Raw genomic sequence first — 70801 nt, forward strand, 5'->3', positions numbered from 1 at the left:
CCAGCTTAAATTGTAATGTACTAACTTTGAGGGATTGGAGAACAGTAACATGAATATGGTAATTACAGTAGTTATGATAGGCTAGAGATAAAAGTTAAGGTATAGATTGGTTCTACTGTATGAAGATGCTCAGCAAAGAGAAGTATAGAATGCAATGTAACTAAAAGAAAAATATATAATGCATTGGAACCAAAAGAAAAGTATAGAATGCATTGGAACCTAAACTAAGGGTCTCTGGAGCTGACAGCTGTAGGCACAGCTCTGTTGCCCATGACCCTGGACTGCTGTAACCTCTTGGATGGAATAAACTGCATTTTGTATACAAGAAACTGCATTTTGTATACAACAAACTGTATTTTGAAGAGCCACCCGGAGTCCCACATCCCTCATTTCAGCTCTTAAAATCTGCCTCATGATCATCATGAAAGGGACACAGATTGGGGACCACCAAAGAAAAAGGATCCTTGTGTGACATTCTGGCCCTGCTGGAGAAAGTTGCTTGCCAAGGACCCCAAGGCCTGAGCACATTGCTGAGCTGTTGTTCACAGGTGTGTTTGCTACATGCTACACTGAACCTGGTGAAAAGATTTATGGGGGAGGCATTTTAATGGTGGTATGTGCCTTATTGCAATTTCATTCCTTAAGAATACAGATTTGAAAACAGAACAAGGAGACAACATCGTGCTCAAACCTGGTTTGTCCAAAACTGGGCAGTAAAAGGTTACTGAAAGAGGGCCAGACAAGAGGAATCTGTGTGATTTGATGAGTTTTCAGATAAAGATTGGTGTGAACATTCAGCTGAAGCATTCTGGGGAATTGAGTTAGTTGGTCACTAATTTACTTAACTAGCTACTTAGGCAAAAGTAATCAAATAATTTTAGATCAATGGAAAAGGACACAGATTTAGATGTAAGACTCAGAAAAAGTCAATTCTGGTATGAACCAGCCCTTTTGAATCACTTCAGAGAGCACAGATGATGTTGGTCCCATGAAATCAGAGTGCTGAATTAGGTGAGATGGCCTTTGAGCCAGGACTGTGGGAAAGACAGCCAAGAGCCGTGGAAGAACATAGCCTTTGGGTCGAGGAGCTGTGACAGCCAAGAGCTGTGAAGAATACGGCCTTTGAGCAAAGAGCTGTGTGTGTGTTGTACGAGGCCTTTGAGTCTCGGGGTAAAATATGGATTGTGGGAAATGTATGTCTTGTACTTAAATATCTGTATCATATTTGAACATCTGTCAGTAAAAGAAAAAGGGGGAAATGTAGGAGGAGTCCTTGTAAGGCATATGTATTGTATAAGTGGCTGTGTGTTATGGTTTAGGCCTGACAAAGCCAGAGCCCCCATAAATATACCTTTTACCTGATATCTGCTGTGAGATGTGGCCAGGAAATAAGCAAAGCAGGCTCCAACTTAAACATAAAGAGAAGTTTATTAACTAAACTGCACACACAATTACTAGACTACACACACAATTACTAAACTACACACACAAAGAGAATGAAAACTACACAGAAACACTTCCTTATCCTCCTCCCACCCAATTCCCAAACACATTTACATTTCCAAAAAATTATCCACACTCGGTCTGGCACCACCCTTTAGAAAAAAAAATCAAATCTTCAGCTCATAAGGGATAGACGGAGTCCTTCCTTGTGCCACGGACTTCTTGTCACAATCAGCAATCCGCCCGGTATCTTGCTATCTCGTGACATCTCCTTTCCATGCCAAGGTGCTCTCACCACCAGGCATGGGATGGGGCAGGGGCCTGCCTTCAGGGCCTTTTAAGAATGCCTCGTCTCATTCCAAGCAGAGCACAGTCACATCCCTGGGACCTTTGTCCCCACCATGTCTTCTATACCCCCCGGGGCCGAGGGGTCTCAAAACCAAACTCTCTTGACGCCGAGCCTCCGCTTCCCCCTGCAATACAGCCTCTGCATCACCAGGAAAGAGTCCATGGATATACAACAAAAAAGAGTCCAGCAAAAACTGCCACTCCATCTTCCTCCATTCCTTCAACATCTCTCTTCTCCCTTTGCCAGACCCCCCTTACTGGCCTGGTTTCTTCCTTCATCTTCCACTCCTATCCCTTTCCCAGGAAAGGCAATGTTCTGCGAAGCCTTCATTCTCCACAAGGGTTAAAAGCTCTCCCAGGCGGCCGGACTGCCCGCTGCCCCCCCCTTTTCTCCTCCCAGCCGTGCTGCCTGCCGGCACATGATATCAAGTTTCAAGATATACAGTTTGCGCACGGGCTGCATTCTCTCCATCCCAAATGGGGCGGGGGGGGGGATAAACAGGTCGCTCAAGGGTCCGCCACCCTTCCTCCGAACCCGGGCCTACCGTAGATGGGCCACGTGGCTTTCCCCTCCCACAGCCCAGCCAGCAATTGGGCCGGGGGAGAGACTTCTTCACGCCGGAAATCCCAAGAGGGCTCTGAGGGACAAGAGCCCTGCTTTTAACCCCTTGGGTTCGTAGTCTCAAGAGGCGGATCCAAATGCTGCACTGGTCAAACTAGGTGCTCATCTTAAATTCCAACCACCCATTGGTAACCACAGCAAAACAACATATCCCAGATGTCCCATTTCCGGTCAAACCACGACACTGTGCCCCAGTCCTAGTTATTCTAAATGAGCTACAGCTGTGGAGTCCTTAGTTGGGCAGCAGCTGTGACTCATTTAGAATAACTAGGACTGGGGCACAGCCACTTATACAATACATATGCTTTACAAGGATTCCTGCTACACAAAACCCCACCTGAAACCCCATTTAAAACCGGGGGCAACGCCCCTGACCTGTCCCAGGGCTCGGCAGGAGGTTTGTCCCTGGGAGACGCCCCTGTCCGGCCCTGCCTCTCCCGGAGTTTCCCCGTTGTCCCGCAGGAGCTGGAGGAGCGCAGCCCGCGGGGTCCGCAGGTGCTCAAAGCCACCTACGAGAAATTCGAGCTCCACCTGCGCGGGGAGGACGTGCTGGTCAAGAACTACGGGCTGCTCTCGTGCTTCAAAAAGGACCTGCACAAGGTGGAGACCTACCTGAAGGTGATGAGGTGCCGGCGCTACGGAGAGGGGAACTGCGCCCTCTGAGCCCGCCCCGCTCCAGGGAGAAGAAACTGGAGAATAAAACCCGCTACTGCCGACACGAGTCTGGCTTTGGGGGGCACGAGTTTGGCTTTTTGTGGGGGCACAAATCTGGATTTTTGGGGGCACGAGGCTGGCTCTTGGGGGGCACAAGTATGAGTTTTGGGGGACACAAGTCATGCTTTTGGGGAGCACAAATCTGGATTTTGTGGGGGTCGTGAGTCTGGCTTTTGGGGGGCACGAGTCTGGCTTTTAGGGAACAGGAATCTGGGTTTTGGGGGGCACAGAATGTTCGGGGGATGGGAGGGGCAAGATGCCGCAGGGAGAGGTGTGATTTGGGGCTGGGAGGTCAGATTTGGGGATAGACTTGGGACTACGGGGTGGATATGGGGTGGGGCACAATTGGGGCTGAGATGGGTGGATTTGTGGCTTTGGGGAGATTTAGGGGTAGATTTGGGATTGGGTGGTGGATTTAGGGCTGTGAGGGGGGATTGGGGAGAGGATTTGGGGCTGAACAGCAGTTTGGGGCTGGGGGTGGATTTGGGGCTGCAAGGATGAATTAGGGCTTGGATTTAGGGTTGGGGCGGAGTTGGGACTGAGGGGAGTGAATTTGTGGCTTGGGAGGGATTTGGGGGTAGATTTGGGACTGAGAGGCAGATTTGGGGCTGGAAAGGTGGATTTGGGGTCTGAGGAGGGTGGGGGCAGGGGGTGAATTTGGAAGGTGCTGAGTCCAAGGTGGTTGGTTGGTGGTACTCATGAGGTGGGTGCTGGCACCAGCCTTGGCACAAGCCCTGAGCAGAGGATTTTCCTGTCACTGCATTTGGGACCACCACAGCTTCCCTGGGGAGGCTCAGTTTTGTGCCACAGCCCACTCACCTCCGCAGGTGCAGGCACTTATCACCACAAACCTCATGGCAAATGGGGAAAAGCTGACAGCAAGGGAAGCCCTGGCCCTGCAGGGTCATGCTTGTTATCGAAGCAGCTGAAATGAGGGCACACAGAGGTGTCCCCAAATCCCCTCAGTTGTTTTAACTTATTCCCAGTGCTCAGCTCCATCAGTGCTTGTCCTTGTGGTGCCATTTCCTGGGACCCTGATGTGCTTCTGCTTGTCCCATTAAAAGAAGGGTTTGCATTTCCTTGTCTGCTTGGAAGGAGCCAACTCCATGGTGGCTTTGGCTTCTCTGGAGCTGCTCCTGCCATGAGCCAGCCCTGGGCACTGCCAGGGAATGGTCCCAGTCCCCAGGCTGCCAGAGCTCCCAGGGATGCCCAGGGTGGGATTGTTGGGGTGTCTGTGCAGGGCCAGGGGAGGGACTGGATGATCATTGGGGGTCCCTCCCACTCAGGATATTCTGACTCTTCTTGCAGTTTGCCTGGAGCAGTGTCTGCCCACCCTTGTGACACGTGGTTCCCTGTGGTGACATTGAGTCACCTGCTGTCCCTGGGCATGGATCCTTACTGAAGAGCAGCAGCAAAACTGGAGCTTTTTGGGGTTTGACACAACCAATACCCATCAGATTTTTTGTTGAGAAGATGGAATTTCTGCTTGCTTGCTGTCTCTCCACACTCCCCCTTGCAGGCCCTGCTCTCCAGCCCCTTCCAAAGGCACAGCAAGCTGTGGCCAGTACTGCCCCCAAGGGAAGGGAGCAGCAGAGTCAAACAGAAAGCTCTGTTCCTGCAGAACCATCCCTCAGCTCCCTGCCTGCTCCCTTCCCTTGGGACAGGGTGGGAGGCAATTCAGAACCCACCCTCCACAAAGCACTGTCCAGCCCGATGGAAAGGGGAACAGACGGGGATTTGGAAGGACTTGCTCAGGATGAGAGTGGCCGTGTGTCCTCCTGGCTCATTGCCTCGTGATGTCAGTCAGTCCTTCCAAAGCAGAAACATTCCCAAGTGGTAAATTCTGGGGAAGCTGCCCCTCATATATGGCAAAAATATGTGCACAGGGAGGAAACTAGAAGACGTTGTAGAGAGGAATTTCATTTCTCTCCCAGGCCAATGAACTGTCTTTGGAACAGTTTGACCTCAAAGAAGAAGTTTTATTTGATCTCAGTTTTAATGATGCCACAGAATTAAAGCAGCTCTGTCTTCATCGTTTCCAAGAGTTTTGCAGTGTTTTATTAGGGATGAAAGTTTAATGTTCTGAGACACCATGTGCGTCGCATCCAATGTCTGCTTCTCCTCCAAATATGTAACAGCAACAGAAATGGGCAATAAACCTAAATGCTACTAAAAGTAAGCCCCCAGATAAATGCTGGTTTTAGAAAGGAGGTGTTTTCCTGTCAACTTATTGAGGTCAGCTATATCTGGAACCAGCAGAGCTGCAGGATTATTTAGACAGAGTATCAGACGTGTGCAGCACTTCCAGAACAACAAAAGGAACAAACCCTCCCTGCAGGAGCCCACGTAAAGCCCAGAGCTGCTCTGAGAAAACTGGAGGGGGAAGGTGTCTTACCAGCAGGAGTAGCTGTGGGACTTATTTGCACAGGCACAGGAAAAGTATTTCTCTAAGAAGAGAAAAAAAAAAAAGCCTTGTAATAAATGTGTTGAGCCACAAGAGTCTTGTCAACCACAGGTGTTGAACCCCAAGTAGTTGGGGCATTAACATTACGTAAAACAAAGGTTCCTTCTACTTTCAAACATGTTTTCCATTAAATGAAATGAGATTGTGTAACCTGGTAATGAATAACCATCTGAGGCAGCTCAAGCAATGGGAAGGGACACCAAGCTCACCAAATCATGAAGGGAGGGGGGTGTCTTAATTCATAACAAACTCCTGCCCAGGTATTTTGACCTCGCTTTGCAAAAAGAAAAGCTCGGGGATGAGCCACAGGAATGATGTGAAATCCCTCTTGAAATTAGAGAAATGTAACCTGTTTAACAACTAGAGAGAGCAAAGGGGTGATTTGCTACAGGAGAGATCACCTGGCCCTGGCTGAGCTTGAACCGCAAAGGCAAAGGTAAAGCAAAATCCAGTGTGAGGACACAGAACTTGGGGAACTCCAAGTGGGAAGATGTGGTGATTCATAAGGCAGTGACCAGGGAGCCTGGTATCTGTGAAGGTATATCCCTGCTGGGGCAATTTCTATATTCTATTGGCTTATAAATGCATCAAAACATGAAATTATCACCATCCCCAGCAGTGTCACCAGAGGGTGAGGGGGGAATTCTGCCCTGCTCAGGTGAGACCCCACCTGCAGAGCTGCCTCCAGCCCTGGGGTCCCCAACACAGGAAGGACGTGGAGCTGCTGGAGTGAGTCCAGAGGAGGCCACGGAGCTGCTCTGAGGGCTGGAGCCCCTCTGGAGCCAGGCTGGGACAGCTGGGGGTGCTCACCTGGAGAAGAGAAGGATCCAGGGAGAGCTCAGAGCCTCTTCAGGGCCTAAAGGGGCTCCAGGAGAGGAGAGGGATTTGGGACAAGGGGTGGAGGGACAGGACAAGGGGGAGTAGCTTCCCCAGGGTTAGATGGGATATTGGGAAGGAATATTCCCAAAATTCCGTGTGAGGGTGGGGAGGCCCTGGCAGAGGACTGAGCAGTAGGGGCAGGGCTAGCTCCTGTCATGGTAACAGAATCACAGAGTCAGTGAGGTCAGAAAAGCCCTCCCAGATCATCGAGTCCAACCTGTGCCCATCCCTGTGGAAACCCAGGGCACCACAGGGAATATTTCTCTCTCTGCTCTGGGGTGCCCTGACCCCCAGGGCAGCACTGACTTTGACCCTCATTCAAGGAGAAAGTTTCCCAGACTTCAAGCTAGACTGGAATCCACAAAAGTGTGAAATGGATTATAGAGAATAGTGTAGGTTTATCACTGGGTGAGAAATTGAGTTTTTGGGATTTTTACTATGTTGTGGATGGAAGCAAGATGGAGGGCACAGGGTGTCATCCTGGGTTTCTTCTTCTTCCTTCTTCTTCGTGGGTTTGGGTGGCATTTTGCAATTGGACAGAAAAGTCTGCATTGTCGGCTCTGTGGGATCAGTTCTTGGGTTAAAATAGAAAATAATCTAGGTGTCAGTTCTTAATTGGATAGTTCAGTCTTAAAAAACTTTGTACCAAGAGATTGTTGGCCATTTTGTGCCTTCTAAAGAAAAGCTGTAGAACTCATAATAACGAGATGTTTTACTGAGAAGAAATAATAAAGACCTGAGTCCAAACATTAATTACTGCCTCAAGTGCCATCCATCCAGACCCACAGAAACCAACAAGTGGTACCCCCACGATCCCCACCTTGTCCCCCAGCCCAGAGCACTGAGTGCCACAGGCAGCCGGGTCTCAAGCACCTCCTCAGACAGTGATTCCACTGCTTGAGCAGTCTATTCCAATGTTTAATCCTCCTCCCTGTGAAGAAATTCTTCCTAAAGCCCAACCTAAACCTCTCTGGCACAACTCAAGCCATTTCCTCTCCTCTTGTCCCTCGAGGCAGCCCCTCATGTCAGGGAGAGCCAGAAGGTGCCCCCTGAGCCTCCTTTTCTTCAGGCTAAACAGCTCAGCAAGAGAGAAGAGAAGAGAAGAGAAGAGAAGAGAAGAGAAGAGAAGAGAGAAGAAGAGAAACTGCTTTTACAAACATACCAGCAAAATGGGGACTAACAAGGAAAATTTTAGTTCAATGGGGTTTTCATAATCAGTGGAGTTTGATCCACCAACTCCATCCCAGGGGTTTAATCCCTGCCAGGTCAAATGTGAGTCCTGCTTCTGGCACCAGACAAACGAGCATGCACACATTCACAAAAAAACACGTGCACAGCCCTGAACATACACAGATATTTCTCCCAGCTCACAGCACACTCTGGCTGCACAAAACCAACATTAACTAGGAAATAACCTCCAAGGAAAGAACTGTGAAAGAAGTAATACTGAACAGGGAAGTGGAAAGATAAGGAGTGTCAGGGTTTAGGAGAGGAAGAGGGACTGCTGGAGCCACTCTGAAGCAGCCATTGGACAAATGTCCCAGACAGACACCTGCCAAGAAGCCGAGGATCACCAAGGGTGTGACCAGCAGGCAGAAGGAGGGGACCCAAAAAGCAGGGGGAATGGAAACAGGTCCCTGCTGTGGGCAGCAGGGGAATCCCCTCCTGGCCCATCTCACCTTCCCAGCTCCCTCTACACAACAGGTGGAGGCTCTGGGCCTCTGGGGCCGGGACAGTCACGGTGTGGCCAAGCTCCATCCAGGCTGGAGGGGCTGCCCAGGGGAGTCCGTCCAGCCACGCTGTTTGAGAGGCTCCCTGGGGACGCTGTGCTGAGGGGCAGAGGAGTCCAGGGAGGCTGCACATTGTGCAGGGAGAAATCCTTGAAGGCACAGGCAGGAACAGCCTGTGCCTGTGTGCCCAAAGACGAGGTGGTGGGGAAGCAGAGCGGCTGAGCAGGGAGCTCTGCCTGGGACTCCAGGAAAACACAGAATTGACAGCTGTGGAAGAAGGGCAGCACCACAGGAAGATGGCGAGAATATTGTTGGCGCATGCAGGGAGAAAGGTAGAAAAGCAAAGGCTAAGCTGGAACTGTATTTGACGAATTCCATGTGGAAGAACGGAAACTGATTTTACAAAGACATCAGCAACACCAGGAGGAACAAGAGTAAACTTTATTTATACTAATGCAAGGGGAAATATTACCACAAGGGATGAGGAAAACCCTGAGATGCCTCCTCAGGGTGTCCAAAGCTTGGGATTGTCTGCAGCACCCTCTGGCCTTCCCTCAGCAGGAGCAGCAAGAAAATAACAGTCAAAGAAAAAGCATCCAAGGAAACAACCACAACCAAAGAAACAGCATCCATGGAAATAACAACAACCCAGGAAACAGCATCCATGGAAATAACAGCAACCAATCAAACGGCATCCAAGGAGAGCCTCAACTAAAATGTGAAGTGAAGAATTGCGGGCATCCCATTAATTTCTTAAAACTCTGCCACCATACTTCTTCAAACTATAACTCTTGCTGGGATGCCTGTCTCTCGGATTCATAGACAACCCTAATGCGTCGAATCCATGGCAATTCAGACTTCTTGAATAGGGAAAAGCACGGGAAAGCACCTTGAATGGGCGGGAAACAGGGAAAACAATCGAAGGAGCTATCTGCACTTTTCTGTTCTACATGCTGTGCCTGCTTGTAATACTTCCTCCCACTCTGTGGCAGTTTTACACAGAACCTGAAAAAATCAGAAAGGGAAAATAGGGTTAAAGAGAGAAGGCAGCTGGTGATGGAGGCTGTGGGCAACCGGGCTGCCTGTGCTCTGCCCTGTGTGGGCAGCAGCCGCTGGAGGAGTTGGGAAGGGGCATTTCCAACGCTGCAAAGCAATGGAGTGAGCGAGGTGAATGGGGACAAAAAGGCTTCTGGCCATCCCATGCCCAGAGCTCCCAGCTCCCGCTCCGTGAGTAGGGAGGTCTGGCCAGGGAGGGCTGCAGCAGGTGCCAGCACCTCTCCCTGCTCGGGGCTGTGCCAGCCGGGCCCAAGGAAGATGGGGAGCCCCGGCAGGGATGGCAATGGCTGGCAATGCAGAGAATGAGCCCTGCATGCAAAAGGCAAGTGGAGAGGATGGGAGTGAGTTCTTCAGCAGCCACTGTGGGGAGGGAGCGGGGAGAAATAGGGCAGAGCCATCAGCAGAGGAGACTGTTCTGGGAACACAGAGGCATTGCAGGTGCTCATAGAAACTCAGGAGCACACCGGACATCCATCCCAGCGCTGGCGTGGCAAGGGCTGGTTGGGCTGGGAGCCCCCGGCCGTGCCCAGCGCTGCCGGCTCAGGAGCCGCTCGCCCGGGGCTGCCCCAAACGCGATGTGTTGGAAACACATCCGGGAGAGTCCTGGGCAGCGGCTCCTGCGCGGCTGCGGGGCCCCGCAGGAGGAGCTGCTCTGCACGGGAAAGACTCTTGGTGGCACAGCAGTGGCAGGGGCAGGGAGCAGTTACCTTCTCAGACACAAATTCCCGGTGTTGCGGGGTTGGGAGTCAAGTTCACAATGTCGAGAGTGCTTCTGGGGAAGAGAAATCGGAGATTTGCCACATCAGATTTCCTGTAATATTCTGCCAAACAGGAGAGGGCAAAAGCTCTCATTGCTGTGTGGCTGAAGGCAGGAGAGCAAAGCAAAGCTGGGGAGAGCCGGGACAGGAGGCAGGACAAGCTTCCCTGAGGAAGGCTGGACCCTGCTGAGCTGGCTGCTGTGGATGCTGCCACAAGGTCCAGGCATGGAATAACAACTCCTGTAGTAGCCAGCACATGCAGGGCCATCTGCAGTGGCACATGGGGCTTGTCACATGGGCACTCTAGCTACAAGGCAGACAGCTCTGTGTCAAACAAGAAATTGGCTTACATGGAAGATGCACATCAGGATCAGGAAGACGAAGATGAGGAAAATCAGCAAAAAGACAAAAGTGACCACGTACACCACAACTTCCAGTTTGCGCTGTGAGGAAAGAAAGATCACGCAGGTAAAAGGATTGATCCTTCCATTCTCCTTTGCCCAGAAGGACACGTGCAGCAGTGCCCAGCAGCTCTCCTACCTTCCATTTTTGTCCCTTGCCATTGTCCAAGGCCATATAAGTGATCATGTTCTCTTCCCGACGACACCGGGCCATGGGATCATAGGCTCCCTGGTTCTCTTGCCTCTCAGTGAGCAGCTTTAGAAGCAGCCTGGTCTTCATGACCATCCTGGCACAGGCGTGCTTGAGCTGGGGCAGGCTGCACTCCCTGTTCAGGGCTCGCTCCACGTGGGCCGTGAATGCTCGCAGGCCTTTGTGTGCCTCCTGCAGCGGCCGGTGATGATCAGCGTTGGTTTCCCGTCCTTTTGGAACTGGCGCAAGGACTGGACTTTGGGGCCTCACAGGTTTGTTGAGGAACATGGAGTCTCCCTCCTGTGTGGTGTCAGGCATCATCAGGAGGTGCCTGCCTATAGAGGAATGCTTCTCTTCAGCTGTGGCTCTTCCTCTCCTGCTCGCAGCGGGGCGGCTCCCAATCAACAGGTCAGAGAGGAAATCTAGATTCTTGTTTAGACCCTGGTCAGATCTGGACCTTCGCTCCACTTTCACAGGCTCTGAAACCTGGTAGGAAAGATGATTATATCCAACCCCATACTGCCTATCCTGCTTCTTGTGCCATTTGTGTCTCTTGATGAGGTGCTTGCTGGCAGCTGGATCTTCCTCCTCATCTCTGTGTGGGGCAGACATGAAAGTATCATCACCACGTTTTAAACCACCAGCTACCGCTGAAGCCTTTGATCCTTGCCAGTATAAACGTGACTCCATTTTCTCCTGCTGCCAGCTTGAGGGTGTCTTTTTCACCACATTGCTTTTGGCAGTCTTGATGCTTTCAGCCTTGTGCAGCTTCTTCTTGACCTTGGCCCTCAGGTCATGAGCCCTTCTTTTGCCTTCATGCCCCAAGAGATTCTGAGGGGGATGTGAATTTGTTCTGGAACTGTCCAGGCTGCTGACATCACCCTCGGATCTCAGGGTCAGGGCAACCACAAGCGTTACACTTTCACCATCTCCCACTGAAGGCTCATTGGGCTCGACGCTCAGCACTGGCATGCTGTTCAGCTCTCTGCCTTGTTCCATGTCCATTATTTCTCCTCGCCTCTCTAGCAGAATTGTGTGACCTGGAGAACAGCAAGAGAACAGATCAGCAGCTGGGCAAAAACACAGGCTCAGAGGTTATCCCAAGCAGCAGGAGGTCATCTCAAGGCCAGGGAGCACAAGAGAATAGTGGAGGATGTGTGCTGGTGAGGTGGAGAGCCCTTCAGTCCATGCCATTATCCCCTTGGGGCAGAGCAGAGAGCTGGTTCTTTCCTGGTGTCTCCTGGGGCTCTCTTTGGATGGGACGGAAACATCGCAGGGGAATGGGATTGCTGTCAGAGAGGTTCCCACAGCTCCAGATGAGCAGGCTTGGCTTGCTCTGCAGGAGCCGGTGAAGAGGCAGAGACCCCAGAGGAAAGATCAGCACTGCAAGGGGGGCACACACTGGCAGGGGAGGAATAATGCCCAGGGACTCCTTTGCTCTGGGGCCATTGCCAAGAGCAGCAGCTGAAGCTGTCAGAGCATGAAAAATTTCCTGAAGGGCACCAGAGCTGTGGGACTGTGCTGTGGGAAACCTGGGGCTGAGGCAGTGAGAGAAGCGAGCTCCCTGGGGCCCTTGCAAACCTGGCTGTCTCTGTTTGCAGAAGGGCAGCCTGGCCCTGCTGTGCACAGCATGTGCTGTGCCCTGTGCCCAGCTAGAGCAGGACGGGGCTTTGCTGCCCCTGCACAGGCCAAGCGGGGCATGACGGTGCCTGGTGTTCACCCTGCAGAGCACATCAGGGGCCCTGCCCTTTGCCCTGCAGTGGGCACTGGGGTGGCACAGAAACCAGGCTGTTAGGGCAAATTGGGGCCTTTATGGGCAACCCTTGCCTTCCAGCACCAGGGAAGGGCACGGGGCATTCCTGCTTTCCTTGCCTGGGGCCATGGTGTGGGCAGGAAATGGGTAGGTTTGGTGGGGCCAGTGAGCTGTTCCTTCTCCAGACAGTATGTGACACACAAGATATGTACAATCACCAGGAACTTTCCATCCCAAGGTGTTGTGTCTAAGGCCTGTACTGCAAGGGCAGATCAGCACGCCCCAGCACGGGGCAGTGCTGCAGCATCTGCCCAGGCTCAGGAGAAGGGGCAGATTGGAGCTCCCCCAGCCCCCCCGCACACTCACCGCACTGCGGGGCGCTGGTGCTGCACAGCTTCTGGCACAGGAACTGGATGGTCCTGCAGGGGCTCTCGGGCAGGGGACGCTCCTGGCACAGGCAGCAGGCCGCCTCCTTGGGCACTTGGCTGCAGACAAGAGGGGATTCTTGGAGCAACACCTGGCCACCCAGTGCATGGCTCAGAGCCCAACTCAGGGAACACACAGATACCACGCGTGGGGCTTGTGCCTCACTATGTGCCACAGCGCTGGGAAAGGGCCCTGACTCCCAAGGCAAAACATTAAAAATGGGATTTTATCCTGGAAAGTAGAACTGCTCCTAAAACACCACGTGACACAGAAATGCACCCGCCTGGAGTTCAAACTCCCCTTTGATGAGTCTGCAGGAAGTCACCCCAAAGGTGAGATTCTGCCTCTGAGCAGGTGAGCTTTGGCACTTTGCCCAGGAAGGAACAGCAGCTCTTGAGCTTACTGGGCTTGTTCTGGTTTTGTGGCACACGGATTTGTTTCCCAAGCAGAGCCCCTGTCCCAGCACTCTGGGCCTCCTGGTGGCTGGGGCTCAGTCCCACACACTCACAGGGTTTCCAAGTTCACTGTGGTCTGCAGCAGCTGCAGCAGCATCTGCGATTTCACTTGGGTGGCACTCAGGTCTCTGCAAACATTGGAAAGAGGTGATGAAACTCTGTGGTGACATTGCCACAACTCTGCTCTCAGAGCAAGCCCAGGGCCCTGATGAAGGTGGTGCTGTTGGCAGAGGCATCCACTTCTGCCCGCTCCAAGAGAAGCCAGGAAACTTGTGGCTCCAGCAGACCCAGGCTGGCCAAGAGGAGGATGTGCTCCTGCACCACTTGTGCTGCTTTCCTGAGAACAGGGCACTGCAGAGAGACACAGCTCTCTGTGCATCTGCTCCAAATGAGCCAATACTTACAGAGAGCTCACTGAGGGCAGCTTGAAGAAGGCAGCATCATCAATGACAGCCAGCGGGTTGTGGCTGAGGATCCTGAGAAACAACAGAGCTCTGTCAGGGCTGATGGCAAGGATGTGAGCTGGCTGTGCCGGGTACGTGGGCAAGGCCTGGCCGCACTCAAGGAAGCCTTGCTGGGGAGGAGCAGGGCAGGGGAAAGGGCCTTTGCAGCTGCACACTCCTGGTGCTCCCTGGCTGACATCCACAGCTGGAATCAGGACTTTGCCAAGGGCAAATCTGCTCTTGCCCACTGACCCTGCAGAGACCCTGCAGAGACTCGCCCTGCCGTGCCTTTAGCCCCGGTGCCACTTACAGCTCCTGGAGGAACTGCATCCCATGCCAGGCCTGGAAAGTGTCACTGCGGATCTGTGTGAGGCCATTCCAGGAGAGATTTCTGGGGAAAGAGGAGGTCACACAAAGCAATCAGGCCTGCCCTACAGAGAGAGGGAGCAAAGAAGGAGCCCTTTGCAGGAATGGTGCTAATCCAAGGTGGAAGAGGGAGGAAACTGCTGCTTTCTTAGCGTTTGGAGCCCGAACAGGAGGGCAAGAGAAGGGCACACGTGCTGACTCTATTTTTGTTCTAAGATGCAGCCAAGGCTGCAAGAAGTGGCTGCTCTGATGGCTGTGTGTGGACAACCCCGCTGGGCTCTGTCCCCTGGCGTGGCCGCCCAGCCATGGGCATTGACCTCTGCAGCTCAGCTGGGCTCTGGGCAGGGCAGATTTAGGAACTGTGGGGAAAACAACAGCAGCATTTGCCTACACAGGAGGGGTGCCCATGGAAAGACTGAGCTAAAACCACCAGAGAGAAACTTGATCACTCACAGAGACTTCAGGAAAGGCAGTGGCTCAAATGCCCGTTCCTCAATGGACAGGATCTCATTGCAGGACAAATCCCTGTTCCAGGCAGAACAACAAATGTCACTTCCATTTGCCCTGTTGGTTTTACCTGCCTCTGCAGCCTGGATCCCAGGAGGGACAAAGGCCACGTGCCCGTGGCTGGGCTGAGCAGCAGGGCCCCAGGCAGGGGCAGGCAGGAGCCCCCCGCCGTGGGCAGGGCACGGTGCTTACAGGTGCTTCAGCAGGAACAGCCCCTCCAGGGAATGCCTCTTCACTGCCCGCAGCTCATTGTCCCTGAGCACTCTGCAAGGGGACACAGGGACATTGTGACAGCGCCCACAGCCCAGCAGCAATTGGGATTCTCATGGGAAAATCTCCTGCAGCAGCTTGACTGAAGCATCTCTTTGGGGCACCGCTGCAGGGACCGTCCCCACTCCTGGCCACAGCAGGCCCTTGCTCCTGGCCGGCTGACGCTGACCACAGCTTGATCCCTGGGCAGACAGACACAGGGATGATTCCCTGGCTGCAAGAGACTCAAGGCAATTCTTGCCATGCTGGGAAGCTGTGGCGATTCACACCCCTCCTGGCAGAGCAGCCAAGCTTGGAATTCCAATGAAAGCGGGTGGTGTGGGGGCTGCTGCTGCCACCCCAGACCAAAGGATGCAAACTTCCCACACTCCTGACATTTGAAATGCGGCAGGGCACTTACAAGGTCTCAGTCCATGGGTAGTCCTTCCAGGTTCGTTTTCCAACATCCACAATGGAGTTGCCAGTGAAATCTCTGCAAAGAAACAAAAGCCCCGGTCCCCCCTCAGGGAAGCCCATTTCCCTGCCTTTCGTCTGCTGAGCTGGAATTGGGCTTTGCCTGGAGAAGGCACAGCGTGCCCAGCCTGGCTTCACCTGGCTCATGCTGAGCTCAGGCCCCCAAACCCCCCCTGTCTCCGGCCAGGGAGTGACCCGGGTGTCCCAGGTGGGGTTTGCAGAGCCAGGGAGCCGAGGAGGGGCAGCCGCAGGGCTCTGAGGGGCCACGGCACTCACAGGAAGGTCAGGGCTCGGCGGCGGCTGCCCGGGGGCACGGTGGCCAGGCCGGCGTGGCCGCAGTTCAGCCGCCCACGGCCTGGGCAGTGGCAGGGCTCTGGGCAGAGCTCCTTGCCCACTGCTGGCGAGGGGGCCACTGCCAGCAGCAGGGCCAGCAGGAGCAGAGCGCGCACCAGACGCATCACCATGTCCATGGCGAGGCAGGACTGGCTGCAGTCACCTGGGACGCAGACCTGAGCTGCAGCTGTGGCAGCTCCTGTGTCACAGTGCTGCTGCCAATGTCACAATGGTCCTTCTGATGACACTCTAGCAATGCTCTTGTCACCGTGATGGTGCTTGGCATCAGCGCTTGCAGGAAACCGCAGTTCAGGCCATGCTGTCACCAAATGACTCTATCTCAGAGCCATCAATCTGCAGAGTCATGGAATGGATTGGCTTGGAAGGGGCCTTAAAGCCCGTCCAGTTTCACCCCTGCCATGGCAGGGACACCTTCCACTATCCCAGGCTGCTCCAAGCCCTGTCCAACCCGACCTTGGACACTGCCAGGGATCCAGGGGCAGCCACAGCTGCTCTGGACACCCTGTGCCAGGGCCTGCCCACCCTCCCATGGAAGGATTTCTCCTGAACACAAGATCTAAGCCTGCCCTGTGTCACTGTGAAGCCATTCCCATCTGTATTGGGTTGGTGTGGCCAGGTTTTGGCATGGCTTTGGGGCCACAGGTGCTGTTGAAATTTCCTTTCCTTATCATTATCCTGCTCTGATTTTATGGGTAATAAATGTAATGAATATCCCCAAGTTCCGTCCGTTGTGTCCGTGACCGTGACCGGGGCGGGATCTCTCCCTCCCTTTCTGTAAACTCATGAGCCTTTCGGTGTCCTTTTTCTCCTCTCCACTTGTGCGGAGCGCTGAGAGCGCCTTTGGTGGGCAGGCGGCAGGCAGGCAGGGCCAAAGGCCGCCTGGCGCTGGGAGGGCGCGGGGAGCTTGCCGAAAGGCGGGCAGTTTGGGCATGGCCGCCGGCAGAGGCTGAGGGAGCCGCAGCGGCAATGGCGGGAAGCGCCGGGAGCCTGAGCGGCGGCAGCTCCGCCTGAGCGCGCCGGCCCCGGCAGCGAGCGCCGTGCAAAGGGAGCCGCGGGCAGCTCGGGCAAGGCCGGCATGGCCCCGCAAGCAGCGGCCAGAGAGGCGGCCCGGCCCGGCCGGGAAGCGCGGCCGCTCCGCCGCACGGGCAGCTCCGGCTCCGGGCAGCGGCACCGGCAGGGGCCGCCCCGGCCTGAGGAGAAACGCGCGGGACAACAGCTCGGGCCGGGGCGGCTGCGGCAGCGCTTGGGCCAGGGCGGCCTCCAGTCCTGGGCACGGAGTCTCGGAGCCTCAGAGTCACTGACGATGGAAAACACCTCCGGCTTCAGCCAGTCCATCCTGGGCTCCATCCGCACCTTGGCAGCCAGGCCACAGCACTCAGTGCCACCTCCAGCCGTTCTCTGGACCTCTCCACACATGTGGAGTCCATCACCTCCTTGGGCAGCCCCTCCCAAGGCCTGAGCACCTTTTCCATGGAGAAATTCCTCCCTGATCTCTGTGTTCCCTGTCTTATGCACCCTGACACTATTTTAAGCCTATTCTGAGCCATATTAGACAAAGGTGCCTTTCATGCATGTGCATTAAACCTCCTGGAGAAGATGATTCTGTTTAATGACAGTAGCTCTTCAGCCGGAGGTGCAACAATGCAACCATGAACCTGGGAGCCAGGTGGCTGTGAGGGAGGGCAGAGGGAAGGAGGACAAGGCAAAAACCTCAGGAGTGCAGAGGGGACAATGCTGCTTGTGCAGCACCAAGCCAGCACCATGGGGACACCAGTGCCATGGCCTCTGCAGGAGGACACGGCCATTCCCCTTCCCACCCACCACCCAGAGCTCTTGTGCTCACAGGACACATTTTTAACACAAAAGTGCTGACCCTGGAAAGCTTCAGGGGCATTGGGATGTTTTAGAAGCACCACTGTAGAGCCTCTTACTTTGATATACATTGAGCTTTCCCGGAAGGCCTCGTTGGAATGGGAAACCTCTACAGGGAGTGCTGGAGCCAGGCACTGGCACTGGGGCGGGCAGAAATAACACCTGGGTGAGGTAGGACCAGGTGCATGCTCTGCTCAGCCCAGTGGCAGAGCTGAAGGGGGAAGTGGAAAGATAAGGAGTGTCAGGGTTTAGGAGAGGAAGAGGGACTGCTGGAGCCACTCTGAAGCAGCCATTGGACAAATGTCCCAGACAGACACCTGCCAAGAAGCCGAGGATCACCAAGGGTGTGACCAGCAGACAGAAGGAGGGGACCCAAAAAGCAGGGGGAATGGAAACAGGTCCCTGCTGTGGGCAGCAGGGGAATCCCCTCCTGGCCCATCTCACCTTCCCAGCTCCCTCTATACAAGAGGTAGAGGCTTTGTGATATGCAAAACTGTGTTTCATGTCAGGTACAAACAGGCGAAATGTGTGGATATCGACAATGTGATAGTTTCGAATTCTAATAATAACTGAGGACAATAAAGCATGGAAAAAGGCCTATGAACCTATCTTTTGTTTGCAATTAACCCTCGTTGATTTAGGAGCATTGGAATTAAGGTGTTAAGGATGTTCCTTTTTGCTTGCATTTAATCCATAAAAAAAAAAAGCTCTGCAATAATAAACTTTTGAAGTATAATTTTAGAATATTACTTGTATCCTTGAAACTATAGCTTTGGAATATATGTAAAGGAAATATGCTTATCTCACGCCTTAGTGATGCAGCGAAAAACAGTTTTAGAAAGGAAGATGAGCATCACCTCAAGGGTTTATGGCTTCGACCAAGGGAAGCTGGACATCACTGTAATGAGATTTATGGTCTCTGCAATTAAAAGGTGGACCCACATCTGGGGAGCTGGACTCCACCAGATGGGATTCATCTTTCTTCTTTCGGAAACTGGACCATCACCATCTGGGGATACTCCTTTGAAAATACATCCTGAGAAACTAAAATCACAATACTGTATAGAATTATGATGTAATGATTTGGAATAAAAATTGCTGATGAGTAAAAATTGGAAATAGAAACTGTTGAAAAAAAAAACCTGATGAGTACCCCTATATATACCTGTAACCATCAATTATCGGTGTGCAGTTGGAGGGAAAACTTCCCCCACTGTACCCAGCGCTGTATTGCTCATACTTTACCATATTAAATAATAAATTGATTGCTGCTTGAATATTGGCCTAGTCAAGCTTCTTATTCATAACAAATTTGGTACATTGGCCAGGAATTTCCAAATCCATTGAGGGAGACTGCTGATCTCAGGGAGGCGCCCCACGTTGGAGGCTCTTGCCTCCGGTGGCCCTGAGTGATGGGGGAATCTCTCAGGGAAGAGGAAACCCATAAGGTAAATTATGAGCAAAGAATTTTGAGCTCCCAGAGTAGACTGCAGTAAATTCACCTGTAATAAACCCATAGAAAACTGTTTTGTGCACGAAGACCCTCGTTAGAAAAGGAGGCTGTGAGTATCACGAGGTTTTGGGTCGGGGGGCGGCTGTATGCATGTGTGAGTGAGTGTGTGTGGAGTGTCTGAGACGGGGGCTGGGCAGTTCCAGACCCCCGAAGCAAGTAGGACCTCCCAGTAGCGCGTTTTCACGTTCTCCGCGAGGAGACCGGCCGGGAAAGGAGGGAAGCGAAAGAAAAGTGAATGAGTGGGGACCCCGGGAGGGTTTGACCCAAGGGGAAGGAGGGGATCCCTGGTCCAGGCACCTGTGGGAAGGTCTTTGGGCAGGAGGGTTTGACTCAGTAGGGAGACTGAGAGAGTGAATGAATAGGTTCAATTTCCTTGGAGGGTTTGGTAGGAGGCAATTTAGTATGCGATTAGATGGTGAGAGGACGTGGCTAATAGATTGAGAAAGAGGGAGAGTTAGGAGTGGAACAAGTAGATTGCAGAGGGAGAGATAGGAGTGGAACAGGTAGATTGAAAAGGCAGTGTGACAGAGTAGTAAGGGAGGAAGTTGAACCACGTGATGAGTGTGGGAAACAAAGACTCTCCTGGTACCGGGGCTTTCTTAGTTTGTTGCTGCCAGAAATGGGTCAGGGAAAAAGTAAGTTCCTTGACCCAGGGGCTGCGGATTGTAGGAAAAATTCGCAGTGGTTTGAGGTATCTGGGAACCGTGAGGGGGGTTCTCAGGGGGGGAGCATTCCTCAGGACAGCCCACTGGGGATGATAATACGGTTTTGGGATGAATGGGAATCCTGAAGAGAAGAAAATCAAGAAATTCTGAGGGCAGTGCCTAAAGGACATAATATAGGAAAAGCTTTGAGTGAGCATCAGAAAAAATATGAGTCGCCGGCAGAATGGTTAAAAAGATTAAAAAGAGACTTGCAATTACATTCAGGTCTAGATACTGATACTGCAGTAGGGCAGGTTCTGTTAAAAATTCAGTTTGTGACCGGATCTTGCAGTGACATCAGGAAAAAGCTGGAAAAATTAGAAGATTGGCAGGACAGGAGACTTCAGGAGTTACTGAGAGAAGCAGAAAGGGTGTTTGTAAAGAGAAATGAGAAAAAGCAGAAAGCAGATGCCAGAATTTTGGTGGCAGCAGTTCAAGAAATGCAGGCAGCTTTGAATACAGAAAAATTTGCAGGGAAAAACAAACAGCCGATGTCAGGATCTATTTTTGGGAACACAAAACCTGTGCATTTTTCCTGCCCAAAAAAAAGACACTTAAAAAATTCTTGCCCCACTTTGAAGGGTGCGGGACCCACCTGTTTTTATTGCCATAAAAAGGGGCACCCGCAAAAAAAATTGCAGAAAGAAACAGCAAGATGAGAAAACTTCTCAGGAGAATCAGAGAGGGCAAGAGTTTTGTTTAATGAAGAGGACCGAAATACAACCAGAAGAGCCCTTGATAATAAAACTAAAAGTAGGTCCTCAGAGCGAAAACTTATATTTTTAGTCAATACAGGAGTTTCTCGGTCGACAGTGACAAAATTACCCCAGGGATGTGAGATAAGTCGTGAGCGAGTTTCAGTAATCGGATTTATGGGAGAGACTTTCCCTGTTCCTGTAATAAAAGGAGTGCAAATTGAAACAGAAGACAAATTTGGAGTAAATGATTTATTGTTAGTACTAGAGGCCGAGAATAATTTGTTAGGCAGAGATCTAATGATAGCCTTACATTTACAGATAAAACCCTGTGAAGGAAAACTTAAAATTTATTCTTCAACTGAAGAAGATAATTTAGAAATTAATGACACGGGTTGGCATTCAGGTGAAGTGAGAAAAAGTTTAAGGCAAAGGAGTCTGGTCCCCTTCGTCCCTCCTGCTCAGCACAAGCCTGTGAATTTTATGCATTACTCTGTGCATTATTAATACTAAAAAGGCAAGAAGGGACTATTTATACAGACTCCAAATATGCTTTTAGTGTAGTACATACTTTTAGAAAAATTTGGAAAGAAAGGGGACTTAAAAACACTCAAGAGAAAGGGTTAATACACAGGGAATTGATAATTTAGATAATTGAAGCTTTAAAAGGCTTAAAGAAAATAATAATAGTTCATGTAAAGGAACACCAGAGAGGGAGGGATATTAGAGTCAGAAAAATGATTTGGCTGATGAAGAAGCAAAAAGAGCGACCTTAAGAAAAAGAGATACTGAAATCATGACTTTAGAAAAAAAAAAATAAAAAGAAATTCAGCAGGAGACACTTTCCCTTCCGCTAGCAGAACTGGCAGCTATAAAGATATTAGGAGCAAAATTTAAGGAGGGCAAGTGAGTTTTTCCTGATGGCAGGATTATGATGCCAAAACCAGTGGCACATCAGATTTTAGATAACTTGTATAGATGGACACACTGGGGGAAAAGAGCCTTTTGTGATTACTTTTTAAAATTTTATAGGTGTAGGAGGATATTTGAAATTGGAAAGCAAATTACCCAGGGGGGTCTCGCCTGTTAAAAGGTAAATAAGAAGGTGTTGAAGAGCCCTCCCTCTGGAGGATGCAAAACAGCCTACAGGCTATTTGAAAAGATCCAGGTTGATTTTATAGAATTGCTTAAAGTGGGTCGGTGGAAATATTTGTTAGTTATAATAGATCAATTAACTCAGTGAGTTGAAGCATTTCCAGCAGCTTGGGCTGCAGCTCAAACAGTGGCTAAAATATTGTTGAAACATGAAATTCCAAGAATGTGATAATATGGTGGAATTTAAGTTTATTTATGTTACACCCTCATTTATTAAGAAGGAACTAAGCATCCTGGAGTGGCTACGGACCACAATTCCCTTGAGCTCGGAGGCAGAAGAACGCCGGTGGAAAAGAATAAAAGACTTTCTGAATTGGTGGGAATGGCCTAAAAGGATCGAAGATCTCCTCCAGGATCACCCACCAGCAACATTATTAGAATTGATTACAGAACTGCAATTCCAGAAACTGAGATTGATAACACCTGTTGTTAAAAGAGCTCAGAGACAAGTAAAATGTTGGGAGTGAGGTTTAGGGTGTCATCCATGGATATGTATTGTTTGCACACTTTGCTTTAACTTACGGTGGAGAGTAACTAAGAGGGAAGAGAAGGAGAGACGATTTGCTTGTTTTGCTATGGTTATGTATTTAGTCAGCTAATTATAGAACGCATTGCTAGTGATTTTTTTGGATATCTTTGAGACTGGGAGACGGGACCCTTCCAGCAGCAATTGGATTAATAGAAAACTTAGATCAGTTGGTTCTTGCTATATTGGCTATAGCACAAATAAGAGAATAAGCAACTGATAATATTATAGACCAGTGTTTCATAATTGATAGTTGTTGTGGAGAAGAAGTCTACATACCACATCATAGGTACTTTCCAGGGGCACATTGGCGCTGCGAGTTTGCCTATTGGAGGCGGCGATTTAATAAACTCCCCGCCCTTGAAGCAGAAAATAAATTAGAAAAATCTTATTGTGGTTGGCACATCCCTGAAATTTTGGAAAATACAGGTTTATCGTATTCCAGCCTAATCTTTTCCCTGTTCTTTTTGTTTTAATTACTGCTTCTTAACTAGCCAGAACGGAGAAATGGCATTTAAAAAGGGACAAACAAACTCTGTGGAGCTATGCTATGGGTACCAAGGAAACCAAAAGCACCGGTGACTAGATCCCAGGATATTACCTTTGCTACCAAGAAGACTGGCATCTCAGCCCTTGGTTGCAACTCAAGGGGCCTTGAGAAAGGTAGAAAGGTAGATTTCCTGAGGATTATTTTCACTGTGATCATTCTGGTACCCTGGGCAGTTGGCCAAAGCCAGAGAGCCACACTGGACAGAGTTTCAGCAATGAAAAAGCAAACAAGGCAAAAACCAAGTCCCAGCAATTTCAACATTTGTGACTATTGCAATCACTCTGTGTGGATTAAGGACAAGATGAAATCTGTGCTTGTAACACAGCTGTATGTTAGCTCTGCGTGCTACAATCACGGTAGCGTTATAGATGTTTGTATTAAGGAAGGAAAGATGTATTGGGTAGGGAAAAATTTGGGATATAATGGACAAGCTCCTTATCCCCATGGTGATCAAATTTGCCCTCAATATAAAAGATTTGTTTGTTTTGAAAGAGCTGATAATGGAAAGGATCCAAGTATAGGCATGGGAAATCGGGCACTAAGAAAAATTGAAAGAGAAAATAAAAGAAGAAAAAAGAAACAAAGGAGAATAGAAAAAAGAACAGGAGAAAAGAGTCAACAGAATTGGCTGAAGTGTATAAACAGCTAAAACGTTACTACAAAGATTGGGATTTGCCAGCCTCGAATAAGAATCTGTTTGTGGGATTGATGCAAAGGATTGTTACAGAATTGGAATTATCCAAATGTTGGATTTGTGGAGGTGTAAAAATGGCTGAAAGATGGCCATGGAAAGGTGAGAGCTTAGCTCCAGAGCAGTTTTTAAAGTGGAACCACATCCAAATTTCTGGAACATTGAAGAGACCTGAAGGATGGATTTTAAGCCATCAAGTAATTGGATCATTTGTATAACTCGAGAAGGAAGGAAATTTAATAAAGTAGTAGGGCATACTCCTTGTAAATCCACATTGGTGGTTAATATGGATAATCGTTCAACAATTTGGTGACCTGAAAATCCCATTGGATATTGGGGACCAATAAAAGAAATAAATTGTGAATGGGATGAACAGATTAATTTATGCTGGTACAGAAGTCCTGGAGCTAACCCCTACGAATCCATCAACAGCCTGAGGTCTTATTGGGAACAACCGGAGAAAACTGATAAGAAATGGAAAGCCCCAGATGGGATATATTGGATTTGTGGGCAACGAGCATACAGTGAGTTACCTCAAAAATGGGGAGGAACCTGTACTTTGTAAGTAATACAACCCTTCTTCTTTGTTTTACTGAGGTCTAGGAGCAATGTGCTAGGAACTCCACTGTATGAAACCCTACAGTGGAATCAAGGAGATTTAAATTTAAATTTTCCAACAGCAGGAGGGAATCAAAAATGGGAAGAGGACGAATGGCCTACAGAACAAATTATAGCATATTATGACCCAGCAACATGGGCTCAGGATGGGTCATGGGGATATAAGGCCCCAATTTACCTGTTGAATAGATTAATAAGGCCCCAAGCAGTAGTGGAGGTGGTGTCAAATCACACCATCAGTGCCTTAAAAATGTTGGCCAGGCAATATACACAAATGAGGGTGTTTGTGTATCAAAACAGGATCGCCCTAGACCATCGGTTAGCAGAAGAAGGAGGAGTTTGTGGGAGGTTTAATGAATCTGAGTGCTGTGTAGAAATTGATGATTATGGGGAAGCTATCACAGAACTTGCAGAGGAAATGAAAAAAGTGGCTCATGTGCCACTACAAAAGTGGAATTCAATCTTGAAAGCAGATTGGTGGGGTAACCTCTTTGGAAGTGTTTGGAGGAAAAAGTCAGAGTTCATGTTGTTATGCTCAATTCTGGGACTTCTGTTTCTGCCTTGTATGATTTTGTGTTTTATTAGGTTAATTCAGTCAGTGGTTCAGGGGATGCAGATTACAACAATGTCTCTAGGTTCAGAATCAGCAGAAAAAGGAAAACCAAGATCTATAATGGTATTAAAAGCTAAATCGATGCCTGTTAAAGAACAAGGACCTAAAAAGATTGAAATAGGCCAGGAAATGTTAACTAAACTTGAAAGAGAGTATGAAAGACTAGAAGCAGTAATAGAAATGCTGGAAAAGTTTGAAGCTGAAAAGAGACAGCGAGAAAACCAAAATTTTGAAAAATATAAAAGATCTCAGGGCACAGCTTTTTAAATACAGCACGAATCATAATGATCACAAAGAGAAATGGGGGATTTGTGATAAATAGGTATGATTAGTGCTGATAAAAATTGAAATAGTAATTGATATTGATACAGTAATTATTATTTGAGAATAATAAATAGATAAAAAGTTGTAATGCCAAAGAAGAGAGGGAGAGGAGGGGCTCCACCCCCACCCCCCCCAGCAGATGTTTTTTGCAAGGACCACAGGAAAGAAGCTGAAGATACAGTTGCTAAAAATGACCAAGAGCCTGCTTGGGTCCCAAGAAAATGTTAATTATAAGGGATTTATTGCCTTGATATGTAGATGCAGTGATACGTTAGTCTTGGCTTACATTGTACTGGCTTGGTGCGCATGTGTAACCCAAAGGTGAATTAAAGGACAACGAAGAAGACGACAGAGCCTTCATCAGTGACGATCCCCAAAGACTTGTGCGACCTCCAAAGCGAGTGGTGGCGCATGCATGGTAAAGGTGGTAATGAAGGTGGAGGCAGAAAAGTGACGAACTGAAAATAGCAGGAGATGGACTTGACATATGGCATATAAGGGGTGATTTTTACTTGGCAAGCTTGTACGTGAAGTGGTAAGGGTCATTAAACCCTGCCCACCGTACCCCGCGGCACCTCTTGCTTATGTGCTATTGGAATCAAATTATCCCTTATTTATATATTTTCTAAATTATTCAATTAAAATTGCTGCTACCTTAAATACTGCTTGCTTTTTTTATGATGGGATCATTGGGCAAACATAACAGGAACACAAACGTGTTGACCCTGGAAAGCTTCAGGGGCCTTGGGAGGTTTCAGAAGCACCACAGCAAAGCCTCTTACTTTGATATCCAATGAGCTATCCCGGAAGGCCTCGTTGGAATGGGAAAACTCTACAGGGAGTGCTGGAGCCAGGCACTGGCACTGGGGCGGGCAGAAATAACACCTGGGTGAGGTAGGACCAGGTGCATGCTCTGCTCAGCCCAGTGGCAGAGCTGAAGGGGGAAGTGGAAAGATAAGGAGTGTCAGGGTTTAGGAGAGGAAGAGGGACTGCTGGAGCCACTCTGAAGCAGCCATTGGACAAATGTCCCAGACAGACACCTGCCAAGAAGCCGAGGATCACCAAGGGTGTGACCAGCAGGCAGAAGGAGGGGACCCAAAAAGCAGGGGGAATGGAAACAGGTCCCTGCTGTGGGCAGCAGGGGAATCCCCTCCTGGCCCATCTCACCTTCCCAGCTCCCTCTACACAACAGGTGGAGGCTCTGGGCCTCTGGGGCCGGGACAGTCACGGTGTGGCCAAGCTCCATCCAGGCTGGAGGGGCAGCCCAGGGGAGTCCGTCCAGCCACGCTGTTTGAGAGGCTCCCTGGGGACGCTGTGCTGAGGGGCAGAGGAGTCCAGGGAGGCTGCACATTGTGCAGGGAGAAATCCTTGAAGGCACAGGCAGGAACAGGCCATGCCCATGTGCCCAAAGATGAGCTGGTGGGGAAGCAGAGCGGCTGAGCAGGGAGCTCTGCCTGGGACTCAGGGAAAACACAGAATTGACAGCTGTGGAAGAAGGGCAGCACCACAGGAAGATGGCGAGAATATTGTTGGGGCATGCAGGGAGAAAGGTAGAAAAGCAAAGGCCCAGCTGGAACTGTATTTGGCAAATTACATGTGGGAGAAACTAAACTGCTTTTACAAAGACATCAGCAACACCAGGAGGAACAAGAACAAACCTTATTTTTACTGAATGCAGAGGGAAACATTGCTACAAGGGATGAGGAAAGCCCAGAGATACCTCCTCAGGGTGTCCAGAGTTTGTGCTTGCCTGCAGCCCCCTCTGGCCCTCTGTCAGCAGGGGCAGCAAGAAAATAATACTCAAGGGAAAAGCATCCAAGGAGAGCTTCAGTAGTTCCTATTGTGGAAAAGGCGGTGAAGAGTTGTTTGCTTCCCATTAACTTCTTCAGCCTATTGAAAATCTTCCAGTCCCTCGAGTTCTTCACACTGTGTCTCTTCCTGAAATGTTTTTTCTGTCACTTTAGTATGAATCCGTGATGCACCGAAGCAATGGTTTTTCAGATTTGCTGAACAGAGAAAAGCTCCAGAAAGTGCTGAGAAAGGAAAGACCTTTTAAAAGGAAGGATGCCCAGGCAGCCAGGAAGAATGGGCAGCGCTGGGAGGAGCCCCCTGCTCTATTCTCCTCTACATTCTGTGCCTCGTCATCCTTCCTCCTTCTCTGCCGCAGTATTACACAGAGCCTGAAAAAATCAGAAAGGGAAAATAGGGTTAAAGAGAGAAGGCAGCTGGTGATGGAGGCTGTGGGCAACCGGGCTGCCTGTGCTCTGCCCTGTGTGGGCAGCAGCCGCTGGAGGAGTTGGGAAGGGGCATTTCCAAAACTGCAAAGCAATGGAGTGAGCGAGGTGAATGGGGACAAAAAGGCTTCTGGCCATCCCATGCCCAGAGCTCCCAGCTCCCGCTCTGTGAGCAGGGAGGTCTGGCCAGGGAGGGCTGCAGCAGGTGCCAGCACCTCTCCCTGCTCGGGGCTGTGCCAGCCGGGCCCAAGGAAGATGGGGAGCCCCAGCAGGGATGGCAACGGCTGGCAATGCAGAGAATGAGCCCTGCAAGCAAAAGGCAAGTGGAGAGGATGGGAGTGAGTTCTTCAGCAGCCACTGTGGGGAGGGAGCGGGGAGAAATAGGGCAGAGCCATCAGCAGAGGAGACTGTTCTGGGAACACAGAGGTATTGCAGGTGCTCACAGAAACTCGGGAGCACACCGGACATCCATCCCAGCGCTGGCGTGGCAAGGGCTGGTTGGGCTGGGAGCCCCCGGCCGTGCCCAGCGCTGCCGCTCAGGAGCCGCTCGCCCGGGGCTGCCCCAAACGCGACGTGTTGGAAACACAGCCGGGAGAGTCCTGGGCAGCGGCTCCTGCGCGGCTGCAGGGCCCCAGGAGGAGCTGCTCTGCACGGGAAAGACCCTCGGTGGCACAGCAGTGGCAGGGGCAGGGAGCAGTTACCTTCTCAGACACAATTTCCCGGTGTCGCGGGGTTGGGAGTCAAGTTCACAACGTTGAGAGCGCTTCTGGGGAAGGAAAATGGGAGATTTATAACATCAGTTTTCCTGTAATATTCTGCCAAACAGGAGAGGTCAAAAGCTCTCATTGCTGTGTGGCTGAAGGCAGGAGAGCAAAGCAAAGCTGGGGAGAGCCGGGACAGGAGGCAGGACAAGCTTCCCTCAGGCAGGCTGGACCCTGCTGAGCTGGCTGCTGTGGATGCTGCCACAAGCTCCAGGCTTGGAACAACATCTCCTGTGGTAGCCAGCACATGCAGGGCCATCTGCAGTGGCACATGGGGCTTGTTGCCTGGGCACTCCAGCTACAAGGCAGACAGCTCTGTGTCAAACAAGAAATTGGCTTACGTGGAAGATGCACTTCAGGATCAGGAAAACGAAGATGAAGCAGGAAAACCACAAACGTGACCACGTACACCACAACTTCCAGTTTGCGCTGTGAGGAAAGGAAGATCACGCAGGTAAAAGGATTGATCCTTCCATTCTCCTTTGCCCAGAAGGACACGTGCAGCAGTGCCCAGCAGCTCTCCTACCTTCCGTGTGAGTCCCTTGCCATTGTCCATGGCCATATGAATGATCATGTTCTCTTGCAGACGACACCGGGCCATGGAATCATATGCTCCCTGGTTCTCTTGCCTCTCAGTGAGCAGCTTTAGAAGCAGCCTGGTCTTCATGACCATCCTGGCACAGGCGTGCCTGAGCTGGGGCAGGCTGCACTTCCTGTTCAGGGCTCGCTCCACGTGGGCCGTGAATGCTCCCAGGCCTTTGTGTGCCTCCTGCAGCGGCCGGGGATGATCAGCGTTGGTTTCCCGTCCTTTTGGAACTGGCGCAAGGTCTGGACTTTGGGGCCTCACAGGTTTGTTGAGGAACATGGAGTCTTCCTCCTGTGTGGTGTCAGGCATCATCAGGAGGTTCCTGCCTATAGAGGAATGCTTCTCTTCAGCTGTGGCTCTTCCTCTCCTGCTCGCAGCGGGGCGGCTCCCAATCAACAGGTCAGAGAGAAAATCCAGATTCTTGTTTAGACCCTGGTCAGATCTGGACCTTCGCTCCACTTTCACAGGCTCTGAAACCTGGTAGAAAAGATGATTATATCCAACCCCATACTGCCTATCCTGCTTCTTGTGCCATTTGTGTCTCTTGATGTAGTGCTTGCTGGCAGCTGGATCTTCCTCCTCATCTCTGTGTGGGGCAGACATGAAAGTATCATCACCACGTTTTAAACCACCAGCTACCGCTGAAGCCTTTGATCCTTGCCAGTATAAACGTGACTCCATTTTCTCCTGCTGCCAGCTTGAGGGTGTCTTTTTCACTGCATTGCTTTTGGCAGTCTTGATGCTTTTAGCCTTGTGCAGCTTCTTCTTGACCTTGGCCCTCAGGTCATGAGCGCTTCTTTTGCCTTCATGCCCCAAGAGATTCTGAGGGGGATGTGAATTTGTTCTGGAACTGTCCAGGCTGCTGACATCACCCTCAGATCTCAGGGTCAGGGCAACCACAAGCGTTACACTTTCACCATCTCCCACTGAAGGCTCCTTGGGCTCGACGCTCAGCACTGGCATGCTGTTCAGCTCTCTGCCTTGTTCCATGTCCATTATTTCTCCCTGACTCTGTAGAAGAGTTGTGTAAGCTGGAGAACAGCAAGAGAGCAGATCAGCAGCTGGGCACAAACACAGGCTCAGAGGTTACCCCAAGCAGCCGGAGCTCATCTCAAGGCCCGGGAGCACAGGAACAGAGTGGAGGATGTGTTGTGGTGAGGAGAAGAGCCCTTCAATCCATGCCATTATCCCCTTGGGGCAGAGCAGAGAGCTCACACAAACAGAGCCCAGCCCAAGTGGGAAGGCCTCAAGCCACAATGTCCTTGAGAGCAGCAGGCAGCTCAGGGAAGGTGAAGCGGTAGCCGCTCTCCAGGGTGCGTTTGGGCAGCACCCTCTGTCCCTCCAGCAGCATGGCCGCCCTCTCTGCCCCAAAGAGAGCCCGCACGGCCCAGGCGGGCACCGGCAGCAGCGCCGGGCGCCCCAGGGCTGCCGCCAGCTCCTGGCAAAGGTGCCATTGGAGGTGCCAGGCGAGGACGGGGCAACGCCGTTGAGGACGCCTCGCACTGACTCCGTCTCCAGGGCGTGACACACGATCCCAGCCAGGTCCTGGATGTGGATCCACGGGAAGGGCTGCAGTCCAGAGCCCATGGGGCCTCCGAGTCCCAGGCAGAAAGGCAAGAGCATCTGGGAGATTGCGCCGCCATCTCGGCCCAGCACCACACCTGTGGGGAGAACAGAGTGACACGAGGTGCTGCTGCCAGAGGGCAAAACCCCCTTCACACCCACACCAACAAGCAGGAGAATCCTTAAGGGGCTGGCTGGAACAGCACCCCAACAAGGGAAGAGAGAAGAACTGATGCCCTTTACCCAGCTCTTCCCAGCAGTAAAGCAATCCCCATTAATAACCACGATGCCCCATCTCACCTGATCTCACCACAACACCACGAGTTGGGCTCCCAGGGATGAGAGCTGCAGCCTCCCATGAGCTCACCAGGCGTGAGAAGAAGTCAAAATCCCCTCCTGCACTGTCTTCAGTGTACTCAGCTGTGGGGCTGGGCCGGTAAAAACCTGCAGGGTGACAGCAGAAAGGGGGTCAGGGCTGAATGATCACACCAAGCCCCCCTTTCCCATCAGACCTTCTCTGCCTCCAGGAGCCCAGAACTCCTGTGAGGAAAGGCTGAGAGAACTGGGATTGTTCAGCCCAGAAAAGAGACCTAATTGCAACATTCCAAGACCTGAGGGGAGCCTACAAGAAAGCTGGAGAGAGACTACAAGGGCCTGAAGCGCCAAGGACAAGGGGGAATTGCTTCAAATTTAAAGTCAGTTTAGACTGGCTGCTAGGAAGGAAATCTACCCTGTGAGGGTGGGGACGCCCTGGCACAGGGTGCCCAGAGCAGCTGTGGCTGCCCCTGGATCCCTGGAAGTGTCCAAGGCCAGGCTGGATGGGATTTGGAGCACCCTGGGACAGTGGAAGGTGTCCCTGCCATGGAACTGGATTGGATTTAGGGCACCTTCCAACCCAGACCATTCTGGGATTCTGTGAGCTTGATCACTCCACCAGGGATATCCTCACGAGAACAGCTCAGGGTCTCTGATCCTGACAAGTTTTTGAACTACCAATGTGCTCTACAGGTTCAGCAGGTTGCACTAACACTCAGGCAGCCCCAAAACCCAAACAGGCCTACAAACAACACACTGAGCTGGCTGGAAGGTTTAAACCATGGCAGCTTTAAAGATAAACCTCAGCTTTAAAGACTGCCGCAAGCAGGAAGTTGGAGATTATGCAGAAGGCCTTACTGACACAAATTGATTCTACAGGATGCCTAAAGGCTTTCACAGGAAAACACAGAACTGCCCTAGACAAAGCACAGGGAGCCAAATTCCTCTCCGGCAGCACTAAAAGCTTATCAAGGCTTGCCTAAACACAGTGACACTGATAGCAATACAGCTGACATTTCAAGGCAAGAAGGTGCTCCTGAGGAACTGTCTGCAGGCAAGGCCTCTCCAGGTCAGCACGAGTGCTGTCTTGGCCAGGCCCAACCAATACCTACGCCAGTGACGAGGACCCAGGCACGGGGAGGCTGCTCAGCAGCACCGATGGCTTTGGCCAAGGCCTTCGTGGTCTCCACCCAGCTGCTGACGACCTCCCTGCAGAAGGCATCATTCCACCTGGGAAAGGGAGAGCCAGGGTTCAAACACCTCACAGGACTGCCACCAAGGGGGACCCAGCCAACACCAGCTCACACGCACAGGGTGATGCCTCAGGTTTTAGTTTTCATATTTCTCAGGTTCTCTGTTGCTTTAGTGGGTGGCTCTGGGCTTCTATTAGGGGATGGTGAGCTCTGTGCACAGAGCAGGGAGACAAAACAATTCCTGCTCCAGCTGGGGACCAAGGACAAATGAGCCAAATCTCAGGCCAAGAGCACAAACAGCGTGGGCTGGAGAGGGAAAAACAAGGATGGGACTGCATGGGCCAAACCTGGAATTGGACAATTAACTCCAATATGCAAATGGAGAGGAACTTATAAAAGTGAGAGACCTCATGAGCATTGTCGTGCATTTTGTGACCATTTTGGTTCATTTTGGGACCATTTTGTGTTAATTTTGTGGCCATTTTGGTTCACCTTGGGTGCAGCCCTGGCTGGGCTCTTGTAGTGCCCAAGGTGGATCCATGGAGGAGATCCTTTGAATAAATCCCTTCATTATTCTGTAATTGGACAATTAACTCCAATATGCAAATGGAGCAGAGCTTATAAAAGTGAGAGACCCTGTGACCAGTGGGGCATTTTGTGACCATTCTGGTTCATCTTGGGTGTAGCCCTGTGCTGTCCAAGGTGGATCCATGCATCCTCCTAATTAATCCCTGCTTTATTCTGGAGCTCTGTCCAGTCTCTGTTCTAGGGCAGCCTGCACAAGGCATCAAGGAGAAGTCACAGGAACTCCCCTCACCTCAGAGCAAAGGGAGGACATGTCATCTTACAGCACAAAGGCAGAGGAACTTTGGGAGATGGTGGCTCTAACCCTTACAAGACTGAAGGGTTTGGACTGCCTTCAGACAAAGTCAGCAAAGGAGCTAGACAGCAAAGCTGGTGCTCCTCCCAGAAGTCAAACTTTGCATGCAGGCATGCCACCCAGTCTCCTTTTGGAAATGTGGAACTAATGTTTCTGGCCTCCAGCTGTAGATGCAGGAGGGAACTTTTCTTCCAAAGGTCTCTCAGCACCTTCCAGGCCCACAGAAATGCTCTGGGTACTTGAGGCTGCAAATGTCAACCCAAGAGATTCCTGGTCATGTTGTTTCCTCCCTTTCCACATTCGCTGACAACACTAGCCTGTCTTCACGCCACCTTATCCCAAGAGCACTATGGAACATCAAGTTACCTGCGGAAAGGGTTGAGGACATTTTCACCAGCCAAGTTGACCACAGCTTCGCACAGGGGCAGCCCGGAGTGGGACAGCTCCTCCTGGGCAGGAGTGACAGACATGACAAATCAGGCCACCCCTCTGATCAAGCCTTCCCTGCAAATAAGCAGAGCAGGCTCCCAAGAACTTCACCCAGTTTCTTCCTGGCATTTGCAGAGACAGCACGAATGGAGAAGATTTTGTTTCTTGGAGCTACAGCAGTACCCATTCTAATGACTGTGACCCACGGAACACCAGCAAAAGGACATCCAGAGGAGCCAGACCTCCCCTCCATGCCATGGAAAGCCACGGCACGCAGCCTGGTTTCTCAGCCCTGTCACACTCGCCCTGCTGTGACAGCTCTCATTTCATACCCAGCTGATCCGATCCGTGCCCCCTGTTCGTGACACATGGGTCACTTGGTGCCCTGGGCTCCGCAGCAGCTGGGTCAGGGCTCTGCCCACGAAGCCCGTCCCACCACCTGGTTAGAGAGACAACATCAGGGCTGTGTTGCTGTGCCATCACCCTCTGCAGCAGAGGCGGCCCATGCCTGGGGCTGCATCACCGCAGCACCGCCCGCGCTCATGGCCAGCTCCCATAGCCGGGGAGGAAGCGGCGGCTTGGCTCCAACCCAGCGGGCAGCACCCACAACCCAGGCCCGCCTGGCCCTTCTCCAAAACTCCGTTCCGCTCAACACTCCCGCTCCCTCACGGGACCCGCTCCCTTACGGACCTGCTCCCACAGGCACCCGCACCTCCACGGGCCTCGCTCTCTCTGTCCGCCGCTCCCTCACGGCTCCGCACCCTCAGGCCCCCGTTCCCTGAGGCCGCGGCTCCCTCACGGCCCCGCTTCCTCAGGGCCTCCGCTCCATCAGGGCCCCCGCTCCCTCACGGGCTCGCTCCCTCACGGCCCCCGCTTCAGACCTTCAGACCGCCGCTCTCTCAGGCCACCCCTCCCTCACGGGCCCCGTTCCCTCAGACCTCCGCTCCCTCACGGACTCCGCACCCTCACGGTTCCCGCTCGCTCACGGCCCCGCTCTCTCTCTGTCCGCCGCTCCCTCACGGGCCCCGTTCTCTCTTGCCCCTGCACCCTCACGCCCCGTTCTCTCTGGCCCCTGCTCCCTCACGCCCCGTTCCCTCTGGCCCCTGCTCCCTCACGCCCCGTTCTCTCTGGGCCCTGCACCCTCACACCCCGCTCTCTCTGTCCGCCGCTCCCTCACAGCCCCGCGCCCCCAGCCCCGCACTCACCCACCACCACCCGCATTGCCGCGCCGCGCATGCGCCGAGCAGCGCCCACGGCGCGTGCGCCCCGCCCTCCGCGCACGGCGCCCCCTAGCGGCGCGGAGGCCCTTAAAGGGCCAGCGCATCCCAGCGCCGGGGCCGTACTCGGGAATGGGCGGCGAACCGGGCTGGAACCAGGCTGGAGCCGGGCTGGAACCGGGCTGGAACCGGGCTGCAACCGGGCTGGGGACACGGGGAGCGGTCCGGGGCTGAGGAGACACTCGGGAACTGCCTGGGCCCAGGGGCTGAGGGGGCACTCAGGGAACAGAGCAGAGCGGGGCTGAGGGGACATCCATCATCCATCCAGCCATCCATTCATCCATCCATCCATCCATCCATCCATGATCCATCCATCCATCCATCCATCATCCATCCATCATCCATCCATCCATCCATCCATCCATCCATCATCCATCCATCCATCCATCCATCATCCATCATCCTTCCCCCAGCCCCAGTCTGTCACTCAGTCACAGAACCATTAAAGTTGGAAAATACCTCCAGGATTGTTGTGTTTGACTGAACATCACCATGAGCTAAATCATGGCACCAAGTGCTGTGTCCTGTCTCTTTTTGGGCACTTCCAGGAGTGGTGTCTCCCTTGCTTCACTGAGCAATCACAGCTCTCCTCATCCCTCTGGCCACCAGCTCTATGAAAGTGCCATATCCTGTGGTTAAGAAAAGAAGAAATGCGTTTTCTACGAGGAGCCAGCTTGGATATTTGAGTTTTAAGAGCTATTTGCAGAGACACATCTCTGTGCTTCACTCTCGTCTGACTTAATTTAGCTGTGGATGTGCAGAGTGAGAATGCCTCCACCTGAACTGGCTGTGTTTCAGAAATAAGTGCCAGAATCTGTTTGTGTCCTATTTTACATGTTCAGTACAGTTAGGTGTGGCAGCAGATTCTGCTGCCAGAATCTGAATTTTCTGTCCTATTTTACATGTTCAGTACACTTAGGTACTCTTCAAATTGTCCAACCCATCGTGTTAATTATGGCTTTAAAATGCTGGTATCTTTTGAATGGCTATAAGAGGCCTCTAAATTACAGGTCAGATGGATTGTAAATATCTAATTACGGTTAAATGAAACCTCACTTTCATCTGCTCTAGAAAAGGAATAAAGCTGGCCAGAGAAAAATCGGGAAAAAAGAGATACTTTTGTTCACAAGAATGTAAAAGAAAATGTCAAAATTGTGTGTCACTGTGATCAGCCATTTAACAGATGTGAGGTCTTGGCTTACTTAATTGACCTTACTTTTAAATTCTTATTTTTATTCTGGTTTTATGGGTAAGCATCAATGATTTAAGTGTAATTGATGTAAACTTATGAAATAATTTCATAGAAATCAAACATATTGCCCATTGAAGGATATCCTACATCCTATCAAAAATTGTTTAGTTGAAATAACAGTCACTAGATTGTCATAGATTTGTTTATATATCCTGCTTTTACTGACCATCTAGAAACACAAAAGACTCTTGAAAGCAGGTCCTGATGTGCTTAATTTTACATTCTGTCCTTTATTTCACATTCAGGTCCTGATGTCCTTTATTTTACAAATTGGACCCCGTGCTCATTCTCAGCTTCAGGAATGGTGCTTAAAAAACCCTTTCCTTTTTAACTGTTTTTTCAGAGCCCCTTTTACCTCCCTGTTTCTGAGGGTGTAAATGAAAGGGTTCAGCATGGGAATAACAACAGTGTAGAGGATGGAGATGATGTTGCTCTTGCTGGGTGAGGATGCAGCTCCAGGCTGAGCATACATGAAGAACACTGTCCCAAAGAACAAGCAGATTGTCACCATGTGAGACGAGCAGGTGGAGAAGGCCTTGTGCCTGCTTTCTGCTGAAGGCATTTGGATGATTGTGACGATGATATAAGCATAGGAGACAAAAACCACCAGGGCAGTGCCCACAATTATTGGTCCACACACAGCCAGCATTACGAGCTGGTTGACAAGGGTGTTGGAGCAGGAGGCGTGGATCACTGCAGCAACTTCACAGAAGAAGTGCTTGATTTCTCTGTGCCCACAGAAGGACAGGCTGAAGGTGAAGCCTGTCTGGATGGTGCAGTTGATGCAGCGTGACAGATAGGAGCCCACCACCATGAGCACACAAAGCCTTCTGCTCATAACCACCTGGTAGAGCAGCGGGTTGCAGATGGCAGTGAAGCGATCATAAGCCATCACAGCCAGGAAAAAAGCTTCTGTTGTGCCAAAGAGAGAGAAGAAGAACATTTGGGAAGCACAGCCAGCATAGGAAATGCTCCTTCTGCCCAGCAAGAATGCCAGGGCTGCCCTGGGAGTGATGGCAGAGGAATAGCAGATGTCCAAGGTGGACAGGTTCCCCAGGAAGAAGTACATTGGGGTGTGCAGCTTGGGCTCCATCCTGATGATGAGGATCATGCAGATGTTTCCCACCACAGTGACAAAGTACATTGTGGAGAAGAGAACTGAGAGAAGGACTTGGGATCCTGGGTGGGATTTGAACCCCACCAAAATGAACTCACTTATCCTGGTGTGGTTTTCCATCTTGGCTTTCCAAAAGGAAATTAGGATGGAGTGGATTGAAGATACTTTGCCTGGAGAAGCAATTGTAGAAGAAGAAGACAAACAATGAAATACATGAAACATAAGAAATATAAATTAATAAAATTAATTGTAAATTATATGCATTAATTATGTAAAATAATATAAACAATACAAAATATTTAAAAATATTAATATAATGTAAATAATATATAACTAAGAATAAAATAAATTATAATATTATATATAATTAATTAAATATATAAATATATTAAAATAAGTATTAATATGACTAATAAATATTGATAATAAATCAATAAATATAAATATTATTATGACTATAACACTATATATATAGTATATATTATGTAATATATACTGTATATGACATATAATCAATAATATATTGATTGTAGTTATATTATTATAAAATAATTATTAATTAAAAAAATTAAATAGATATTTGGAAAAATTATAATATTAATTATATATCATATCTGCCAGTTTTTGTCAACTACTACAGGGTAATTTGTAAGCTAATAATCCTGTAATATTATCTTCAGTATAAAGAAACATTCTGCATGCAGCTTATCCAACCTATTTTAATTTAATAAACTTTACGACCAACTAGAAACAGACATTCCATTCTACAGTTGAAGACCTATTTCAGATTTAACTGGCAGAAAATAATCTCACCCTAAGACTGCAACTAACGCACAAGATTGCTCTCCCCTAAACAAAAGAACAGGAAAAATGCTGCTTCAGGTGATGCAAAACAATTGTAAATATATGAGCCAAGAAATGTATTCATTTAGATAATTGTTTAAAAAAATTTCAAGTCTATTATTTTTAAAAAAGCTGAGTGACAGAAATGGTATTTTATTTGCTTTGCTGTCATTTCCATTAGATAATTTTTCTTAACCAGCATATACTTAATATTTTAAAAGCATTGAATTAATTTTTAACAATTTCTCCAGCTATCCCTCCGGGGTCCTTGAAATGTGGCCTCACCTCTAGGTACCCTCAGAAGGTATTAAATATATTTAATCCTTTGTTCTATTTAATCCTTTTTTCTTATTTACCCACGAGTCTTAGGAAAGGGAAATAAATTTGGAGAAAGAATTTCTCTTTGCATAACCTTGCTCGTTAAATATTTAGTGAGTTTTCCTGGGGATTTTTGTGTGCAGAGAGCTCAGGTTTAGGCAGTCAGGTCAAGTATCACTCAAAGCCTTTCCAAGGTTGTTGTCTACAACTTTCACAATTCCTAAGCCTTCCCTTACTGTCAAAAGAGAGAAATAGATGCATCCACAGTGCGATCCTTCTAGTCTCACCCTACCTGTTCAAAACAGGGGAAAACCTGTCCCTTAGAAGTAGCTGGTTTTGATAAAAAAATAATAAAGCAAGCCAGAAGAGAATAAGAAAAAAAGAGATACTTTTGTCCACAATAATGTAAAAGAAAACATCAAAATCTTGTGTCATTGTGGTCAGGCATTCAACAGCTGTGTGGTCCTGGCATATGTAATTGACCTTATTTTTAAATTCTTATTTTTGTTCTGGTTTTATGTGTAAGCATCAAAGATTTTAGTGTAATACATGTAAACTTATGAAATAATTTAATGATAATCAAACATATTGTCCATTGAAGGATATCCTACATCCTATCCGAAATTGTTTTGTTGAAATAACAATTACTACTGCTTAATTTAATGGCTTTTTAAAGAAGGTAAACACCTCAGCTAAGAATGAAGATGCTGCAGATACTTTTTTAGCCAGTGAGAAAGGAAGATTTTTGATTCACCTGAGAAGTCTCTGGATCTATCTGTCCCTTGATTGATCAAACAAAAAGTCTAAATGCAGACACATTAAAAACTGCATTCCTGATATTGTATTTAATTTCCAGAAGAACTAACTGTATACATAATTACTACATTCTATATAATGAGAAAAAAGAGAAAACAGAAACTTTTAATCCAATTCTGTCATCCCATTTAACAAAGCAAAACTCAGATTTCACACACCACAATACACATACCTTGTGACACAGTTATTGAAGCCAGGTTTGGTTTTTTGGAATTCAGGTTTCTTGAACACATTGCCAAAAATACTGAACATTTTTTCCACTCAGCTGACTTTTCTCTTGTAATCAATACATCACTGGTTTTTCCTCTGACTGCTTCTAAGAGCATTCTCCTTAGCATGTTGCTTATGTATACTTTAATAAGTGTACATAAAAAACCCCAGGGATTCAGTTTCCACAGTCCTGGACCTTCACAGCAAACATCTGAAATCTCAAATGAGATATTTTTCCCTTGTGCCATTTTTATTTGCCTGCAAAAGTAGAAAACTATAAGGAATAGAAGAGATAAAATAACAAACACAAGCAATAAAGTGTAAAGCTGTTTCTGTGCGTCTTCTACCCCTACTTTTTTCACTGCTTCTTATGCAGAACCCTTCCTGCCTCTTGTAGATTTTTTTTCTGCTCAGCAAAACACTGTGGACCTAATCAAGATTCTCATTAACCATTAGAATGTGCTTCCTTCTGTTGTAGTTGAGACAGAGACAACACAAAGCCACATTCCATTTTTAGAAGGCTTCAAACTGTTTTTATTATGGCATGCATGCTTTTTATGCATTCTCATAAAACTCATAAGTTTACACTTTACTCATTGGTCACAAAAGACAAATGAAGTGTTCATTGGAAGAGGCAGCTGCAGGTTTGTCTTATTTATCCTGCTTTCTTTCTTGATTTCTATGTCAAGGACTTTGGTAGGAAATTCTTTCAGGGGTAAACATGGATCCCCTTCTCAACCTTCTCTCTGGCTCACAGAAGTCACTGTAAAACCTCTTCCAGATTATCAAAATAGAACAGACACCCTTGCCTTCTCCCCAAGCAATAATGGTTCTCCTCTCTAAACAAAAGCAAGTTTTCACTAAATGTGTTTTCTTCTCTGACTCCAGGAGTGTGCTCACCTCTAAAACTGAGAAATCTGGTTCAGGTGAGGGCCCAGCCTCTAAGGGAACACTGCTGTGGGGGGCAGCAATCACCCCAGGAAGGGAAAAACATCTCACAACCCCTGTTTGGGTATCTCACACACCCTAGGACATGGCTGTCTTTCAAAAAGCAAATTTGCATTCTTCTCAGCACAGGAGTGTCCCATTTAGTTACAGCAAACTATATTAAATTTTCTTTGTTTTGGCACGTGGTTTTAAATAATCTGCATGAAATAGATGTTTCTGTTCTTGATATAATGGCTTCCCATATTTTGTGACTGACAATTGATCAGTGCCTTCTAAACCCAGACTATCTTACATTTGCATACGTTCCTATCAGTTTCTCTCATCTGCACACAGAGAGTGAGATTAAGAGAAAGTTTCCCAAAAGCTGAGATTGGACTTTGTTTTTACCTTCTTAACTTGTGGGTAGTGACTTATTTACAGTACTTTAAAAGTACTTGAATTTGTGAAAGTGTTTATTAGGAAAATTTCCAGAAATAAGCTTAGATGCAAGAGGGAACTTGCATTCTCAAAAGGTTTGTGTTTGTGTAAGACTTTTCTGTGTTCTCTCCTTCCCTAAGGTACCTCCTCTGTTGAATAAATTATGAATTATTTTTTTCAGGTTATCTAACAATATTATTATTAGTGTACATAAACCCCATAATAATTGGATGATAATCCTCTTCCCAGTGTATTTGAAGGATTTTCCTAAAATTATTTCAAAACAATCACTTCAGATCAGGGCTTTAAAACCAGTCAATGTGTATAGCCAAATCACTGCATTAAAGGAACTTCAAACCTTGCAAAATTTAAATTAAAATCTCAGGAAGGAGTTGTGGAGCTGAGACAGAGGCCAAGTCACAATGCAGCTGTACCATGTGAATATTCACATTATACCTTCTCTGATGCCATATTAGAAACATTTTCTTCATCAGAGGATGGTTCTTTTTATCCTACACCAGGAATCTAAGAATGTTACAATTACCCATCCTTTGCTGCTGCCTATTTCTCTCAAGGGATAATCACAAAATCTTGAACTAAATAAATCACACATAACTGATTTTGACATGCATTTACAGTGTTTTCTGGACTCTGTTCCATTTAGAGCAAACAAATCTGGGCTTTATTTTCCAGCATTTCCAAACACCTTTAAAAACAGCAGTCATTCAGTTGGAGACTTTTAAGAAAAGGTGACAGCATTGATTCTTAGGAGGAAAACAAGCAAAAAAACCCCAAACCCACACATCTCGAGTCAAAACCATAGTATATACATAAATATATCAAGGTTTAGTTCAATAAATATGAGTGGTGGTTGCACGGATTAAGGTTTGGACCTCCTGACTTCATCTCCTCAGCGCTGCCGTTGATCTTCATGAGCAAAGCCCCTTCAGTTGATTTCTTTGGTGTCTCTTCTGCAAGTAAAAGTCCTCCTCATGGCAACCCTGACCTCTTTGTTTCTAAGGCAGTAGATGAGAGGATTCAGAAGTGGCACAACCGCCGTGTACAGGAGTGACACCAGCTTGTTGGCACGATAGGTGTACATGAGCTTGGGGTGGGCGCAGGTGAAAAGAGTGGTGGAGTAGAACAAAACCACCACGGTCAGGTGGGAGCTGCAGGTGGAAAAAGCCTTCTGCCTCCCCTGGGAAGAAGGAATCTTCAGCACAGTGAAGAGGATGCAGATGTAGGAGGCCACCACAGCGCACAGAGGCAGCATGATGACCAGCAGGGCCAAGGTGAAGTACACGAGCTCGGCCAAAGAGGAATCGCTGCAGGAGATGTTCAGGAGGGGGGAAATGTCACAGAAATAATGATTGATTTTGTCCACGTCGCAGAAGGAGAGGCTGGCTATGAAGCCCAGCTTGATGGAAGAGGTGGCCAAGCCACACATCCAGCAGGCAGCCACCAGCTGAGCACAGAGCTTGGGGCTCATGATCAGGGCGTGCCTGAGGGGTTTGCAGATGGCCACGAAGCGGTCAAAGGCCATCACGGCCAGCAGGACGTACTCAGTGCAAACAAAAGTCACAAAGAAATGCAGCTGTGCCATGCAGCCCTGGAATGAAATCCTTTTGTCATGGGACTGGACATCTCTGATCATCTTTGGCTCAATGGCAGAGACATACCAGATCTCTAAAAAAGACAGATTCCCTAGGAAAAAATACATGGGTTTTTGCAGGCTGTGGTTATTTTGGATGATGAGAATGATGAGGAAGTTTTCCAACACAGTTAATAAATAAGCCAGAAGTAAAGCAGAGAAGAGAAGCAGCTGCTGTTCACCAGTGGTGGGAAAACCCAGGAGAAAGAAATACATGACTTTGGTTTCATTCCTCCCACCCATTCTGTAGAAGAAAGATGAACCTTATCCACCTGCAATAAATTAATGCAATCACACCTAACTACCAGGCTTAAATTCATAGCCATAAGTTACACCACCACTTAAAGACTCTGTAAAAGTTCAGACATTTTTTGCTGGGTTTTTAGAAATGAACTTTGTGAAATTTATCTGCTCATTTCAGAATTTTTTTCATTTTAGAAATTAAAACATGCTTTTAAATTTACATTTCATGGAGATAAACACACATTACAAATTGACATTTCATGGAGATAAATATACATTACAAAACTTTGTGGAATTTATCTGCTCAATTCAGATTTTTTTCACTTTAAAAATTAATACATGCTTTTAAGTTTACATTTCATGGAGATAAATATACATTACAAATTGACATTTCATGGAGATAAATACACATTACAAATCTCACCTTAGACAAATGATGACTGATGCTAATATATTTTCCATCCAGTATAAAGAAGTGACAGGTTATGAGCTTGTAGACAGACATTCACATTTCCAATGCTTTAGTTTCTACGTCTAAACATTTCTAAAGTTCTATCATATATATCCCAGGAACTGTAAGAGAAATGTGAAGCACCACAAGGATATATTCATTTTTAAAATAAAAAACCTCTCCAAATACATCTGAAAAAGCCCACTAAAGGTTTCTGTATCTGACTCTGAGCACACTTGCATCTACACAAATCTATGGAGATGGTACACAGAGATCTCAGATACAGCATAAGTACAAGCAAATTCCAATTTTAGGTCTGGTTTGTTTGCAGCTACCTCAGATTAATCCTTCAAAAATAAGAGTGGCTCAGCCTGTGCTGTTAAAAACAAAACTGTTCTCAACCTCCTGTAGTGTGAATCCACTGGTGCTGCAGAATGTGATCAGTAGGGAACAGCTGAAATGTGGACTGATATGTCAGTGCTGTGATCTATACCAGCACAGAGAAATCAACACTTTATTTACCTGTGGTGTCTCATGAGGTCTGATTCAGCAATTGTGGTAACCTCCCAATGGAAGCAATCACAGAAAGAGGAGGGATGTTATTGTTTCCTCTGTGATTCCATGCAGAGCAGAAGAAACTCTGAAGATTTTTTTTTTCTGAGACACTGAACAATGAAAGAATACCTGCTAGTGTCTGCTGATTTTTATAGGGCAGATGAAAGTAAAAACATACCCTGAGGCAGGGAATATGGCAGTCTTTTACCAAAAGGTAATCTAGAAAAATATTTTAATGTCCTAATCTAAATCAGTGACCTTAACTGGTAATGGCTTTTGGAGTGAGTGATTTTGGATAAGTGTAGTTTCACCCACACTGGAGTTGTGTTCACCCCCACAAATAGCCAAGTTATGCATTTTCTTAATTTTTTAAAACACTACAAATGTGTTCAGAGCAAAAGGAGGATCAGAGATAACATTTATCTGTCCCCTGGTGAGGTCAGCTGCCTCCCAAACAGAGCTGAGGAGCTGCTGCAGGATTCTATAGCATGAAAAGTACAAAACCTGATGCGGTTCCCCCTCCATGCTGCAGCTGTTTGTAAAATCTCCCTCCACTTGGTCTCATATTAATTAGATATCTTCCTTAAGCCAGAACCATGACTAAAATGACATTTATTACATTTAAATTACGTTTATTACATGAAATTACATTAATTACATTTAAAATTACAATTATTTTCATACAGTGAAAATAATGGGACTTTAGCATCTAGGAGAGGTGGAATCACAGAACTTATTTGGCTGTTAGGGCATAGTTTGATTTATTTTGCAAATATGTAAGAATCTAGTGACATTTGACATACCTTATGGTGTGCTGCTGAATTCTAACTTCTGGCCAAAGCCACATGTGCATGCTCAGGAATGTAAGGGAACCTCATAAAAAAGACAACTTTAAAATAATGTCAGTGCATGGAGAAGGGAGTAGTGTTAGTTCTTACCTCATTTCTGTTAGGCTGATGAGGGTCCAACTACCATGGACCAGTTTTGGGTTCCCCGGTATTTACATAATTTTAATTTATATAATTTTATTTATATAATTTTAATTTATATCATTTTATAATTTATGTAATTATAATTTATATTATATATGTGTATATATATTTATAATTCAAGGAAAATGTGGATTAACTAGAGAGGTGCTTACCAAGGCCTGCTAGGATGTGAAGATATGACTCAGGGTACATGAACCATGAAAAGAAGTTATTGGGTTTGTTAAATATGGGGTATTGGAAGCTGTGACAAGCTATAAAAAGGGATAAAAACAATGATTTGCAACTCAGTAACTGCTATTTAGGCCATTGGATGTGAGGTCAGAGTGCTTAAACAGCTTCCCTGAGAGATTTTAGTACCTCTGACATTTTCAGCTCTCAGCTAGACCAAGGCACTTCTGATGTAACAGAGACGTGGGCAGAGTTATGCTATAAAATTATAAATTATAAATATATATTAACATCTGGAGTACTGCATCCAGGAGTGACATGGATCATCTGCAGAGCATCCATTCCCTGGATAGGATTGAACATATTGCTCAATCTGTGGGTACCAGATTCACTTCCCTAAACATCAATTTCTGTTGCAGTTTGTCATGCCACAGAGTTTTCCATTTGACATCCAGATCAAAGAATCATACAAAAACTCGGGTTGGAAAGGCAGAACTTTAATTACAGAATATTTTAACTCGCTCTGCTGTCACAAACATATTTCAGAGTTTCAGGGACTTGTCAGGTCGAGCTTTGCAAAGCTCAAAGGACAGAGATTTCTTGACCTATTTGGGACTGTGTTGTGGTGCTTCACCACTCTATCTTATCTGAATTTAATTTTGTTGGAACAAGTTCCTGTTGCTTTTGTCTTTTCAGGCATGCCCACTTAAGAATTGCCTCTATCTCCTCTGTAATCCTCTTCACGTGGTGGCAGACTGCAGCTAAAAACCTCCTCAACATTCTTTTTTCTAATAAACTGCTCCCATCTGTCTCTCTCTGTGTGCTCCCACCCTTCTGTCATTTGGTAACTCGCTGCTGGAATTTCCATTTTTGTCTTTCTTCTAGTGGGAAGTTTCAGACTGGACACAGTACTGTTGATTTAGTCCTGGGTAACAAACAGAGCCCAGGATCATTTACCATCAGGCTGATGATGCAAGATTTTGTGTCTGTGTGTTAAATTACCCTCAAATTCTTCCTGACCCTCTCCTTTGAATGTTCCTTGGGGAAAGATCTGTGCTTAGACAACTGATTCTTCTCTTAGTGCTTATATCTCCTTATGTGATGTTGAAGGACCACAGGAAAAAATTTAAAAATCAGGAGGTTGATTTAGCATTTAAAATGGAAATGAAACTGTGCAAATTAACCCTCTTCCCCAAAAGTAAAGGTTTATTTTCTGAATCTGAGCTACTTCCCAAAGTTATATTTGAAGTTAATGAAGAAGAAACTTCTCAGTGGAGTTTCATGGTCTCCTATCACAGCTATCTAAAATGACTGAAGTTCCCATCCTCATTCCTGTGAAGAAAGCTGACATAACTATTTCTTTGGTGCCTCAAGTTCTTGAATCCTAGTTTCATGTTAAGTTGAATCAAGGTCAGAATGCAATTTTGTTCTTTGATGCATACCAACAAAATACATTCAGAGAGGACAATTATGGTTATTGCCTTTTCCACTCCTCGGAAATGATGTGTGATGTGTTCAGTTAGAAAAACCTTTTACATTCACATAGATTCAGAGATTTTAGCTGAACATGCAGATTGACTCCAATAACCAATAACTGGAGAACCCCAATAACCCTTTCTGTCAAAGTAAAAATCTTATTAGGTTTTCATAGAATTCAGACACATTCAGTTGGAAGATCATCTCCCAAGAATTCATTAGTGATCAGAGGCAGAAACTCTGGAGAGAGCAGTCCTGCTACATAAGACCTTCAGCAAAGTGTCCTTCACCTCCTGGTTCCTCAGGCAGTAAATGCATGGGTTTAGCATTGGGGTGACAATGGTATAAATGATGGAAACCAGCTTGTTGAGATCCCTGGAGTCTGCACGCCTGGGCCGAGCATATATGAAGAGAGTTGCTGAGAAGAAAATGATGACCACAGCCAGGTGAGAAGCACATGTGGAGAAGGCTTTCTTCCTGTTCTGAGCCTTGGGGATGAGCAAAACAGTCCTGATTATGCAGGTGTAAGAAACAATGATGACAGAGAGGGGGATCAACAAAGTGAACAAGGCCGAGATGAAATCCACCATCTCAGCAAGGCGCCGCTGGGCGCACGAGAGGTTGAGCAGCGGGCTGATGTCACAGAAGAAGTGGTTGATGACCCCGGGCCCACAGAAGGAGAGCTGGGAGATGAAGGAGACCTTGAGCACAGCTATGAGGAAGCCAAGCGGCCAGGAGGCCGTGGCCAGCTGCAGGCAGGCCCTGTGGCCCATGGCGAGGGCGTAGTGCAGCGGGGCGCAGATGGCCACGTAGCGGTCGTAGGCCATGGCCGCCAGCAGGACACACTCAGTGCACACCAGGGCAATGAAAAAGTACAGCTGGGCCATGCAGCTTGTGAGGGAGATGCTCTTGTTCCTCACCACCAAGGTGAGCAGCAGCTTGGGAACGGTGACTGAGATGTAGCAGGCCTCAAGGAAAGCGAGGTGGCCCAGGAAGAAGTACATGGGCTTGTGGAGCTGGGGGTGGGTGATGATCAAGGTGATGATGACCATGTTCTCGGTGACAGTCAGCAAATACACAGCCAGGAAAATGACAAACAGCACAGCCTGCAGCTCTCTGCTGGTGGGGAATGCCAGGAGGATGAACTCATGGACGTGGGTGTCATTTTCTTGTGCCATGATGACCTTGAAGGCCTGGAATGTTGTGGTATTCACATTTTCTAAGACATCCCTTTGATCAGCATTTTTCTCCTGAGAAGCTGCAGAGAAAAAGGAGAACAATTATTATTTCATTTGCTTCTCCTGTGTTTCTCTCATCTGGAATGTGTTTGGAAATTGTTTACCCACAGGTGATTGTTTCATTGGATTCTGGTGTGAGTTGTTTTCACTCATTGGCCAATCAGTGCCAAACTGTGCCGAGACTCTAAAAAGAATGATGAGTTTTCATTATTATCTTTTTAGCATTTGGTAATATAGTATAATATAATGTAATGTAATGTAATGTAATGTAATATAATATCCTTTTAAAAACATGGAGTCAGATTCATCATTCCTCCCTGCCATGAAAATCCCTGCAAATACAATAGAATGTATGAGGAGCAAAAAGGAAAGAAATAAGGGAACATTTTGTATTATCTCCCCCAAGCATCCTCTTCATGCCTGACTTTCAAATATACAGTTTAACTAGAGATTCCACACCAGTTATTTAATTGACATTCCTTATTATTTAACCATTCCTTATTATTTAACTTCTGAATTATTTTTGTGGCCTACAGCAGGATTGGTGATTGGAATCTTGGCTCCAAGAAAATAGTTAGGCTTCACTGATTTCTTCACAGACCTTATCTTAACTTAAAACACAGTCAGAGGGGAAGAGACAACATTATTAAATGCGTGTTTGATCTTTTGCATTAATTGATAGAATTAATCTTAATTTTTCACAAAATACCTGAAGTATGATGTTTATGCCTCTTATTTTCACTTCTTAGGGAAGATTTCAAACAACATTTTTTTTACATATTCCTGCACATTCCTATCCAATACTCAACTGACTTTTTAGAATGATGTTCAGTATTTGTTATTCACAAAATATTTTCTATAGAAGACATTAAGAGAAAAAAAATCCATTAATGTTCTGAAGAAAAAGAAATATGTATTTTTGTGATATCATTATTTGAGTTTCAAAATATTTATTTCAAATTAAATTTTTCTCTTGCATATAGATAGTCTCTGTAGAATCAATCTGATTACATAACTTACATATTTCATAATAAATACATCACTGCTTCCAGATAATAAAGTGACAAAATACTAAATACAAATTCATTTGTAAGGATGGCTTTCACATCTCCCAGCGTTCCATGAGATTTAAGCTGTGGTAAATACGGACAGGAAAGGCAGGTAACTCATTTTTCAATGTAGCCAGTAGAAATTCAAGCAGAACAAGGAAAAAACCTCGTTTAAGTGTTTTAGCAGGCTATAGAATACAAACCATAATTGAGAAGTGCCTGAACCAAAAGGATATTAACAAAAGAAAAATTATAGTTCCCCATTCTATTATTGACTTTAAAAATTCCAGATCTACTTTAAAGTACCTTAGAATATTGACTGGCACTACTTTAATTTTAAATTAAAAGAATTGAAAGTGTCAGAATTGACTGACTCTACTTTTAATTTTAAAAGGGTGATTAACTGGAGCATTTCAGATACCTTCCTCAACTAACAGATCACTCTCAGGTGGCACAGAAAGCCAACTTCCATGTTTCAAGAATGAAGCTTTTCAATGTAAAAATAATGGTGAATGTTTTTTACATTCTAGTCCACTGAAAGTAGAATAAAAATGCCTTTTTACCACATAAACATGCCCAGAAGCACTGCTATTGCATAGAAAACACAGAGAGAGAGTGAGGGAAAGGTTATATTTGACTTATACTCTCAACAGAGGTCGTAAGACTTTTAAAAGCACATCAAGTACAATTAGAAATTTCCATATTTCTAGTCTTTTAATCTGTCAAATCCAAATCTGCTTTCCTTTCCAAGCAATCCCTTTCTCTTCTTTCTCACACTTTGAGAAAAATGTCCATGTTTCTCTTGAAAAGTGCTCACAGCATCACAGAATCAAAAAACCATAGAATCACAAAATCACAGTATCCCAGAATCACAAAATCACAGAATCACAAAATCACAGAATGCCAAAATCACAAAATCACAGAATCCCAGACTGGTTTGTGTTGGGAGAATTTTAAAGCCCATCCCAACCCACCCCTGCCATGGCAGGGACACCTTCCACTGTCCCAGGCTGCTCCCAGCCCTGTCCAACCTGGATTCGGGCACTTCCAGGGATGCAGGGGCACCCTCCCCACCATCCCAGAGAAGAATTTCTTTCCAATATCTAATCTAAACTTATTCCTTTTCAGTTCGAAGCCATTCTCCCTTGTCCTGCTCCAATTCTCGATAAAAACTGGGAATGCCATTTCCAGGACACTCACAACTTATGTTGGAATTTTCAGAGCTCAGGTGAGATCAGATGAGAAGAAACAGCTCTAACAAACCTACAGAAAAATAAATTAAAAGCTTTTTGTCTAACGAGAGATCATATCTATGCTTGTCTCTCTTCTACTAAGCTAAACCTTACCCCTGTGCTGTTCTGTCTCTCTCCAGTGGCTGGAAGCTGCTTTGTTGGTGGCTGCTTTGTTAAAAGCTGTGAGCACAAACAGTTCCTGCAGGCTTTTGTCACTTCAGCTGAGCAGGAGATTTCCCAGGATGCTAAAATATCTCCCAGTACATTATCCTTCAAAGCCCAAGAGAGCTGGGAACAGAATTAGAGGGAATAATTTCCCCTCTTTTTTCTAAACCTCATGGAAAGCGTTGCTCTGCTGCTGTTGGTTGTTTGCTTGTTAATTTTTTTATGTGCTAACTATTGTAGCACTTTCATACTTTTTTTCTTCCTTCTCCCAAGTCACTGTGTCTGTGTGAAAAAGCATCAGAGCAGAACTCAGGATATTTGTACTTTGCTGGTGGCTCATGATGGGTAAAACTCTTCACTTATCAATGCTTTAGTTTCTCTGTCCATTAAATTGTGGAAGAGGTTTTACAGTGACTTCTGTGAGCCAGAGAGGAGTTTGAGAAGAGGATCCATGTTTACCCCTAAAAGAATTTTCTACCAAGGTTGCTGGCACAGAAACCAAGAAAGAAAGAAGGAGAATAAGAGAAACTTCAACTACGTATTCCAATGAGCACTTTGTCTCTGGTGACCAATGAGTAAAGTGTGAACTTATGAGCTTTGTAAGAATGTATAAAAAGCATGCAGGCCATAATAAGAACAGTTTGAAGCCTTCTGAAAATGGAGTGTGTTGCTTTTTGTTGTCTCCATCTCAACCAGGACATTAAATAATTATTGCACTGGTCTTTAATATTACTTGAGGTTCCACAGAGACAGCAGTACCCAAGGATTAAGTATCAATAATATTTTTAGGTGTGAAAGACACCATTAAGAGGGGAAATCCAACTCACTGCACGTGACTCCAACTTAGAGTGAGATACAGCCCAGAGAGAAGACACCCAAACATTCAATACACACCCATATTCAATCAATAAAACCACTTTTCATCCCCTTCATTTGGTCTGGCTCTGTTTTTAGGTAACCCACACAGGTTGCAGTGCCAGGGAATAACTGGCTGCTGCAGGTTTCTTGTTGTTTCCCCATTGCTCAGGTGTCAGCACTCCCACAAAAGGTGAGGATTGGGGTGGAGGCTCCTGCTGGCCCCGAGCCCAGGGCTGACACACACACAGGAGGATCTGGGAGCTGGTACTGGTTCAGCAGGGCTGGGAGCAGCAGAGAGCTGCAGCTGCTGGGGTGTGAGCGTTGGGAGAACCACAGGTGAGTGCTGGAACCCTGGAAAATGAGAATTTTGGATTTTCTGTGCTGCCAGGCACTGACCTCCAAGAGAACACTGCATTTGACCTGAGGCCATGGAGAAGCTTCCAAAATGGAATGATAGAACTGGGATTGTGGGTGTAGAGTTTGAATAGAAGTGTGTAATATCACAGGGTGATATCACCTTAAACTTAGAGTTTAAGGGTTTAGAATATAGTAATATATATAGAGCAAGATGGAGGTTTTAGGGTGGTGGCTGATCTTTCTTCTCCTCCTTCTTTCTTCTCCTTTCTTTTCTTTTTTCTTCTCCCCCTTCTCCTCCTTCTCTTTCACCTTCTCTTCCTTCTTCTCCTTCTTTCTCCTTCTTTCTTCTTCTCTTCCTTCTTCTTCCCCTTCTCCTCCTTCTCCTTCTTTCTCCTTCTCTCTTCTTCTCTTTCTTCTTCTCCCCCTTCTCCTCCTTCACCTTCTCCTCCTTCACCTTCTCCCCCTTCTCCTTTTCCTCCTTCACCTTCTCTCCTTCTTCTTCTCCTCCTCCTTTTTCTCTTCCTTCCCTTTTCGTCCTCCTCCTTCTCCTTCTCCTCCTTCTCCTTCACCTTCTTCTCCATGGGTTTGGGTGGTTTTGTGTATTTGGATAAAAAAAATCCACATGGTGGGCCACGGGTGATTGGTTTTTGGGTTAAAAGCAGAAATAGTTGAGGCGTCATTTCTTAATTGGATAAGTTTTTTTCCCCTAAAAGACCTTGTAGAGAGAGAGACGGGGCTATTTTGTAGCTTGCTAGTGAAATGCTGTAGAACTCATGGCTTGTAAAATTGTGATATAGATAAGAAATTAGGCTGAGAAACAGGTGACAGCAGGAGGAGATGCTGAAATCAGAGGATGGTCAATATTGACAAACAGAATGCCCCAGAGACTTTTCAGAAGGCTGGGACAAAGGAAGATGTGGCCGAACCCCAGTTGTGAACAGCCCCAGAATGGATGGAGAAGCTGAGCCAGAGAAAAGGACTGTGACTTTCAAATTAGAAAAAAAGAGAACTGAGCAGTGAGGGGCAGAGCAGGAAAATCAAGGCAGCAAGGTCAAAAAGGAGAGCTAGACAAAAATAAATAAAATAAAATTAAAAAATAAAATAACAAAATATAATAGAAAAACAACAGAAAAAGGCAGGGACAGAGGGAAAGGAAGAAAGAAAGACCAAGATCAGAGAGGGCACTGGCTGGGGAAAAAATAAAACCTGCTTCAGAGAAAATCTGGTATGAGAATTATTGCTTTGAACAATTAAAAATGGTTTACTATACTATTGTAAAATGAGAGCTCACTGTGTAAATATGTAGTATGTATTATAAATACCTAGATGTCAAACTTTCTATCTAGAAAAACGAATTTTTCTCTGTATTATGTCCAGACTTGCAGTGCAAAACAAAATACTTATTCAGTATTTCATAACCAGTATTTGCTGCCTTTTTGTTTTTGTGTTTGTTTTGGGTTTTTTCCCCACTTTGCTGTCAATCCAGAGTTCACAATCTTGCTTTGCAGCACTAAGGAGATGGGAATGACAAAATTACATGGCCTGGCTATTCTAGTGACAGCAGGGATCACTGGTGCAATCTGGTGGGTGTTTAACCTTTGACAATTATTCTCAACAAGAATTTCTTTCTACTGCCCAGACTCAGACAGGTTTCTTCTAACTAATGCAGGTACAATGTAAGCTTTGAATTTACACAAATTCAAAATCTCCTTTTACATTCAAAATATGAAAATAAGCAAGGTGTGAACACTTTTAACCTTTTCTGTGAAATTCTAAAAGTCTGAATAATTATATATATTATATATAAAATATACATTTTATATATAATATTATATATCTATAAAAGATATGTTATATATTTTATATATATATTTTTTTTATATATATATATATAATATCGAGAATATTTCAAGTATTCTTCAATCTAAAAATGTTGTTTCGTGGTGGTTGGTTTCATGCCAACATTGAAATCTGAGCACTGATTGGTTTGACTTCAAACTCCCAAAATCTCACTTCCTTTCAAACCAGGACAGGTGTGTATTCAGTGTTCTGGAGCCTGAAATCAGAGCAGGTGGGGTTAATTCAGAGTTGGCTGGAACAATATTGAAGATCTGTTCCAGTTGTAGGAATCAGGACAAATTTTCAGCCATTCTTTCTCTGCAGCAGAGCATCAAATGCTCAAATGTGAGCACAAATGCTCACATTTTTGTTTAAATTTACACTCAGATCCCACAGAATGGCCAGAGCCAAGGGGTGCTGTGAACATCTGGATTCAAGAGGCAGCTGCAGAGGAGTTCGGGCATCAGCTGAGACCAAGTTCTGCTCAAAGCACACACATTTCCTTTGGTGCAAACAGTCTGGGGCAAATTAAATGACTCGCAGATCCTCAGAGCTGATTGATCTTCAGATAACTTTAGGCTAAACTCCTGTGTGAAAAACACTAATCACTTTTTAATAAAATTTTAAAAATTTAATAGTAATAAAATGGTTATAAAAATAGTAATATAACTGGAGTAATGAAAATTTTGACAATTTGGATTAGGACAATACGAGACAAAAAAACCCCAAAGAGTTACAGACATCTGGGTGCCTCTTTCTGGGCAAAATAAGCCCAAAAAAGGACCCATATGAACAGAGGATTAACCCTTAAAAGCAACAGCCTGTTGCATATTCATACACCTCATACATGATGCGTAAATTCCATTCAAACACAGGATTCTGTCTGGTCAGTGTCAGCTTCTTCCTCTGAATCCTAACAGCGTCTTCAGGGCGGAGCGAGGTGGGAAGAAGTTCATTTCCTCTGATAAGGGAGCAATAAATTCTCTTTCTCTGAAAGATTCAGGTGTCCTGTGGCTGCTGAGTCCTCTCTTTAAAAAGTCTCTTACATGGCACAGTTTCTATTTTAACATTATGTTATAACCTAAAACTCTATTTAACACACTACTTAAGAAAATTAATACAGCATCACTTTCTGACATAACACATACAATATTCATTTTAATATTTTCCAAAAGCCAATCATAAAATACACATTTTTTGCATCCTGTCTTGAAACAGCTGAGATTTGCAAATCCTCATCACCATACTGACCCCACAAATGTTCTGTTAGATTTGTTTTATAGTTTCAGTCACAATGGAAGTGGGTGAGAGGCTGATTTTGGTTTTATCATTGACTCATTGACTTCTTATCCTGTCCAAGGTACCACTACCCTTTCTCCCCAGCCAGAGCTCAGGAACACAAAGCCTCCCCTGGAGATGATTCAGTCCTGTAAGTTCATTCTGCAAAATGAAAAAGTAATAAAAGAGGTATGGACATACAGGAGAGCGTCATGGACATATTTTATGAAAAATCCTTCTGTTAGGATGTTTTCTCCTGACAAGCTGAGAGGCCTCAGAAGTGAAATGTGAACAATGGTTATCTGCTGCTGTGGAATGCAACAGGTGCATCTGTGATTGGTCTCATGTGGTTGTTTTTAATTAATGGCCAATCACAGTCAGCTGGCTCAGACTCTCTGGTCAGTCACAAGATTTTATTATGATTCCATTTCTTTCCTTTCAAGCCTTCTGATTAAATCCTTTCTTCTATTCATTTAGTATAGTTCTAATATATAATTTTCTTTTAACATAATATATATAATAAAATAATAAATCAAGCCTTCTGAAACATGGAGTCAAGATTCTCATCTCTTCCCTCATCCTGGTAGCCCTGCAAACACCACCACAGGAAAGAGTTTACCAAAGGATCAGTCCAGGCCGTGAGGACAACACTCACCTAAAAGACTCCTTTTTAGGCACCAGATCCATGCCCTGGAAGTGCAAATTTCCATTTTGATATGAGCCACCCTGCAGGGTCACATTGTATATGAACTCATATAAATAAAAAAATAGTGTTTGTGGTGGAGTCTGGATGCTCACTGACATTGAACCACACAAAGATCTCTTGCGGAGCTCATCTCACATAAAAAAAAAAAATCTGAAACTTTGTTGCAGACATTTTTTCACAGAAATCCTTTCTTTCAGATTTCTGCATTTTCTGGGAGGCCAGAGGCCCCAGAAGATGAATGTAAACAGTTGTTATCAGCTGCTGTGGAATGTAACAGGGACACCTTGATTGGCTCATGTTTGTATGTTTATAATTGAGGGCCAATCACAAGAGCAAGCCAGGGGACCGAGTCCCTGGGCACAACTTTGTTTTAGATTCTTTTCCTTCTTTTCTATTCTTGGCTTAGCAAGCATCTGCAACTTCTCTCTTTATTCTATTTAGTATAGTCATAATGTATTTTATATCATATATCAATAAATCCAGCCTTCTGATCAAGAAACAAGATTCATCGTCTCTCTCACCAGCAGTGACCCCACTCAGGCGCTGTAACATCTGGTGACCCCTCGTGTCAGAGCAAAAATTAATTTGATAAGACCAGAGGAGCAAAATTGCTGCACTGGGTAAAAATCCTGTATGTGTAGCATTTGTTGGTTGCTTTGAAGTGACCACAAAAGTGGACTCAAGCCAGGAGCTGAAGAACTGAAGATCCTGATTTGGACAGAGTTCACAGCCAAGGCTAACCACAACAGAACCTTCTTCTGGAAAACCATCAGGAAAGATGATGGAAAAGAGCAGCAGACCCGTGGAGCTGGCCAGAGCAAGCTGGACTCTTTCAAAAGGTACTGTGGGCTTTTCTATCCCTGATGAAGCAGCCCTTCGTAGCTTGTGGCTGTTTGTATGGCAGACACATGCCTTGCCAGAAGAGATTCAATTCTCCCCTTCAGAGGAGAAACTTATAGCCCTCTGGAACCATTGGTCTAGAGAAGATGGTTGCTTTTTGTCAGAAACAGATCTCTATAAATTCTTTAGATGGGCAAAGTTTTTTGGGTTCTTTACTGATGTCCTGTACGCTTTAGATGCTTTTGTCTGGGAGTGCATGGACTCCATTTTCCAGTTCGTCTGGAGCCAGGGACGTGTCCTGCCTTCTATCTACCCAGCATTTATACAGCTTTTCCCACTTCTGAAACGCAGAGCAGCTTGTTTTCAATGGATTTCTAACTGTTATGGCCAGGCACCGTTTCCCCCCCCCTTGGCAGAAGACCCGGTGGGTGATGACTTTGGGCTTTTTCCCCCGCCCTGCTTCGCGGCGGGGGGGGCTGAAACTTCGCTGGGCGAAGAAGTTTTTTTTACTCTTGCTCCGGAGCATGCTCAGATGGAGTTTTCTCCTTCCCCCCCTTCTCTCTCTCCGGGGGGATGGGAGTGGCCGCTCAAGCCAGCGCCGGCCTCTCAGACTCCGCCTTCAGACATGGGGGCGGCACCGGTCTCTGAGGTTTCTCCGGTCCTGCCAGAGCCGTCACTCCAGGAGATCCCGTCTCCGCCTCTCCAGGCTGTCCCGCCCGCGGTTTCACCGGCCTCCCCGCCCCCTGAGCTGTTGCTAGGCAACGACGAGGATGCGTCTCCAGCTTCCGGCTCAGCGTCGGAGAAGGCAGAAGAGACAGCACTTCCTGTGATTGAGCTGTTGCTAAGCAACAGCGATGCTCCGCCGCTTCTCCCGGCTCCGCTGCTGCCTGTGCCGTGCCTGCCGCCGCTTTCAGAGCCAAGGGACGCAGCAACAGCGTGTTCCCGCGCATCCCCGCCACCTCAAGGCGAGACAGTTCCTGTTCAGGATGGGGCTGAAAACGGCGCTGAACCTGCGGGACCCTCGGAGCAGCCCGCGGCTGATCCCACTCTCAGCGCGGTTCCCTCCCCAGTTCCGGCCCCCCCCTCGCCGCTCGGACTGGCCGCTCCAGCGGCTCTGGCGTTGTCGGAGGCTCTGTCCTCCGTGTCGGCGTCAGAGACTGCCATGGCACCGGCGGCTGGTTCGAGCCCGGACCGTCCTGAACCGGCTGCCCCAGCAGCTGCCCCGGCCGCGGGTCTCTCCTTCAGTGGAGCGGGGGCTGCCCGCCAGCTGACTCTTGCGGCAGCCCGGCTGCCGGCTTTCAAGCTCGGCGGTTTGGGGGGTGGTGTTTCGGTTGCTGTCCCATGGAGGCTGCCGCCTCTCCTGCGTCCTAGTGGCATGGGGGGGCAGGTGCATCCCGAGAGCCCTGCCTCTGATCCCCAGCCCGAAGGGGATGGGGATGGTGATGCCACGGGGCGGATGAGAGACAAACCCGATGCAGTGCAGGGGAAGATGGCACAGCTGGAGGAGACCATAGCTGGTTTGCTGTGGGAAACAAACATCTCCAGACCCCAGATGGGATTGCTGGGGAAGGCTTCTATTTCCTCACTGCTGGCATGCCTCAGTGGTTTTGGGGAAAGGAAGCGTCTCACTACCCGTGCTGCCATTGTGCTGGCAGCAGGGTTCAGGCCTGCGGGAATGCAGAGCCTCTGTCATGGGTTTGGCCTGGGCCATTGGGCTGAGAAAGTTTCTGGGCCAGGGCCAGCATTTGGCCTCTTGATGTTTCTGGGGATTGAGGTTCCTCCTACTGGACCTGGTCCCCCTTTGTGAGCCAGTTTTGGGGTTCCTGGTCCAGCATGGGCCAGGGCCCCCAGGGCCTTTCCTTCTCTGGCACTGCTCTGCTCGGCTTCTGCTCTTTTGCTCTTCAATCAAAAAAAAAAAAAAAAAAAAAAAAAAAATTAAATTAAATAAAAAAGATTGAAAATAGCGGGCAGCAGCTCTGAAGCATTGAAGGGCCAGAAAGGACATTCCACAAACTGTTTAAAATTGTGTTATGACTGTCAATGGTTTTTTGATAACTATTGATGGGATTCCTTTTGCAGCAAGTTGTTTTCAGGACCAAAAAGGACTCTCAGATATTCCAAGGGAAACAACTTCGGCTCTTGGACTGTTCCTGAAACTCAGCTGCATGGACTCAAATTCTCTTTGCATTGTATTTTGCATTTTTCTTATATTGTAGCATTGTTTTAGTGATTTGTTAGTTATTGTATATTCTACAGGTGAAGAAATTTCCTGTTCATTCCACATCAGCATTTTTCTTTTATTTTATACAATTTAGAAAGCTGAGATGTTGCAGACATTTTTTCACAGAAATCCTTTCTTTCAGATTTCTGCATTTTCTGGGAGGCCAGAGGCCCCAGAAGATGAATGTAAACAGTTGTTATCAGCTGCTGTGGAATGTAACAGGGACACCTTGATTGGCTCATGTTTGTATGTTTATAATTGAGGGCCAATCACAAGAGCAAGCCAGGGGACCGAGTCCCTGGGCACAACTTTGTTTTAGATTCTTTTCCTTCTTTTCTATTCTTGGCTTAGCAAGCATCTGCAACTTCTCTCTTTATTCTATTTAGTATAGTCATAATGTATTTTATATCATATATCAATAAATCCAGCCTTCTGATCAAGAAACAAGATTCATCGTCTCTCTCACAAGCAGTGACCCCACTCAGGCGCTGTAACAAAACTTCTGTGCCACAATTCATTTATGTACCCTTTATTTCTCCCTGTATAATATTTCCAATTTTTTTTTTATTTTCATTTGCAGAAAAATAGATGAAACATCTCTGATGCTTCCATGGTAAGTGCACCTGCTCTGGCACAATGGAATATCATGACCATGAAATCCCATTGATGTCAGAAACACAGAGTGGCACTGACAGGATAGCCGAGAGCCAGACCGAATGAAACAGAAGCCTGACTAGAAAATCAACTCTTCCATAAACCATCAAAAATGCATAGATGAAGAATCTGTAATTTGTTACTTTCAGAAAGGAAACCAGGTAATGATGATGAAAGTTGAAAATATTTTGGTTTAATTTTATCTTAATTCAGTTTTTTGCATCCTCTGTCACAACTCAGAAGCCAAAAAATCAAAATACTATTTTTTGCGACGGCAGTCACCATCATACGTGATGTGTAAACACCTATGGAATTAACATTTTTGGTCACTGGGATAAATGATTTTCTGGAATTGCCTATTCAGAAATCTGTGCTGCAATCAGAAACCTATGCTGTGATTTCAAAGTGAGACTGGAATGATTAATTCAGTGTTACATCTGTGTTTGTTTTGATGAATTTCCTGGGCCATCTCAAGCCTGCCTTCATTGCCAAGCCCTTGCAGGAGGAGGGATGTGCTGGTGCTGACACCATGGCTGGCTCCAGTTGTCTGGGAAGGCACGTTCAGCAGAGACATCCTGGATGCTCAATATCTGCAGAAGAACCTGGTCACTGGAGTGGTCACTTTTGCTGTTGAAAAGTACTGGTTTGTCCTTTGTTTCTTGTCAAATAGTTAAACCTCTCTGCAGTACTGCTGGTGGAGCATGATTGTATCTGCAAGGGGTGAAGGAAGGAATGATGAATCTGACTACAGGTTCTCAGAAGGCTAATTTATTATTATTTTTATTTTATTTTATTTTATATACTTTGACTATCATATATAATTATTAATTTTATATATAATTAGTTATTATATATTATCTTAAAAATACTATACTATACCAAAGGATACAGAAAGGATACTTACTGAATGCTAAAAAGATAGTAATGAAAATTATATATATTCTATATATAAATTATACATATATGATTACATATATTATTATATATATAATTACATATACTATGTATATCTTCTTATATAAAAATAACAATATATAATTTATATAAAAATAATAATATATAATGTTATATAAAATTATATATAATAATTAATTATATGTATAATTAATTTTTACATATTATATTATAAATACTATACTATACTAAAGGATACAGAAAGGATTCTTACTGAATGCTAAAAAAAAAATAATAATGAAAACTCCTGACTCTTTCCAGAGTCTCCACAGAGCTTGGCCCCAACTGGCCAAAGAGTGAAAACAGCTCACAGCAGAGTAATATTTTCCTCTTTGAGCCAGGTCTCATAAGCTCTTGGAGATTTATATCACACCCAAGATAGCTCAGCTAGCTTAGAAGGCATAAAATCAGCAGGATGGCTTCTGTGGTAGTGTTGGAAACAAAAAGGTATAATAAAAGGCAAAATAACAAAACTCTTTGCAGAGAAAAACCCAGCAGCTGTGTTAAATAAAGGACACTAACATCATAAAAAGGAGCAATAGATAGAAAAAGAGAAAGAAAATGAATTTGAAAAGCTGTCACTCCTCAGCAGAAGGAGCCTCTCCCTTCTCTTCCTTTCCATGTCTCTTAGCTATGTCCAGTTCATCGAAGGGTTCATGAGCTCTGCCAACAAATACTTCCTTGCTGGGCACCCTGTGAACTTCTACCTGTTCACAGACTGTCCCGAGAAGGTCTCCCACCTTCAGATGGCCCCTGAGAACCACCTGTTTGTCATCCCTGTCCAGCATGACCCCAGGTGGCAGGACATCTCCAGGAGCCGCATGGACATCCTCAGCTCCTACACCAGAGCCAGTTCCAGCACGAGGTGGATTATCTGTACTCCGTGGATATCAATGTCCAGCTCCTGGCACACATTGGCGTGGAGATCATTGATGCCTTGGTGGCCACCATCAGCTCCTGGCAGGTCACCCCACAGCAGGAGGACAAAGCCTCTGAGAAACACTCTGAGTCACAACCTGCCGTCCCTGAGGGACAAGGGGACTTCCACTACACTGCCAGCTTCTATGGGGGCAGCGTGGCTGAGGTGTACAAGCTGAGCAGAGCCTGCTCTGCAGGGCTGCTGCAGGACAGAGAAAATGGCATTGAGGGTCCCTGGCACCACGAGAGCCACCTCAACAGGTACCTCCTGCAGCACAAACCCACCCGGCTGCTGTCCCCAGAGTACTACTGGGACACAGAGCTGAGCTCCAGCCGCGTCCTGGTGAAGAGGACGTGCCCTGTGCACCAGCACAGCCAGAGGCAAGATCCTCAAACAAAGAGTGTGAGGCCTTTCTTCTTCTCTGTCTGAAGTTTCCCTCATCTGCTCTTGGGAAGGATGAAAGTTTGACAAGAAAGTCTCACAGATATGTGTGCTTAGCAGAAAGTTTTTTAAATATAGAGTCTGATGAAGGAATAGAGATGGAAGCAAGTTTTGGTATAGAAGAAAAGAATTGCTGAGCCAGTCTTACTGGATAACCAAGGAGGCAAAGGGTGTGTTAGTTAGAAGGGGTTTTTATGGCTTAGAGCAAAGGATAAACCCATCTCAAACAAGAAAATGTTTTCACCAAGCACAAAGATAGACAGGCAAACAAGTCAGCGAAGTTGCAAGTAGAAAAAAGGTCTCAGAATTTTCCACTGCAGGAAAACTGAAAAACAACTTCCAGCTTAAATTGTAATGTATTAACGTTGAGTGATTGGAGAACAGTAACATGAATATGGTAATTACAGTAGTTATGACAGGCTAGAGATAAAAGTTAAGGTATAGATTGGTTCTACTGTATGAAGATGCTCAGCAAAGAGAAGTATAGAATGCAATGTAACTAAAAGAAAAATATATAATGCATTGGAACCAAAAGTATAGAATGCATTGGAACCTAAACTAAGGGTCTCTGGAGCTGACAGCTGTAGGCACAGCTCTGTTGCCCATGACCCTGGACTGCTGTAACCTCTTGGATGGAATAAACTGCATTTTGTATACAAGAAACTGCATTTTGTATACAACAAACTGTATTTTGAAGAGCCACCCGGAGTCCCACATCCCTCATTTCAGCTCTTAAAATCTGCCTCATGATCATCATGAAAGGGACACAGATTGGGGACCACCAAAGAAAAAGGATCCTTGTGTGACATTCTGGCCCTGCTGGAGAAAGTTGCTTGCCAAGGACCCCAAGGCCTGAGCACATTGCTGAGCTGTTGTTCACAGGTGTGTTTGCTACATGCTACACTGAACCTGGTGAAAAGATTTATGGGGGAGGCATTTTAATGGTGGTATGTGCCTTATTGCAATTTCATTCCTTAAGAATACAGATTTGAAAACAGAACAAGGAGACAACATCGTGCTCAAACCTGGTTTGTCCAAAACTGGGCAGTAAAAGGTTACTGAAAGAGGGCCAGACAAGAGGAATCTGTGTGATTTGATGAGTTTTCAGATAAAGATTGGTGTGAACATTCAGCTGAAGCATTCTGGGGAATTGAGTTAGTTGGTCACTAATTTACTTAACTAGCTACTTAGGCAAAAGTAATCAAATAATTTTAGATCAATGGAAAAGGACACAGATTTAGATGTAAGACTCAGAAAAAGTCAATTCTGGTATGAACCAGCCCTTTTGAATCACTTCAGAGAGCACAGATGATGTTGGTCCCATGAAATCAGAGTGCTGAATTAGGTGAGATGGCCTTTGAGCCAGGACTGTGGGAAAGACAGCCAAGAGCCGTGGAAGAACATAGCCTTTGAGTCGAGGAGCTGTGACAGCCAAGAGCTGTGAAGAATACGGCCTTTGAGCAAAGAGCTGTGTGTGTGTTGTACGAGGCCTTTGAGTCTCGGGGTAAAATATGGATTGTGGGAAATGTATGTCTTGTACTTAAATATCTGTATCATATTTGAACATCTGTCAGTAAAAGAAAAAGGGGGAAATGTAGGAGGAGTCCTTGTAAGGCATATGTATTGTATAAGTGGCTGTGTGTTATGGTTTAGGCCTGACAAAGCCAGAGCCCCCATAAATATACCTTTTACCTGATATCTGCTGTGAGATGTGGCCAGGAAATAAGCAAAGCAGGCTCCAACTTAAACATAAAGAGAAGTTTATTAACTAAACTGCACACACAATTACTAGACTACACACACAATTACTAAACTACACACACAAAGAGAATGAAAACTACACAGAAACACTTCCTTATCCTCCTCCCACCAAATTCCCAAACACATTTACATTTCCAAAAAATTATCCACACTTGGTCTGGCACCACCCTTTAGAAAAAAAAATCAAATCTTCAGCTCATAAGGGATAGACGGAGTCCTTCCTTGTGCCACGGACTTCTTGTCACAATCAGCAATCCGCCCGGTATCTTGCTATCTCGTGACATCTCCTTTCCATGCCAAGGTGCTCTCACCACCAGGCATGGGATGGGGCAGGGGCCTGCCTTCAGGGCCTTTTAAGAATGCCTCGTCTCATTCCAAGCAGAGCACAGTCACATCCCTGGGACCTTTGTCCCCACCATGTCTTCTATACCCCCTGGGGCCGAGGGGTCTCAAAACCAAACTCTCTTGACGCCGAGCCTCCGCTTCCCCCTGCAATACAGCCTCTGCATCACCAGGAAAGAGTCCATGGATATACAACAAAAAAGAGTCCAGCAAAAACTGCCACTCCATCTTCCTCCATTCCTTCAACATCTCTCTTCTCCCTTTGCCAGACCCCCCTTACTGGCCTGGTTTCTTCCTTCATCTTCCACTCCTATCCCTTTCCCAGGAAAGGCAATGTTCTGCGAAGCCTTCATTCTCCACAAGGGTTAAAAGCTCTCCCAGGCGGCCGGACTGCCCGCTGCCCCCCCCTTTTCTCCTCCCAGCCGTGCTGCCTGCCGGCACATGATATCAAGTTTCAAGATATACAGTTTGCACACGGGCTGCATTCTCTCCATCCCAAATGGGGGGGGGGGGGGGATAAACAGGTCGCTCAAGGGTCCGCCACCCTTCCTCCGAACCCGGGCCTACCGTAGATGGGCCACGTGGCTTTCCCCTCCCACAGCCCAGCCAGCAACTGGGCCGGGGGAGAGACTTCTTCACGCCGGAAATCCCAAGAGGGCTCTGAGGGACAAGAGCCCTGCTTTTAACCCCTTGGGTTCGTAGTCTCAAGAGGCGGATCCAAATGCTGCACTGGTCAAACTAGGTGCTCATCTTAAATTCCAACCACCCATTGGTAACCACAGCAAAACAACATATCCCAGATGTCCCATTTCCGGTCAAACCACGACACTGTGCCCCAGTCCTAGTTATTCTAAATGAGCTACAGCTGTGGAGTCCTTAGTTGGGCAGCAGCTGTGACTCATTTAGAATAACTAGGACTGGGGCACAGCCACTTATACAATACATATGCTTTACAAGGATTCCTGCTACACAAAACCCCACCTGAAACCCCATTTAAAACCGGGGGCAACGCCCCTGACCTGTCCCAGGGCTCGGCAGGAGGTTTGTCCCTGGGAGACGCCCCTGTCCGGCCCTGCCTCTCCCGGAGTGTCCCCGTTGTCCCGCAGGAGCTGGAGGAGCGCAGCCCGCGGGGTCCGCAGGTGCTCAAAGCCACCTACGAGAAATTTGAGCTCCACCTGCGCGGGGAGGACGCGCTGGTCAAGAACTACGGGCTGCTCTCGTGCTTCAAAAAGGACCTGCACAAGGTGGAGACCTACCTGAAGGTGATGAGGTGCCGGCGCTACGGAGAGGGGAACTGCGCCCTCTGAGCCCGCCCCGCTCCAGGGAGAAGAAACCGGAGAATAAAACCCGCTACTGCCGACACGAGTCTGGCTTTGGGGGGCACGAGTTTGGCTTTTTGTGGGGGCACAAATCTGGATTTTTGGGGGCACGAGGCTGGCTCTTGGGGGGCACAAGTATGAGTTTTGGGGGACACAAGTCATGCTTTTGGGGAGCACAAATCTGGATTTTGTGGGGGTCATGAGTCTGGCTCTTGGGGGGCACGAGTCTGGCTTTTAGGGAACAGGAATCTGGGTTTTGGGGGGCACGGAATGTTCGGGGGGCACGGAATGTTCGGGGGATGGGAGGGGCGAGATGCCGCAGGGAGAGGTGTGATTTGGGGCTGGGAGGTCAGATTTGGGGATAGACTTGGGACTACTGGGGTGGATATGGGGTGGGGCACAATTGGGGCTGAGATGGGTGGATTTGTGGCTTTGGGGAGATTTAGGGGTAGATTTGGGATTGGGTGGTGGATTTAGGGCTGTGAGGGGGGATTGGGGAGAGGATTTGGGGCTGAACAGCAGTTTGGGGCTGGGGGTGGATTTGGGGCTGCAAGGATGAATTAGGGCTTGGATTTAGGGTTGGGGCGGAGTTGGGACTGAGGGGAGTGAATTTGTGGCTTGGGAGGGATTTGGGGATAGATTTGGGACTGAGAGGCAGATTTGGGGCTGGGAAGGTGGATTTGGGGTCTGAGGAGGGTGGGGGCAGGGGGTGAATTTGGAAGGTGCTGAGTCCAAGGTGGTTGGTTGGTGGTACTCATGAGGTGGGTGCTGGCACCAGCCTTGGCACAAGCCCTGAGCAGAGGATTTTCCTGTCACTGCATTTGGGACCACCACAGCTTCCCTGGGGAGGCTCAGTTTTGTGCCACAGCCCACTCACCTCCGCAGGTGCAGGCACTTATCACCACAAACCTCATGGCAAATGGGGAAAAGCTGACAGCAAGGGAAGCCCTGGCCCTGCAGGGTCATGCTTGTTATCGAAGCAGCTGAAATGAGGGCACACAGAGGTGTCCCCAAATCCCCTCAGTTGTTTTAACTTATTCCCAGTGCTCAGCTCCATCAGTGCTTGTCCTTGTGGTGCCATTTCCTGGGACCCTGATGTGCTTCTGCTTGTCCCATTAAAAGAAGGGTTTGCATTTCCTTGTCTGCTTGGAAGGAGCCAACTCCATGGTGGCTTTGGCTTCTCTGGAGCTGCTCCTGCCATGAGCCAGCCCTGGGCACTGCCAGGGAATGGTCCCAGTCCCCAGGCTGCCAGAGCTCCCAGGGATGCCCAGGGTGGGATTGTTGGGGTGTCTGTGCAGGGCCAGGGGAGGGACTGGATGATCCTTGGGGGTCCCTCCCACTCAGGATATTCTGACTCTTCCTGCAGTTTGCCTGGAGCAGTGTCTGCCCACCCTTGTGACACGTGGTTCCCTGTGGTGACATTGAGTCACCTGCTGTCCCTGGGCATGGATCCTTACTGAAGAGCAGCAGCAAAACTGGAGCTTTTTGGGGTTTGACACAACCAATACCCATCAGATTTTTTGTTGAGAAGATGGAATTTCTGCTTGCTTGCTGTCTCTCCACACTCCCCCTTGCAGGCCCTGCTCTCCAGCCCCTTCCAAAGGCACAGCAAGCTGTGGCCAGTACTGCCCCCAAGGGAAGGGAGCAGCAGAGTCAAACAGAAAGCTCTGTTCCTGCAGAACCATCCCTCAGCTCCCTGCCTGCTCCCTTCCCTTGGGACAGGGTGGGAGGCAATTCAGAACCCACCCTCCACAAAGCACTGTCCAGCCCGATGGAAAGGGGAACAGACGGGGATTTGGAAGGACTTGCTCAGGATGAGAGTGGCCGTGTGTCCTCCTGGCTCATTGCCTCGTGATGTCAGTCAGTCCTTCCAAAGCAGAAACATTCCCAAGTGGTAAATTCTGGGGAAGCTGCCCCTCATATATGGCAAAAATATGTGCACAGGGAGGAAACTAGAACACGTTGTAGAGAGGAATTTACACTTGATTTCTCTCCCAGGCCAATGAATTGTCTTTGGAACAGTTTGACCTCAAAGAAGAAGTTTTATTTGATCTCAGTTTTAATGATGCCACAGAATTAAAGCAGCTCTGTCTTCATCGTTTCCAAGAGTTTTGCAGTGTTTTATTAGGGATGAAAGTTTAATGTTCTGAGACACCATGTGCGTCGCATCCAATGTCTGCTTCTCCTCCAAATATGTAACAGCAACAGAAATGGGCAATAAACCTAAATGCTACTAAAAGTAAGCCCCCAGATAAATGCTGGTTTTAGAAAGGAGGTGTTTTCCTGTCAACTTATTGAGGTCAGCTATATCTGGAACCAGCAGAGCTGCAGGATTATTTAGACAGAGTATCAGACGTGTGCAGCACTTCCAGAACAACAAAAGGAACAAACCCTCCCTGCAGGAGCCCACGTAAAGCCCAGAGCTGCTCTGAGAAAACTGGAGGGGGAAGGTGTCTTACCAGCAGGAGTAGCTGTGGGACTTATTTGCACAGGCACAGGAAAAGTATTTCTCTAAGAAGAGAAAAAAAAAAAAAGCCTTGTAATAAATGTGTTGAGCCACAAGAGTCTTGTCAACCACAGGTGTTGAACCCCAAGTAGTTGGGGCATTAACATTACGTAAAACAAAGGTTCCTTCTACTTTCAAACATGTTTTCCATTAAATGAAATGAGATTGTGTAACCTGGTAATGAATAACCATCTGAGGCAGCTCAAGCAATGGGAAGGGACACCAAGCTCACCAAATCATGAAGGGAGGGGGGTGTCTTAATTCATAACAAACTCCTGCCCAGGTATTTTGACCTCGCTTTGCAAAAAGAAAAGCTCGGGGATGAGCCACAGGAATGATGTGAAATCCCTCTTGAAATTAGAGAAATGTAACCTGTTTAACAACTAGAGAGAGCAAAGGGGTGATTTGCTACAGGAGAAATCACCTGGCCCTGGCTGAGCTTGAACCGCAAAGGCAAAGGTAAAGCAAAATCCAGTGTGAGGACACAGAACTTGGGGAACTCCAAGTGGGAAGATGTGGTGATTCATAAGGCAGTGACCAGGGAGCCTGGTATCTGTGAAGGTATATCCCTGCTGGGGCAATTTCTATATTCTATTGGCTTATAAATGCATCAAAACATGAAATTATCACCATCCCCAGCAGTGTCACCAGAGGGTGAGGGGGGAATTCTGCCCTGCTCAGGTGAGACCCCACCTGCAGAGCTGCCTCCAGCCCTGGGGTCCCCAACACAGGAAGGACGTGGAGCTGCTGGAGTGAGTCCAGAGGAGGCCACGGAGCTGCTCTGACGGCTGGAGCCCCTCTGGAGCCAGGCTGGGACAGCTGGGGGTGCTCACCTGGAGAAGAGAAGGATCCAGGGAGAGCTCAGAGCCCCTTCAGGGCCTAAAGGGGCTCCAGGAGAGGAGAGGGATTTGGGACAAGGGGTGGAGGGACAGGACAAGGGGGAATAGCTTCCCCAGGGTTAGATGGGATATTGGGAAGGAATATTCCCAAAATTCCGTGTGAGGGTGGGGAGGCCCTGGCAGAGGACTGAGCAGTAGGGGCAGGGCTAGCTCCTGTCATGGTAACAGAATCACAGAGTCAGTGAGGTCAGAAAAGCTCTCCCAGATCATCGAGTCCAACCTGTGCCCATCCCTGTGGAAACCCAGGGCACCACAGGGAATATTTCTCTCTCTGCTCTGGGGTGCCCTGACCCCCAGGGCAGCACTGACTTTGACCCTCATTCAAGGAGAAAGTTTCCCAGACTTCAAGCTAGACTGGAATCCACAAAAGTGTGAAATGGATTATAGAGAATAGTGTAGGTGGATCACTGGGTGAGAAATTGAGGTTTTGGGATGTTTAGTATGTTGTGGATGGAAGCAAGATGGAGGGCACGGGGTGTCATGCTGGGTTTCTTCTTCTTCCTTCTTCTTCGTGGGTTTGGGTGGCATTTTGCAATTGGACAGAAAAGTCTGCATTGTCGGCTCTGTGGGATCAGTTCTTGGGTTAAAATAGAAAATAATCTAGGTGTCAGTTCTTAATTGGATAGTTCAGTCTTAAAAAACTTTGTACCAAGAGATTGTTGGCCATTTTGTGCCTTCTAAAGAAAAGCTGCAGAACTCATAATAACGAGATGTTTTACTGAGAAGAAATAATAAAGACCTGAGTCCAAACATTAATTACTGCCTCAAGTGCCATCCATCCAGACCCACAGAAACCAACAAGTGGTACCCCCACGATCCCCACCTTGTCCCCCAGCCCAGAGCACTGAGTGCCACAGGCAGCCAGGTCTCAAGCACCTCCTCAGACAGTGATTCCACTGCTTGAGCAGTCTATTCCAATGTTTAATCCTCCTCCCTGTGAAGAAATTCTTCCTAAAGCCCAACCTAAACCTCTCTGGCACAACTCAAGCCATTTCCTCTCCTCTTGTCCCTCCAGGCAGCCCCTTATGTCAGGGAGAGTCAGAAGGTGCCCCCTGAGCCTCCTTTTCTTCAGGCTAAACAGCTCAGCAAGAGAGAAGAGAAGAGAAGAGAAGAGAAGAGAAGAGAAGAGAAGAGAAGAGAAGAGAAGAAAATTCTTTTACAAACATACCAGCAAAATGGGGACTAAAAAGGAAAATTTTAGTTCAATGGGGTTTTCATAATCAGTGCAGTTTGATCCACCAACTCCATCCCAGGGGTTTAATCCCTGCCATGTCAAATGTGAGTCCTGCTTCTGGCACCAGACAAACGAGCATGCACACATTCACAAAAAAACACGTGCACAGCCCTGAACATACACAGATATTTCTCCCAGCTCACAGCACACTCTGGCTGCACAAAACCAACATTAACTAGGAAATAACCTCCAAGGAAAGAACTGTGAAAGAAGTAATACTGAACAGGGAAGTGGAAAGATAAGGAGTGTCAGGGTTTAGGAGAGGAAGAGGGACTGCTGGAGCCACTCTGAAGCAGCCATTGGACAAATGTCCCAAACAGACACCTGCCAAGAAGCCGAGGATCACCAAGGGTGTGGCCAGCAGGCAGAAGGAGGGGACCCAAAAAGCAGGGGGAATGGAAACAGGTCCCTGCTGTGGGCAGCAGGGGAATCCCCTCCTGGCCCATCTCACCTTCCCAGCTCCCTCTACACAACAGGTGGAGGCTCTGGGCCTCTGGGGCTGGGACAATCACGGTGTGGCCAAGCTCCATCCAGGCTGGAGGGGCAGCCCAGGGGAGTCCGTCCAGCCACGCTGTTTGAGAGGCTCCCTGGGGACGCTGTGCTGAGGGGCAGAGGAGTCCAGGGAGGCTGCACATTGTGCAGGGAGAAATCCTTGAAGGCAAAGGCAGGAACAGCCCGTGCCCGTGTGCCCAAAGACGAGGTGGTCGGGAAGCAGAGCGGCTGAGCAGGGAGCTCTGCCTGGGACTCCAGGAAAACACAGAATTGAAAGCTGTGGAAGAAGGGCAGCACCACAGGAAGATGGCGAGAATATTGTTGGGGCATGCAGAGAGAAAGGTAGAAAAGCAAAGGCTAAGCTGGAACTGTATTTGACGAATTCCATGTGGAAGAACGGAAACTGATTTTACAAAGACATCAGCAACACCAGGAGGAACAAGAGTAAACTTTATTTATACTAATGCAAGGGGAAATATTACCACAAGGGATGAGGAAAACCCTGAGATGCCTCCTCAGGGTGTCCAAAGCTTGGGATTGTCTGCAGCACCCTCTGGCCTTCCCTCAGCAGGGGCAGCAAGAAAATAACAGTCAAAGAAAAAGCATCCAAGGAAACAACCACAACCAAAGAAACAGCATCCATGGAAATAACAACAACCCAGGAAACAGCATCCATGGAAATAACAGGAACCAATCAAACGGCATCCAAAAAGAGCCTCAACTAAAATGTGAAGTGAAGAATTGCGGGCATCCCATTAACTTCTTAAAACTCTGCCACCATACTTCTTCAAACTATAACTCTTGCTGGGATGCCTGTCTCTCGGATTCATAGACAACCCTAATGCGTCGAATCCATGGCAATTCAGACTTCTTGAATAGGGAAAAGCACGGGAAAGCACCTTGAATGGGCGGGAAACAGGGAAAACAATCGAAGGAGCTATCTGCACTTTTCTGTTCTACATGCTGTGCCTCCTCGTTATACTTCCTCCCACTCTGTGGCAGTTTTACACAGAACCTGAAAAAATCAGAAAGGGAAAATAGGGTTAAAGAGAGAAGGCAGCTGGTGATGGAGGCTGTGGGCAACCGGGCTGCCTGTGCTCTGCCCTGTGTGGGCAGCAGCCGCTGGAGGAGTTGGGAAGGGGCATTTCCAAAACTGCAAAGCAATGGAGTGAGCGAGGTGAATGGGGACAAAAAGGCTTCTGGCCATCCCATGCCCAGAGCTCCCAGCTCCCGCTCCGTGAGTAGGGAGGTCTGGCCAGGGAGGGCTGCAGCAGGTGCCAGCACCTCTCCCTGCTCGGGGCTGTGCCAGCAGAGCCCAAGGAAGATGGGGAGCCCCAGCAGGGATGGCAATGGCTGGCAATGCAGAGAATGAGCCCTGCATGCAAAAGACAAGTGGAGAGGATGGGAGTGAGTTCTTCAGCAGCCACTGTGGGGAGGGAGCGGGGAGAAATAGGGCAGAGCCATCAGCAGAGGAGACTGTTCTGGGAACACAGAGGCATTGCAGGTGCTCATAGAAACTCAGGAGCACACCGGGCATCCATCCCAGCGCTGGCGTGGCAAGGGCTGGTTGGGCTGGGAGCCCCCGGCCGTGCCCAGCGCTGCCGCTCAGGAGCCGCTCGCCCGGGGCTGCCCCAAACGCGACGTGTTGGAAACACAGCCGGGAGAGTCCTGGGCAGCGGCTCCTGCGCGGCTGCGGGGCCCCAGGAGGAGCTGCTCTGCACGGGAAAGACTCTTGGTGGCACAGCAGTGGCAGGGGCAGGGAGCAGTTACCTTGTCAGACACAAATTCCCGGTGTCGCGGGGTTGGGAGTCAAGTTCACAATGTCGAGAGCGCTTCTGGGGAAGGGAAATCGGAGATTTGCCACATCAGTTTTCCTGTAATATTCTGCCAAACAGGAGAGGGCAAAAGC

General features: G+C 47.4%; 3 protein-coding genes and 3 pseudogenes across 3 annotated transcripts; 2 read left to right on the plus strand and 4 right to left on the minus strand.

The window, feature by feature from the left end:
* The window catches only part of LOC128940072 (histo-blood group ABO system transferase 2-like), an 8358-nt pseudogene extending 5282 nt beyond the window's left edge, over window positions 1-3076 (plus strand).
* A 26631-nt stretch (window positions 3077-29707) lies between these two features.
* LOC128940338 (epimerase family protein SDR39U1-like) lies at window positions 29708-34079 on the minus strand (annotated as a pseudogene).
* Window positions 34080-35678: 1599 nt separating this feature from the next.
* On the minus strand, window positions 35679-36623 carry LOC128940073 (olfactory receptor 12-like). The gene has a single exon (XM_054281379.1). The coding sequence runs from the start codon at window positions 36618-36620 to the stop codon at window positions 35679-35681; it is 942 nt and encodes a 313-aa protein (XP_054137354.1). The 5' UTR covers window positions 36621-36623.
* Window positions 36624-40114: 3491 nt separating this feature from the next.
* On the minus strand, window positions 40115-41946 carry LOC128940074 (olfactory receptor 6Y1-like). The gene is made up of 2 exons (XM_054281380.1): window positions 41033-41946; window positions 40115-40196 (listed from the first exon to the last, which is right to left on the minus strand). Exons 1-2 carry the CDS (start codon window positions 41944-41946, stop codon window positions 40115-40117), a joined length of 996 nt encoding a protein of 331 aa, XP_054137355.1.
* A 3860-nt stretch (window positions 41947-45806) lies between these two features.
* On the minus strand, window positions 45807-46766 carry LOC128940075 (olfactory receptor 6B1-like). Its single transcript, XM_054281381.1, has one exon. It carries the CDS (start codon window positions 46764-46766, stop codon window positions 45807-45809), a length of 960 nt encoding a protein of 319 aa, XP_054137356.1.
* Window positions 46767-52005: 5239 nt separating this feature from the next.
* LOC128940076 (histo-blood group ABO system transferase 2-like) lies at window positions 52006-63749 on the plus strand (annotated as a pseudogene).
* The last annotated feature ends 7052 nt before the right edge of the window (window positions 63750-70801 follow it).

Source organism: Melozone crissalis, unplaced genomic scaffold, assembly GCF_028551555.1.
Source record: "Melozone crissalis strain CALT ecotype California unplaced genomic scaffold, PUWL_Pcris_2 ptg000032l_1, whole genome shotgun sequence".
Taxonomy (NCBI): Eukaryota; Metazoa; Chordata; class Aves; order Passeriformes; family Passerellidae; genus Melozone; species Melozone crissalis.

What these genes read in the sequence shown, in the direction of transcription:
- LOC128940073 (XM_054281379.1), bottom strand. Translation starts at nt 36,620, where the DNA reads ATGGAAAACCACACCAGGATAAGTGAGTTCATTTTGGTGGGGTTCAAA.
- LOC128940074 (XM_054281380.1), bottom strand. Translation starts at nt 41,946, where the DNA reads ATGGGTGGGAGGAATGAAACCAAAGTCATGTATTTCTTTCTCCTGGGT. An exon ending in GTTGCCATGAGGAGGACTTT is followed by an intron (nt 40,197 to 41,032) that starts TACTTGCAGAAG and finishes TCAACAGAGGAG; the next exon opens with GTACCTTAGGGAAGGAGAGA.
- LOC128940075 (XM_054281381.1), bottom strand. Translation starts at nt 46,766, where the DNA reads ATGGCACAAGAAAATGACACCCACGTCCATGAGTTCATCCTCCTGGCA.